This window comes from Arachis ipaensis, chromosome B7 (genome assembly GCF_059453495.1).
Source record: "Arachis ipaensis isolate K30076 ecotype BB chromosome B7, ASM5945349v1, whole genome shotgun sequence".
NCBI lineage: Eukaryota > Viridiplantae > Streptophyta > Magnoliopsida > Fabales > Fabaceae > Arachis > Arachis ipaensis.
The window spans coordinates 138,432,122-138,504,210 of NC_142442.1; the positions used below are offsets into that span (position 1 = coordinate 138,432,122).

Sequence of the window (72,089 nt, forward strand, 5' to 3'; positions counted from 1 at the left end):
AGCCACTCAAATAAAGGCGCCTAAAACGTTTTTTTAAAGATGTTTTTCAGTAATTAAAATTTAACATATATAATCGATTAAATCATGTTATTTTTGTCAAAATTAGACTAGACAATTTGATTTAATCAAAAAAATAGTGAATCAAATCTTAAATTGGTCTAAATTAATATTATTTTTTTTATAAAAAATGACTACAATACTCTTATTATATTAATTTAAATCAGTTCAAGATTTGATTCACCATTTTTCAGTCAAATCAATTTGTCTAGTCTAATTTTGACAAAAATAACATAATTTAATCAATATATATGTTAAATTTTAATTATTAAAAAATATTTTTATAAAAAGACGTTTTCAGCGTCTTTATCTGAGTGACTCCCTTATCAAAGTGGTCTCCCAATAATAATATAATAATAAGAGGGTTTGTCCAATGGGCAAAAGAAGAAACATGTTAAGAAGAGGGTTAACAAAGACATGAAACATAAGTCCCAAAGTGGAAATCTATAAGGAAGAAGAGATTTCCCAAGTGATACTTCTTTTATAGATATGGTGAAAACAGTAGTAGTGGGTTAATAACAAGTATGTGAATATGATGAAAACTTTATAAATGGGGGCATTGATTGGTGGGTGTTGGTTGATGAAAACCAGTGCAAGTTATATTATGTACTTTGCCTAATATGTAATGTATCATATCCTCTCCCCTAAGTAGTAGATGGAAATCCAGCTCATAGTTCTTGAGCACTCATAGGACCCCATGTGGCCAGTACTGCCAGTTCACGGACTCATAACCTTAGCTTCTATTCAATTCAATGGTTTCTTCCTTTAATTTTCTTTTTTCCAATGCTTCATAAACATATATAAACTAGAGGGTCCTTATAGCTGGCAACAAGCTACATAATCACCCTTTCTTTCTCTGTTCTAACTTCTAATCAGGTCAGTCCAAAACCCATTACACACATCTTAATTAATTATTCCTAGCCTCAATAAGATATTAGTTAGTATACAATATAGTTGACGCCATTTTGATTCCAATTTTTTCATCATATTATATATTTATCATTTAATCAACTCTTAACTATAGTCTGTAATTTTAATTCATTACTTTTAGAAAGGAAAAAAAAAAGAGGGGGGGGGGGTCATTTAGAAAGTTATGTTGTTATTTGATGATTAAAGGCAAGGTGTAATATAAACATGATGGGAGTGCCAAACATGTATGATCCAACTATGTATGACTGTGGAAGAATCATACTTTGGAAGAAAAGTAGTATATTTTTTGTTAATTAATTAAGTGGTAGCAAGAGATCAGAAGGGATAGGACTTTGTGGCTCTCATGTCTCCTGGGGCTTGTGGACAAGATAATTAATGATCTACCATATACATCATTAATTAAAAAATAAGTGGCATGTTATTGTTACCCTTATATATAGTTGGTATTAACAATTCTTATTATTGTGGATCATGAATTGACAAGGGAATGATACGATGGTGATGGAAACAACATAACTCATTTCATAATTAATTAACACCAGTGATCTTAGGTTATATGTTTCTTTGTTTTTGCCATTATCTAGGGCTAAGTACGGGTCGATTTGGTTTGGGTTTATGGTAAAATTAGAATCGAACCGATCAAAATATAATTGGTTCGGTTTAGTTTGGATTTGCATTTTTTTTATATGTACTCGAATCAAACCAAATCGATTAAAAACGGATTAGTTCGGTTCGGGTAATTGGGTACCCGATGACTTTGAAATTCATAAAAAAAAACCAAAATTTTATCTTAAAAATTCAACAAGTACAATAAACATGTAACATCAGTAGAAATAATCCAAACATGTTAAACATCAAATACATTAAAAACTAAACTCATTAAAATCCAAACATATTAATAATGAATAATCATTGTCTAATGAAAAAGTCATATATATTTTTTTATTTTTTTATTTAATTAATATATGATCGGGTTCGCGAGTTAGTTCGGGTTCCGCACTTCCAAAACCGATACTCGAACCAATCACTAACAAAAGTTATCGGTTTAGTTTGGGTTGGATCCGATTATCCGTTAGTTTCAGAACCAATTTAATTGGTTTGGTTCAGGTTCGGACGAGTAATCAGGTACCCGCTACCCGTGCTCACCTCTACCATTGTCCCCTTCTCTTGCTGCCATATGGCTGTGGCACATGATTTCCTATTTTCATTAAAGAAAAAAAATTCAAAACCTAACTGTAAAATGTTGGTATTGGTTTGATTTTTGGTCTGTTTATAGTTTAAGATTAGGGGATTGTGGCTTAGGAACATGGGGTCATGTGGATATATATTTTTGGTCCCAACATTAAAAGGAAAAAGGTGTAATAGTGATTGGTGGCAGATGATTACACTAGTGCATGTGTGCACATAACATAGTCAAATGTAATTGACCAACAAATGAAAACTCTCTAGGCAACAAATTAAATTAAAAATTAAAGTAGTGGAGGTAATAACACTTGGTTATATAATAACATAAACATGATGAATAACTCTTGCAATGCAACCAAATTAAACTGCATGGAAAGAAGTGGAGAGGCCAGGGAACTATAAAAAAATTGAGCCCCACTCTGTAACTGAAAACCAAAGCTGCAAAGCACAGCATAGCATGCACCTTATTGTAATAATCCATTTCAACAGTATTAGTTTCTTCTTTTCATGTAAAAATATATTACATGTTTCTTAATTAATTAATATATATATAAAGAAGTTTTTAATTTTGAATAAAAAAAGAGATTGACATGTGGGAGTGTTGGTGGAGAAGTGTCAAAAAAAGAGAAGCGAAAAATCAACGGACAAGAAGATGGAGGACAAAGGGAAAATAATAGAGAGTACTTAGCAATAAGCACAGAGAGAACTAAAAGGGAAGAAGTGATTGGACGGTAGGAAGTGAGTATATTCAAAGATACTATTTTTATATTAATATCAGTTATTAAAATTAATTATTATATATTTATATATAAATATATATTATTTAATCTATTTTTAATATATATTTTATGATAAATATTTACATATTATTTTTATGTGAAGTTTATAATTTAGTTAAATTTATTAAATTATTTAATAATTTTTAAATATTAATTTTATATGAAGATAATTGTATATAAATTTTTTTTATATTTTATACGAGTAGTTAATTTCAATAATTAATTTTAGTATATATTTAATATGGTCAGAATATATTAATGGAGGAGTAAATAGTTAAATTAATCTCTGAAAATTATTCATTATTCAAATTAGTTCTTAAAAGATTTTTTAGTTAAATTCATCCTTTAAAAATTTTAAATTAGTTATGTTAGTTTTTCTGTCACTTTTTTTGTTGATAGTGTCAAAATTTATTAATATGACACGTTAAGTGACACTCCAACATACACTTAGAAGTCTTAATTGATTATTAACATGATTAGTTTATGAAATTAGATAAAAATAACTTCAAATTGAGGAATTTTAATGTCTCAAGTTCTTTCCATAATTAAATTTTTATTTGATCTAATTTTATAAATTTATTATGTTAATAGTCAATTAAAACTATTAGATATATATTAGAGTGTTATTTAATGTGTTACATTAGTAAAGTTTGATCAATAAATAAAATGACAAAAAAAATTAACATAATCACTAATACAAATTTAATTAAAAAAATTTTAAAAATTAATTTAAAAAATTGGTAATTTTTTAAGAACTAACTTGATTATTTAGTCATTAATGGAGAGGGACAGAGAGGATGTACACTCACACACTCTCTCTAGTGAGAGAGTTACGCAGCTGTCACTACCCACTACAAAACCATTCTCTTTCTCTTCTCTGTATCTTCTTCTTGGCCAGCAAATTAGCGTTTGCACTTCTCTTTTCTCTGTCTTTCTTCGAGAATGAAACAACACATCTATGGTCTTATTATTAGCATAAGAAGAAGCAGCTTGATTTGAAGGAGCACGCTCTGATCTCTTAGCTTCTTTGGTTGATCATCGGACGATGGCATATCCGCATTACCGGCCACATCAGTTCGGAGACACCACATTCACCAAACTCTTCGTTGGAGGCTTAGCTTGGGAGACTCCAACTGAAGAACTCAGAAAGTACTTTGACCAGTTCGGTGAAATCCTTGAAGCCGTTATCATCACTGATAAGAACACAGGAAAATCCAAAGGCTACGGTTTCGTATGTCTTCTTCTTCTTCTTCTTCTTAATTCTTTTCATTCTTTTCCTTTTCTTCATTGTTTCTCACAACGAATGAAAATAAAGCAGGTAACGTTCCGCGATCAAGAATCAGCAAGGAGAGCATGTGCTGATCCAAACCCAGTCATTGATGGAAGAAGAGCGAATTGCAATATTGCTTCTCTTGGCAGGACTCGACCATCACCACCCCGAGGTCAATTTACATTTACACCCCTTATAGGAACAATTAACATTGAGGTTCTGATATTGGTAAAAACTCAGGTGTAGTAGACTTCAAGTGAAGTTGATACATGAGAATCGTTAGATGAAAATTTAGTCTAACGACTTTTAGGTATTAACTTTAGGTGAAGTTGACTGAGTTTCCACCTCTGATATTAATATATAAATATATAATGCAGGCAGGAACTATATGGTTCAAGGAGGAGGAGCAGCACAACAGGGTGGTGCGGCAGGGGCGTCGTACGGCGGTGTTCCGGCGGGAGCAGGACCGTCATCATTGGGAGCAGCACCACCACTAATGTACCCGCCACCGTATGGGTGAGTAAAACTCTTCATTTACTGTGTCACCCATTAATAATTATTATCGCTTAGTCAAACCTCCGTGGTCCATGTTATTAATGTGGAACTGCATGTATCACATACTTTCTACTCTACGTATTTTTGAAATGGAAGGATTAATAATTAATAATTTAATATTAAATATGTTTCGGTAAGATACAAATATTTGTCGAATACATATACGATGCTTGACTGCTCCCCCACCATTTTCAGTAGGTATCAGTGTCAGCCCCAAAATCATGTCCCAACAAAAGTACAAAGGGAAAAAGGTTGCTCTGACCATAGTACTTAACGTCCATTATTGGCCCCCTCTAATTTTCCATAATCTCAATAAACTTAATAATATTCCCACCAATCCTCTTCATCTTCATTCTGCACATAGGGATAATAAGGGAAAAGCACATTGTATCAACAATGGTAATAGTAGAAATGCTGGTGGTGATAACAGGTAGTGATAATAATAGAGGGATGTAATCTGTGGTAATGGATGGATGTACGTATATTTATGTCTCACAGTGGTCCTGCATCGATCAATTAATTTGATTTATGATCTTGTACATGATAAAATCTCACAGCTCTCGATCGGTACTTTTGCCTGCTTCTCAAACCATTCAGTCATTTTCACACCAGCGATGTTATTGTTGTCTAATTACAAATGTATATATATCTTTCCTGCTAATTTGTTTTTCTTCTTTAAAAAGAAATAAACACACACTATTAAAGGATGTTCCACTTATAAAGGTAAGTGGACTTATTCCTTTTTGGACATTTCTCATTTCTCAATGCTAGCTCTGGATATAGTAGACAGAGAGAGAGAGAGAGTGTGAGAGATTCCAATAAGTTGATAATAAGGTAGATTAGAATAATGTATGTGAGATGTACATATATCAATTAAATAACATTAGCTGAATGCTTTCTTTACTCTAAAGCAAAGGAATATGGTAAAAATATGTTGGAAACACAGGTGAAGTAAACTTGACGTAAAGTTGATAATCAAAAACTGTTATATAAAAATTTAGTCAAATCATTTATATCATTTAACAACTCTCAGCTATTAACTTTACGTGAAGTACAGTTGACTGCACCTGAGTTTTCACCTAAAAATATATGGAGGGTTCTGAAATTAGTTTGTGAATTTCACGCAACTAAACTGACTCAAATTTAATTCTTTAATTCAATCACAACTTGATCAATCAATAACTTGCATGGTAAGTAGCCTATCAACTTGTTAGTTCCTCCCTTAAACATACACTACAAATTGATCACACACAAGTTATATATAACAAAAGGAATCGATGAAGTCATAACTAGTTAATGATTAATACAATAATGCAGCCACACATATTTAATTTCTCATCAATCTCTCATTATACAATGATGATCAATATGGGAGCCAGTCACATAAAACGTCACTGGTATTAAATGATATTACAGTCCTCAGTAGAGACATACATATTGAACAGAAGTGCAAGACAAGAAAAGAAAGAGTGGTGCCATTTTAAGTCATTGCTTCTTTTTATAAGAAAAGAATAATATAAATCATTGAATCATGTGTATGTTTGTTAGTTTTTCTTTTTCATATTACATATATACCACATTATTAATTAAATTATTGTTCCTTTCATTTTTACTACTCTTTCAGCTACCCAACCTACACTCCTGAATACGGGTACCACCACCAAGTAAGCACCTCTAACTTTTAATTATCCCTCTACGTATATCCTCTCTTTCAAAATTATTACATATCGACTTCATGTGAAGTTGATACTCAGAGCTGTTAGATGAAAATTAGTCAAATCATCTAACGATCTCTCAGATATCAACTTCACGTAAAGTCGACTGCACCTGAGTTTCCACCTTAATAAATTTGACTTAATTATTATTTAATAGTAATTCTCTTTATATTATATGAATATAAATATAACTGCAAGTCAGTTTTTACTTTATTATAAAAACAAGATATTATCTAAATTAAGAAAGTAATATAATGGGAAACAGTTGGATAATCTTTAATGATTATAATAATGTGATGAACACATAGGCGACATTGTACACCCCACAGATGCAGCAAGCGCAATATTATCATCATCAGCAACAACAAATATATGGATCACCATCATCCGCTATGGGATCACCATATTACTATGGTGGTTACTCAATGCAAGCACCAAGAAGCACATTACTTTCTTCACCGCAGCATGCAAATCGCTTACCACCACCAGCTGCAGCTGCCGGACCCTCCTATGTATACTACCCTACCACACCAATGGAACCCTCCTCCTTCACTCCTTACCATCATCATCCTCTCCAACAACCAACGATAAGGCATCCCTTTCCATCTCCTACTGGTACATACATGCAATGCAACTTAATTTCTCTTCTCATTAATATTGATTCTTTTTGGTTTGATATGTTTAACTAAAAATAAAAATTTATATGCAATTATTTTTATATAAAGTTAATATTTAAAAATTATTAAATAATTTAATAATTATTATCTGATAATTTTTAACTATTAATTTGATTGGTACGAAACCAATATGCATGCAGTTATAATTACAGTTGCAATATTGATCGTACCATTACTAAATTAATTATTTGTATAAAATATAGGGCTACTTAGATAAAGTCGTCTAAAACGTCTTTTTTTAAAAATATTTTTTATTAATTAAAATTTAACATATATAATCAATTAAATTATGTTATTTTTGTCAAAATTAGGCTAGACAAATTGATTTAACCGAAAAAATGGTAAATTAAATCTTGAACTGGTCTAAATTAATATTACTTTTTTATAAAAAAATAACAATACCCTTAGAGAATGATTAAAATACTCTTATTTTATATATATATATATATATTAATTTTAAAAATTCTAAATCCTAACCTAAGATAGAAAAATAAAGGACTAAAATTTAAGATTCTCAAAATTAATATATATAATAAAAGTATTTTAGTCATTTTTTATAATAGAGTATTGTAGACATTTTTTATAAAATATAATATTAATTTAGATCAATTCAAGATTTAATTCACCATTTTTCGATCAGATCAATTTGTCTACTTTATTTTGAGAAAAATAACATGATTTAATCGATTATATATATTAAATTTTAATTATTAAAAAATATTTTTATAAAAAGATATTTTAGACGTCTTTATCCGACTCCCTAAAATATATATTAAAAATAAATGAAAAGAAGTATATTGATATGATTCCTTTTTTCAATAGTTGGTTGATCTTTCTTTCCTTTCCGTTACATAAATCTCAAAGAAAGACACATGCACATATGGCCACGCATAGAGGGCAGTGCAAAGACACACATAGGTAGATATATGAATTATGAAGCAGTTACTGACAGAGAGAAATACATAAGAGAAATAATGAAAATGGGAAATGGAGGGTGGTGGCAATATTATATGTGGGGATAGGGGTCCACATGGGGAAGGCAGAGAGCCATGTGAATGAGCTGTCTTGGTTGTGCCGTATATAAAAAGATTATAATAATAAAATGATGAAAATGGGTCAAAGTGGGATGACAGAGAGGAGAAGATAGAGGTGGAGAGGGTCATCGTGTAAAGTAACAGGGATGCATGTGGTTTTCTCAGTATTGCGGTGGTTAAATTCTTTAAGATGCGGTCAAACCTTCTTTCTTACATGCATTGGCCCACATTGCATCTTTCCATATATCACTCCTTGCTGTAACTTTCGTATTTCAATAATCAAACCCCACCTTGTTAACATTTTTATACTGCTTACATCAATTTTGGTCTACTTTTAATTCTAGACAAATACATAAAATGGTGGAAACTCAGGTGCAGTCGATTTCACGTGAAGTTGATATTTGAGAGCTGTTAGATGATTTGATTGATTTGACTAAATTTTCATCTAACGGCTCTCAAAATATCAACTTCACATGAAGTCGAAGTCGACTACACCTAAGTTTCCACCAAATAAAATAGTCTCTTTCATATTGTAACAGTACAAATGTAATATATAGGGTATAGAATTGACTTTGTTTAACCGATTCTGATAATTTGTACCGTATGAAAGTGATCTGAAGTAATACTTAACTTAGTATATAGTAGTATATATTATTACCAATAAGATATAGCAAGATTTGAGTTTTTGTTTTAGTACTTGCTCTCACACTGTCTCCTTTATAATCCAATGTGAATTATTGGTGTATTATGGTGTTGTTGTATTAATCAGATCTACAAACTCAGCAGCAGCAACGAACATCATCATCATCAACTGAAACAGCAGCAGCTGGAGGAGTAGTTATAACTTCATCAGAAAGTTCGAATACCCAGCAAGGGAAGAAGAATAACTAATAGTAATAAAAATATATACACCATGCTAAGTTTCAACTGTATAATCCTTCAAGTTGAACTTTTTCATCACATTATTAATTCTTCTTCTTCTTCATCTTTATTTTCACCCATCATCATATCTTCATTTTTTTGGGTCCACAAGCTGTCACTTTAGCTAAACAATAATGGGTTAGCTGATTACTTGTGTTCTCCACAGCTATGGCATTCAAAAGATCATCCATCATGGACTAATCAACTACTTCATTCAGATACCATCCCTCCTCATCCTCCTATTTTTCCTTTTCTTCAATCCCTCTTCACTTAATATTTATTATTATTATTATTATTATTATTTTTCTCTTTTACATACATTATATTATGAATTTAATTATTTTGGTACATGATATTCTAATTATTTACACTGTTATTCAATGGAATCTCTTTATTTGCATTATTACTGTTCAAGAGGCTGGTGTGGAATATATTGAAAGTCATCTACCTCTACTTTGTATCATAGTATATAGTTAAATAATAAAAGCATATACCTAAGTCATGCATTAAGATCGAAAATTTCTTAAGCCATTACTTAACTGTTTATATATATGTTTCTACAGAGTCAATAGAAGAAATAAATTAAAAAGAGACCAGCATATGCTGGTTGAAGTAATAAATATATACTCCTTCCCTTTAATTAATATATTCAATAGTTTTAAGTATATCTTTACGTGAAATTACATTGTTAGTTGAAAATCGTTAAATAATTTAATATAATTAATTAAATTATTATTTAATAATTTTTTAATCTCAACTTCATATAAAAAATAATTCCATGTGAATTTTTACCGTATATTTTTAATAATGAGAGAGTCATACCTCTTGTGGCAAACTCAATTTAGTTACTCATATAAAAGTGTATGTACTTCAATATATATCAGAAGAAATTGAAGACATTATTATAATATGTTAATTTGTTTGATATTTACTAAATGTATTTTTGTGTATTGATAAGCTTATTTAATGAACATTATCCTAAAATTAGAATGAGTTAGACTTGAGTTATAGTGCAAGATGATTTGAAAACTTGCTTATTTTTTTTATTTATTGGAAAACTAAGTTTTTATTTGAAGGCATGACTTGTCATTATGCGGTTTAATTATGTTTAGAACTTTGGATATTGTTTTTGAAACATAAATATAAAATAATAAAAGTATTATATATACACGAAAAAATTAATTATTATATTTATCATATTTATATATAAATATATATGTTATTTAATTTATTTTAAATATATATTTTGTATTTTAAAATATATTTTATATGAGTGATTAATTTGATAATTAATTTTTTATATATACTTAATATAATTGTAAAAACAATAATAGATATAAAAATTTATTTAGTTATGAAATAAGGATAGAAATAAATTCTATTTTTTTTTTATATTATATAAAAGTGAAAATAATATCTAGACATAAAACTCGAGAACAATATTTACTAATTGAATTGACCTCTTGAACCATCGTTGGACCACACTAGTACCAACAACTCCAGTACTGCACTACCAGCAAAAAAGTTTTCTTGAATTTTTTTTTTTGGTATTGTTTCACGTTACAACCAATTAAAATGATACAAAAAACATTACTTTTATGTTTAGTTTCCACCAGTATTTTATATACATGAATGTTAATAATATTTATGATCACTAAATATTATTATTTTAAATAAATATTATTATTTTAATTAATATTTAATCAATAATAATTTATTTTTATATTTATACAATTTGTATATATAAAATATTTAATTTATTTTTATATTTATTAAAATTTGTAAACATAAATTAATATACTTTATATTCATATTTATTAAAATTTAAACACATAAAATTAATAAAATTTATTTATTAAAAATAATTTAATACTTGTACCGGTTAAATATTAATCAAAATTGATAAAAAATGCTTGCCGTCAAGATTTTCTGTTTATGTATGCATGCATTTTTATTTGAGGAAAAAAAAATATTTAAATACTTGTTAGTTGTTTCTTTTGTTATGATCCGAATGCTTTTTTTGTTATGATCGGCAGTCTAAAAACATGAGATCAATCATCTAGTTTTTATATCTCAACCACAAACTTAGCTATATTAAAATAATGTGATCAATGTTATATTTAATGAAGTAAAGTACTTCTAGCAGCATTTTTATCTGAGAAAAAAAAAATTCAAATGCTTGTTAGTTGTTTTTCTTGTCATGATCCGGATGTAAGGTAAAACATCCTCTTTTTTTTTTTTTTATGAAAGATAAGAGACTCGAACCCGCAATCTCTTAATTGAGTATGGAGAGACTATGTTATTTGAGTTATAACTCATTGGCAAGGTAAAACATCCTTAGTCACTAAAAAAATTATTAATTGATAATTTAATATATCTTTTTTGATATAAAAATTAATTTTATTTTAAATTATCATAAAGTTATATAATAATATTACTTTTTTTTTTAATTTCGTGGGTAGAATTAGAGTTAGAGTCATAATATTCTCAATCCACAAATAGAATAAAGTTGAGTTTATATAAAAATTTCAACGTTAGGGTTGGATCTAAATCCTACCCTACCTTAGCCATTGCCACCCCTACCTCTAGGAAGCTTAGCGGCGACTACCTCCTCTCCTTTCCTTTTTTTTGTTCTTGCCTTTTCCTTCTTGGCTTGTCGCCCTCTTCTATTGCAATTCCTGTTTTTTCATCTTCCTTTTCTTAGTTGCTACTACCTTCATCATCTCTTTACTCTTGGTACTTTTCATGGGTTGACGTCTAGACCTAATCAGCCTAAAGAAACACAATGTCAATAGAAGTGTTCAGTCCTTAGAAGTTGGAGAACAAAATCCAAGATAGAAAACGATGCTATGATTAATTGAGTCAATCGAATATCTCAAAATTCTTTTGACATATTTTTCAATGAGTACTTAAAGGACTTTGCATGTATCGGTTATATATATATATATATATATATATAGGTCACTTGACAGTTGGATTGGAAACCATCGGTGTAGGTATTTTCTTGGAACCAATCATATGCCAACTTTATTCAAGAGATCAGTAATATATTTAGATTCAGAAAAATGAAAAGAATCGGAAGAAAGCTTAGATGATTTAATACCAAGAAAGTAGCTAAATTCTCTAACAACTCTATATAAAGAATATTGTTCAATTGTAAAATAGTTTATGTATATAATAGCATAATTAAGGATCATTATCCTTAATAAGTATGTCATCTACTGAAGCTTACCGGATTTCTTTATGCGGAAATGTTTGGTAACCAAAGAAAATCAGCCAAAAACAGCCATAACTTGTCTTATTTAGCATTCATTAATTGTTGCGATAATTAATTAATGCTAAATAAGGCAAGTTCTGGCTGTTTTTTTTTTTTTGCCTTATGAATAGAGATGGATCATATCATTGAGTATTTATTGAGAAAGAACAAGAATATGAAGTAAAGATAGAAGAGAAAATTAAACTATGAATGAAAGCCTTATATTGATTTTGTTCAGTAGATATCATGTACTGTGATAAATATTTATACAATTGATGGTTGTACTCTCTTCTTATATTGCACACTTTCTTAGCTCTCACAACTGCTATAACTACCAATAACTAATCAACAGAATTGCTAACAAAATGCTAAGAGCTAGAGTTAATTGTTTTATGAGTGGAGAAAGCTTCCAAACTTCATTAATTATGAGCCAGCAATAATTATCTAAAGTTTTGCATCATATGTAGTGTCTGCATCCATGTGCAATGTCTTGTGTCAAACATAAGAAGTTAGACATGTATCAGACATACGATGCAAAAATTCATCTATAATAAGAAAGTGTGTTCATTTTTAAAAAGGTCAGCAATTTTACTCACCATAAAATTACAAATCAATCCCTTCCAAAGACATAAATATTTTATAAGTTATTTGTCTGAGTAATGTTCTTATTCTTGTAATTTTAATTTTAATTTTCTTTTAGTGTTGAAGTTCTTACTTAAATCAAATATCTAATCATCTTATTTTCTATAACATAAATACATCATTAATACTTTAAAATTCTTTAGAGGTTAAGGTATTGTCGCGGTAAAAGCATAATGTTATAATAATTGTCTTATTTCCATTTTGGGATAATGTTAGGTAGACAAAAAAAACAGTCATAACTTGCCTTATTTAGCATTAATTAATTGTCGCAACAATTAATGAATACTAAATAAAGCAAATTATAGGCTGTTTTTGGCTGATTTTTTTTATTACCAAATATTTCTGTTTCCGTTATTCTCTTAATGCGTTTTCTGCATTTGATGCAGTTCTTTGATTGAGATTTGAAAAAATAATTGGCAAACTTAAAGCAGTGAAAAAATAACCGTGCTCTGAAAAACTTTCTTTAATATATAAGTTTAGCTAACATATAGGGTAAATTTACTATTAGTTAAAAATTTTAAATATTTTTATTTAATAAATATAAAATAAATATATTAAAAATTTATATTTTTTATATTTTTTAATAAAAAATTTTAATTTATAAACTTAACATGTATTTTTAAAACACAAAATACATAAATCTTTAACATATATATATATATATATATAGATCAAGGATTAGTTTCTGGTTGCTATACAATATAACTAAATATCCATCATACTTTATTTTTTAATTAGCTATTAACTATAAAAATATAATAAATTGATTGTAATAATGGCTTTTTTTAGATATTATATCTCAATTTTTTTCGTATATTTAAAATTCAAAATTACATCTCTTTAACATTAGAATATTTAAATTTAAATTTAAACTTAATAAAACAAAAACAACAAACTAAAATTAAATTCTAACTACATTAAAATTAAAATAATACTATTAAAATCAATTTTTTGATGTGCCTAGCTCTATCTCCTAGGTAGTACGTCCAATTTATTTTAAATGATATATGTGAGTGAGTTTGTATGAATTTTGGATGTGTTCAAAACTATTTTATACACTATTGTATTATTTTAAATGTATAATAGTAAAGGTTTGATGTACTATTCTTTTAGGTAATTGACATTATACAATCTTTCTCATTTATTTAAATTTCTAATTAATTTATGTAAACGATTTAATTCTAAAGACTCTTTATTGTGTTTTTTTTTTTTTAACTATAGATACTATTATTGTTCTATATAATTTTATAAGAGATTTTTCACAACAACCATATTCACATAAACAAAAATCTTTTGACAGGCTCAAATAATATATACTATGCTAAATTTGTTATATATAGCCAGAAAACTATAACTTTGTACGAGTTTTTGAATATCTTAAGAAAGTATTTTATATACTATCATATGCTTAGATATGTATTATTATTTTATTATTTTTTTAATTTTTATCTTAAAAGATATTTTTTTTAATGAACATAATTTTATTGATAGTAGAAATAAATGATTATCAGAATTAGAGAAGTGGAATTTTCTAACTTCCTTCAAAATAAATTAGCAATACATTTTTTGAGAGAAGAGAACTAACAACTAACTAACACTGTGTCCTTCAAAATTGAATGAAGACAATTTTGTTCCATGAAATGGTCAAGCTCTTGCATTCATCAAGTCCAATGACCTCTCAAAAGATCACCTCAATCACAAAAAGAAGATTCCAAAAAGTATGATACTAAAGAAAACAAAGCGACTGAAACTAAAAAACAAGAACTCTTGGAGTGGGAGATCAGAGCAAGAGGAACAGTTTTCAATTAATATAGAAAATAAAAATACAAAAAAAAATAAGATCTATAGCTTACTCAAAATTTATGCGTTAAATTTTGGACTGCTGAATTTATCCTGGTAAGTAGATATTAATTAGTGTTGATCGATTGTGCTAATTATTAGCTGGAAATTAAGAGAATGACTCATAAAATTAAGAGTAAATATTTAGTTTGGTTTTAATAAATTTTTATTTTTTTTAAAAGTTTTTAAAAATTGTTTTTATCAGATAAATTAATCTCTAAATCACTTTGAATTAACATTTTTTATATTTATGATAGACAAATAAATTCCTAACATACAAATTTTATTATAAGATAATTAAACTTTTAAAAAATATATTTTAAGACAAATTAGTTCTTTTTAAAATAATGCAACAATTAATTTATCAGACAAAAGTAATTTTTAAAGATATTTTAAAAATAAAATTTTGTTCGAAATTAAATTGTTCAATCTGAACATTTTTAAGATGAATTTAGATATTTATTCTAAAATTAAATAAACAAAAATTAAAAGTATTTTGAAACTATAAATGTGTGGTGATATTAAAGATATAACATATATAATTAATGGTATATAGTCCAAGAGCATGGTGTATATATAGTGTATACATAGTAGCCCATAGTTTATTTCTTAGTTCATAGATGCTATAATTAGTACATGGAATGCATCTAGGTTTTTATTTTTAATATTTTTACATCATTAGCAACGGATAACCGCCGCAATATCTCATCAGCGATCTGGTCCTCCATGTCCCCACCCTCCGCCATGTCCTCCATGACCACCTCCTCCCCAGCCTCCACCGCGTCCTCCATGACCACCTCCTCCCCAGCCGCCACCTCCTCCGTGACCACCTCCTCCCCAGCGGTCAGGGTGTACTGAATAAAATTAATAGCAACAATTTTTTTTAGGGTAATGTAGATTATTGTTTTATTCCTAGGATTTTACAAAATTTTCAATTTGATCCTAACACCTAATTACAGAAGTAACTTTTTCTAAAACTTGTAAAATATAGGTCAACAACAAAAGTTAACATGAGAATCAAATTATAGAGGTATATTTGAAAATACTTAATTAAAAGGGTTTGTACAAAATTAAAACAATTTAAATATATACAATTAAAAATTATGAACGAATTAAAGTCTGCTTTATACTTTAATTTAGATAGAGTGAACAATAATTATCATTTAGACTTTTCTAGTATATTAATGTACTTGACCATAAAATTATATAATTTATCACGTTAATTTATAAAATATAAATGAAAAAAAGGTAAATAAAGAGGTCAAAATAACATTTTTGGTGGTTAAAGTTAAAAAATAGCATTATGTAGAACTTAAAAGATTAGTTTTGACTTTTGAATTAATGGTGAAATCAATCATGCATGAAAATTGGTGTGTAAAAAAAAATTTATACAAATATATTATGTATACTAATACACACTAAAAATTAATTATTTAATATAAAATATATATTAAAATATAAAATATATACTCCTGTTAATTCTGTATTAATTATAAATTATATAATACATAATATAATATTTAATGAATAAAAATAAATTATATAATATATAAATATATAATAATTAATTTAATAATTAATTTTTAGTCTACATATATAGTATTTTTAAAATTCATATGCGAATTGTTATTTTACATATATATACCTTGTTTCTCATCTTTGGATGGTTGATCAATTGCCACCACAGCAGAGATCAGCAACAATGTGCAAAACAAGCAGAAGAGGAAAAAGGGCTTGGTATTCATATTTGCCATTGTGATTAATTAAAAGATATGTAGTGAAAGTACATGAACTATGCGTTTCTCCACACTATTTATAGTGATAAACGAAAAAGAAGATAAACCAAAGGGGTTGAAAATTAAATGAGAGAAGTCATATTGATGATAGTGTTAATTTGTCTTTTCCTCTCCTTGGGGCATAGAGTGACACTAAGGCCCTATCTAGTAACCGCTTGATGCTAAAAATTGATGCTTTTTATTTTTTGTGTTGCAATTCAGGTGGTATTTTTTGATAATATAAAAATTTTGTATTTTTTTATAAATATTATAAATTTAAAAATTAAATTTATAATTTTTAATTTACAAATTTAAAGGTTAAATTTATGTTTTAATATTAAAATTTTTTTTAAACATATAAATCGGATCCTCTTATTTACTTTCATAAATTAAATCTTAAGTTTTATATTCTAAACAAATTTGATCATTCGATTTGTGAATTTTAATTTTAAAAAAATTTATCTTCATATTTATAAGAAATATATTATTTTTTTATAACTGGATATAACATATTTTGAATCTCCAAAACTAAAAAAATTAGCCAAAAATAAACATATATTGTATCGTATTGTATTTGTAAGGTATATATAAATTCATTTGAAATAAATAAGTAAAATAAATGTATCAAGTAGATATAAAATGATTTAGGATAAAGGCTTCTTGTATGATTTTAGATCATGGTTTTATGTCCATCTAACTAAAATCTTAAATACAACCATGATTTTATGTCCACCTATCTAAATTCTTAAAACGAAAAGCATAAATATAAAATTATAACTTATTTTTCATTTGAATATTTCTATTTTGATGCACTTAAATACAACCTAAAACATTATAATTATTTGGATCATTGCAAGGAAATCAAGGGTCTACGAAGCTTATCAACACCGATTGAGCCAATAGACTTTAGAGTGTGAAATGTGAACATAAGACGCGTGTGTAAAACTAAGTACGCAAAGTTCATGAAACAATGCCAATTGGCAACTGGCCTTGGGAATATATATGCAAATTAAACCGGTATTGCATCATCCATATATAATGCAACGTAAAGCACTGGAGAAGGGTATCAATGGTGAAAACTCAGGTGAGAATTCGAGTTTATGTGAAGTTGATATTTGAGAGCCGTTAGATAAAAATTTAGTTAAATTAGTCAAATTATCTAATGGCTCTCAGGTATCAACTTCATGTAAAGCACCTGAGTTTCCACCGGTATTAATTGTTTCTTTTATATTTTATTTAAGTATAAATTAATATTAATTTTAAATTAAAATTTATTAATTAAATTTTGTTAATTTTACCATTTATTATTAAATAAAAAAATTTAAAAAATAAAAATTACTAAAAAAAATAATATTAAAAATATTTTTTAATTTTTTAATTGTTTAATAATTGATAATTATGTACAACTAAAAAATAAATTTAAAGCGTAAGGGTAATTTAATATAATTTATAAATTGAGTTATTCTATAAAAAAAATTGGTAAAAATATAAAATTGAAAAATTAAGTATCGATAGATGGATGATGGTCAACATTTTCGAATGATGTTAGGAAAATAAAAAAAATTAAAATTTATTTTATTTAATATTTATTAATTATTAATAGTTGTTTTTTATTATTTTTTTATCAAATATTTTTTTTATTATATTTACTTTGCATTTTTCTGGTGTACATATTTACTTTGCATTTAATTATATTAACATTAACTAATTCTTTATTTTGTTACTAAAATTTTTTTGGTAAATCACACACATATGACAAGATCGACCAAAAGGATCAGCAAATTCTACAAAAGTAGATCGCCACCTTTTATTTTAACAGTATTATCCAAAATTCACGGTTCAATATTAGGTTCTGTTGTTTGAATACTATTTTTGAGAAAAAAAAATCGTAAAAATAGTAAACATAGGAATTTGATTAATTTTGAAATGCTTTCTTATTATCTCAACGAACTTTTGAAAAAAACACTAATAGTTTCAATTATATTTAAGAAAATAAACTTCAATTTAGTAATTAATCAATTGGCTTGTTCCATATAAGACTTGAAAGTGCAATTCTGTTACTAATGCCAATTGAAAATGGTCAAAATTAGTTAAAGGCTAATCTAGAAATTAGTTAGGAGTGCTAGTTGTGTCATTCTTATTCCCTTTAATTGATAGAATAAAGAGATTTGTGAATGTGTAAAGTTTCAATCAAATGTTTTGATTTTTTTTTTTTCACAAAATATTCTTCTCTCCACATTAGCATTCTCATTCTTCTTCTCTGCATAATTCATGTTCTGCTTCATTGCTGTAATCTTTTGTAGCTAATGTCACAGTTTATTATCATTATTTAGTAATTTTTTATTGCGTTTATTTATTATTTTTTACTAGATCAAATTTTATAAGAGTTACTATTGTATATTAATCTATACCTATAATGAAAATATGAAAGAAGTTTAGTGCATAACTTTATTTTCTGAAAATACTTTTCATCATATATAATTTATAAAAAGATTTATTTTGCTTCTTTTTATTACTTAAACCAAAGACTTCTGAATAAAAATACAAAGTACTTACTCTTTTGATTGATGCTATATTTATTAATTTGACTCACATTTAGTAAATAAGAAGTGTCTAATAATACACTAGTTTCAATAAAATATTTTTTAAACATAAAACTTAAGAAAATAATTTATATTTTATTGTGAGAGACTGAGAGCAAATAAAATATAATAATGGATCGTAACAATTAATGAATGCTAAATAAGGCAAGTTATGACTATTTTTGACTGATTTTCTTTGGTTACCAAACATTTCCGTTGGAATTATTACCTTGACCAGAATTGTTTAACTCATTATTAGTACTTATATGCACCAAGACTGATCAATCGGTGATTAATTTGTATACATTTTTTTTCCGAAATAAAAAAAAAAATTTATGTTAAAGATATAATTATTTATGTATATTTTTTATTAAATTAAATTTAAAAAATTAATTTTATAATAAATAAATATTAATAATTATTTATTTGAATATATAATTACGTAAATTGTTAAAATTTATGATGAACCCTAATAAATTAAATTTGATAATTTAATTATAATGACAAAATTAATCTAATACCCAACAATGAACATAAATATAATATGATATATATTTAAATATTATATTAATATATATCTAAACATATCTCAACATGAATGATTGCAAAACATAAAACAGACAAAGTTATTCATGAGAGCTTTCACTAAAAGAAGTTTTTTCTTGATAATCCTACTTAATTATATTTAATTGTCAATAATTATTAGACCATAATATTAAAAATGCCTTTAATATTTTAATTTTGCCAATTAGTAACAGTGAAAATACTTTTATATATAATTTAGTGATCATAAAGATACTCTAATGAAATAATAATTGTTTTTGACCATTAATAACTGTAAAAAATGCTTATTTGTCTTGAAGGTAAGCGAGTGTATGTTAATTTGATTTAAATTGTTAACTATCATGACTTGCAATAAATGCAACTTAAAAGATCTAAAATCTTGATTGTTTATTTTTCTTTAAAACCCATTGCGAGTTTGAGACTTTAAAAATGTAACTACTTACATAAATTAGTTTTAAAATTCATTGTTTATTTTTTTTTTTGTAGTGATTGATCATTCGACTAACTCGAATTAGTGTTACATATGTCTCTTTTTATTTAACTTCGTAAATTTGTAACTACTTTTTTACAACTTCTCATGTTGCATTATGAGTTCATCTTCTCGAATTCAGTTTTTTTTTTTTTTTCCGATAGAGTAGCTATGAGTTCGGTCTGAACTTTTTCAAGGGCTGACACCAGGTTTTTAGGTTTTCTCCCACCAGCCTGGGAAAAATTGAGCCTTCCTCCGCCACCACCGCTATATGATGTTGCTATCTGTCCAATAAATTTATCAGTCTCAATTTCAAGATCGACGATCCCCGGAGTTAAAGCACCACCAGAATAACCTTCGCTTCACCTAGACATGAGCCCAGTACAATGGCTGTACAATGGCTGATACGTGCTTCAAATGCTCGTGATATAAAAAGATTAAGTATTATCTAAAAGTTATTAAGTTATATTTTTAGAATGTTTAATTTAGTTTGATGTATTTTGATTTTGTTTATTTAGTTACTAAATTGTGCATTATGTTATGGGCTTAAGATTTTTCTTTATTTTAACATAATAAGAGGTTATAAATACCTCATAAATTATGAAAATCGTCATTCAGTAATTAGTGGTGTGAAAACTCCCTTTTTGGTTTCGTGATAAAATCATGATGTGAACAAGTAAGGTTGAGTGAGTATCTCTCTTGTTGCATTGGAAAATTGTGTAGAAGGTTGAGGAGTCTATTCAATTCAATTCCCAAACTATAGCATAGATAAGTTAGGTTGAGGAGTTTCTTTCTTGTTGCGTCAAGAAATTGGGTAGAAAGTAGAGTGATTCTTTTTGTATTCAATTTCAATCTATCCATTTTATTTTCTATTTTCAATTTCGATTCATCTTTTTCTGTTTCAGTTCTTATCTTCTTATTTATCATTAGTCTTTATTTTTTATTATTGATATCAGAATTCAAGTATTAGATTAATTCTTATTAATCTAAATTTGTTCTTTTTGTGTTCTAAAAAAAAGAGTTTCGGTGTCTCTCACATCCTTCTTTATGTTCTTGTTATCCTTGTCTTTTTTGTTTATGTTTTACTATTGTTTTGTCATCTTGTTGATTTCGTTATTTAAAAAAATTAAAAAATAAAAAAGCATAGAATACAAAAAGAAAAAAAAATTATCTTCCTTATATTTGTTCTTTTCAGACACTAATTTCCCAACAACAAGATTCAAGAATGATTTTTTTTAAGAGGAGGAGAATGATACATGTTTCAAACGTTTGTGATATGAAGAAATTAAGTATTATCTAGAAGTTATTATGTTATATTTTTAGAATATTCAATTTAGTTTGATTTATTTTGATTTTATTTTTTTAGTTATTAAATTGGGTCTTATGTTATTGGCTTAAAAGTTTTCTTTATTTTAACCTAATAAGAGGTTATAAATATTTTATAAATTATGATAGTCATCATTCAGTAATTAGTGATGTAAAAATCTCCTTTTTGGTTTCGTGATGAAGCCATGATGTGGACAAGTGAGGTTGAGTGAGTCTCTTTCTTGTTGTATAGGGGAATTGGATAGAATGTTAAGCTTTGAGAAATCTTTTCGATTCAATTTCCAAACTATGGCGTGGATACGTTAGTTGATGAATTTCTTTCTTATTGTATCAAAAAATTGAGTAAAAAGTAGAGTGATTCTCTTTATATTTAATTTCAATATATCCCTTTTATTTTCTATTTTCAATTTTAATTCATCTTTTTTTATTTCCATTCTTATCTTCTTGTTTATCATTAGTCTTTATTTCTTATTAATGGCTCCTGGACCTGGTAATATTTCTATTAAGGCAAAGTCTACGATGTTAATGGAGGATTGATTTCTATACCTATAAATTTGAGTTGGTTGATGAAAAGTTGAACAAGTGTCTCAAGAAAAGACAAATTTTACTCTTATTGCAGGGATGAGCTGGTTCGATGACCTTTCTTATTGTGCATGCGATGAAGAAAATATTTGAATGAATAATTATTCATGTTATTACTAAGTAAGCTGAGATAATTAGAGACTTCACTATAAATTGGATTTTTTTTTTGTATTAGTAAATTTTTTATTGTCTAACTCTCTATCAACCAACTCAAATCTATAGATATAGAAATCAACCCTTCATTTACATAATAGACTTTGTCTTTTATTAAATATTCCGCATCACTTTTAAGTGACTCAGAAATCAGCATCGTCCAAGCACTCAAATAACACCCTAAAAATTTTTTAGGGGCTGTAAATAAATAGAGTTATATTACGTGCATATCAAAATCAACCACCAAAGTTAGCCACCAGTATAAAATACATGTTGAAATATAAATACATATTAAAAATAAATTAAACTACATACGTATATAAACAAATACATTAGTGTCTGATTTTAGTGGCTGATTTTAGTGTACAAATAGCATTTTTGAAATAAATATCATACACATCGTGTACGTATGGCGGGGCAAAGATTATTTGCATCTATCCAACCCTCAAAATAATTAAAGAACATCTCTAAGACAGTTATTTAGTTTCAGACAAAAACAAAACTTTTCTATTTCTTAGATAGAAAATTCATGTATTATCAATACTTGTTGAAAGTAAAAAACAAATAATATTCATGTTCTCTTTCAGTCTCTGAGAAAATACACAAGCAGCTTATATGCTATTACAAAATTTTTGCCATATGTAAAAGTACACGTGCATAAGAAAATTCTCTAAAGACTTGAGTTCTAACCATATTTGAGCATCCATAGAAAATAATACACAAAGAAAAAATACAATAAAGTGATGCAATTAATAACTTTCGTTTAATTGTTATAATTTTTTGGTTATGACAAGAAAATTCTTCAAGTAGAAGACGAAGATTCTGTATCAGACATATCTTTTATCTTTTCTAAGAGTTATATTAATTCATTAGTTAGTATCTTAGCGCTATATTATAGCATGTAATCAACAGGAAAGAAATATTACTTGTACCGTTCTGATTTTTCCACCAACAATATTTTGCCGACAATAACTGAAGCCTTGTAGATTGCGGCTTTGGCACGCAAGGCAGAATTTTCATTTTTTACAACTCGCAACTCTTCTAAAATGTTTTTTATCCTTATCATCACTTCTTCAGATTTAACCTTCAGGTCGTAAGATTAAATATAAAGCATAAAGATTAGTAGAGATCAACAATGCCAAAATGAAGTATTAACTTGTTCTCTTAAGGATAATCATAACATCTCAAGACATCAGCAGTATTATCATGAGAACTCAGGATCATGAAACATACTTTGAGAGTGGAATATAGCTGCTTCAGCTAAATATCTCAAGCATTGACATATTCAATGAAAGCTACCTCAGCAACAACTTCTATATGCCTGATTCCAGAAGTAATACCCTATTCAGATATTATCTTGAAACCACAAATTTCGGAAGTATTACTGACATGAGTTCCACGTCAAAGTTCCATTGATACACCAAGAACCTCTACAACACGCACCTGCAATACAACAAATTAGAAAACCACAAGAGCCTGTATAAACATCATATCAGCTAGATAAATAATGACATACATATATTGAATATATTCTACTTCCCTTTTTAACTTTTACTAAGTGATTGATAATCTTTTTGGTCATTAGGATTTAAACTTTATTCATAGTTTCATTTCTTACTCAAGAAGATTGATATCACTCAACTTTAAAAATATAAACTTCATGATATGCATATCTCCTCAGAACAACTAAACCATAAGATGGTAAAATTTGAAAATTAATGTTATGTCATATGTGTATGGAGTAATTCCAACCTCTTCTCCATATTTTTCTCCAAACATTGCGATAGTTCCAGCATGTTTTGCATCAGCAAGTGGCTATCACTTTGGTTTGAAGAAGTATTCCTGCTTCAATCCAGTCATTGATTAGCCATTCAATTTATCCAAACTCACTGTCAAGAAGGGGTCGGTGGAATTTAAAATCAAATCTCAAACGTTCATATGCCACCAAAGAACCAGCTTGTGAGGTTTTTTGACCAATCACTTTCTTTAGTGCTGCTTGTAATAAATGAGTAATAGTATGACGATCCTACAAAGCACCAAATATATTTGCTATCAACATGAACCACACTTGAAATTTGAAAACTAACGTGATACAAAGGATGTGTCTGTATCACATTGTAGTGAGTTATGATTCACCAAATTGGTTACTGAAATGGGAAAGTCAACAATTGTTATACCTTAGCTCTCTTCCTCAACTTTACATCCACTATGAACAGTACCCTTGTGAACAAATATGTTATCTAAAGACTTCTGAACATCTGTTATCTCCACAACATCTTTTGGTTAATTTTCACCCTCTACAACATAAATAAAACCATGATCTCCAATTTGTCCCCTTAATTCAACATAAAATGGAGTCTTATTTAACAAAATTTTCATGTTACTCCCTTCACTAACTTGTGCAGCTGGATCACTATTTACTACTAGGCTTTGTACATTTGATTTAGCATAAAGATTGTCATAGCCTATAAATTCAGTATCAGATGCATTTTCTGCAATATTTGCCCTGTTTCCTGTGGCAAGTTTGACAATATTGTGTGCAGCTTGAGATTGGCGCCTTTGCTTCTCCATATCAGTATCAAAACTATTTATATCAACACTCACACCACATTCTTTAGCCACTTCTTTTGTTATTTCAATAGGGTATCCATATGTTTCATACAAAAGAAATACGTCTTCGCCAACCAAGCAAGGTGCAGTTCCATTTTTCTTAGCACTTGACAAAGCATTAGCAAATTTCTCTTCAAGCAACTTTTCTTCTCTCTCCAATGTTTGTACAAAACGAAGCTCTTCTCTCTTCAATTCCTCAAAGATGTGGTGGGATCCACTCCTAACATCGAAATTAATAATGGTGCTTAGTTCCACAACTTTCTTAGCAATAATGGTAAAATTGCCCCTTCAAGGTCTTCCTCTTCCATAGCATCACCTTTTATACCAAGCAACCTGCCTATACGAATAACCCTTCTGATAAGCTGTCGAACCCTATAACCTCTTCCAACATTTGATGGGGTAACACCATCAGAGATGAGAAATACAATCTAGGATAAATTGGAGAAAGAGAAGACTTAAACTGAAAGTTTTAAGAAATACAATTGTAAGTTTAAATAAGCTATATTTAAGATAGTACAACAGTCTATAATCAAAGTTTGTATATTGTGATTTTAGGATCAAGAGTCGATGTTTTCATTCCTTGAATGTCGGATTGATTTTTCTTCGTTTTAAAATTTTTCGGTTTCATGGATTTTCCGTTGTGGTATCCCAACTCTTAGCTTGTAAATTCGAACGTCTAAGTTTTTGAGATTCTGACGAAGACATATCAAAATAAATTTAAGTTGTCAAAATTAATCATTATTAAATTTGCTATACATGAAATAGTAACTCAATCATGAAAATGTTGAGTTTAAAACAAAGAAATTATTTTTTGCAAAACAATTGCTTAATGAATTTTTTCCATTTAAGTATAATTTATCTAAATGAATTTTTTTGATCTAAAGCAATTGTTTGGAGAATTGAATGATGAAAATTTTCAATTTAGATTAGTTAACTCGTGAAATTTTTTTCAATAATCAATTATTCAGAGATTATTTCTTTATGTCTATCACAAATTTCTATATTATTTTTTTAAATAATAATATGCTCAAATATTTTATAAAAATTTAAATAAAATAAATCATACCTTTACGTGTCTAAGTATGAATGTGATTTACCTTCAAGGAGTTTAATTAGAATTCTTAACATTTTTTTCATTAGTAGAGAACGACTTTTTGTTTTTCGGCTTTGTAAACTTCGAAAATTTTTTTTTTCAATTTATTTCTTTACAACTTTTATGTCGTTACTAAATCTCCAAATCATCTACTATTTAATTGGTTTAGCAATTATAAACATTTAAAGCATATAATGACCATGTATTTTCTGCTTTATTTTTATGTTTAAGTATATTGTTCATCTTGTGAACATATGTTGTGTTAAACTCATTTGTAATGAGATATGATAATATGATATGATTTTTCAATATAATTAAAATTATTATGAGATTTGATCTTATTTTCTTCTTTTTTATGTAATTTTTAGTTTTTCTCTAAAGGACAAAAAGAAAAATAAAGATCAATTTGATATTCAAACTCAATAATTTAGAGGTTTGAAATTTATGATTTTCAAACCTTGGGATAGAACTCATACTGAAGAAAATATGACAAGCGATGTGTCTCCACATACGATATTATTGCTCAGAAATATTTTTGATTTTCTAAATTTAGGAGTTATCTGAACAAAATTATAGATAGTAAGTTGCAGACACGATGGTGTTGCCATCCTCCTAGTCTGAGTTCCTAATGTTTCGAGTTCGTCATTCTCAATAGTGGACGGTGTTTCTGTAAGGACTCTGACGCTCAAATTAGCATGTGTCGCAAAAAGAATTAAGTTATAGATCATACCTTAGTGCACGTATTTGGAATAGTGCATATATTATGAGGTTGTGAGGTTGTGATGTCATGGGCTCATTTTCTTATATTTCTTTAAAGGTTATGAATTGCCTTTTAAATTAAGTTGATCTAGGAGAATGAATTGATATTTTCATGAGTTGTTTGAAATTTTGTTCTAATATCATATGTTCATATGATGCTCTTAATATAGTTAATGTTGTAACCTTTTCTCTAATAGTAAAATGATGATTACAATGTAGTAATTAACTTCATAAAATTAAGTTATTAGGTATTATAATAAGTGATGAAGAATGATGCAAGAGCATCTATTAGGTTATTAGCAATATTAGTTAAAGTAGTAAAGCTTAGTTATGTTATTATAATATGCATATGAATTAGTCCCACATCACCTAATACTCAAAGGCTCCTCCTCCCCTACTAGTATAAATATGCGTATGTACCATTTTTATTTATGAGTTGAATTGATTGAGTTATATATTTAAATAAGTTGTGTGCTTATCTTCCTCTAGGCTCTTTGAGAGTAAGAGGTGTATCCTTGGCTTAGCCAACCAAGGTGGGCTTTTGGCTATTTTCACCATAGTGGGATTGTTAACCTTGCCAAGATTGGTGACCCAAGCGATGTCCCGGCATCAGTTTGGTATCAGAGAAAGGTCAGTCCTCGACTTGCTCCAATAAAAATTTATTTGGTTTGTGGGTACGGTCTTTAGTGCGGTTTTCTCGCTGTTGGTACAAGTCGTCGTCAGTATGGATTGTCTGCTGCGAAGTTCCGGGTAATATTGTTCTTTTCTCTTCTTTTGATGCCATTTCTGTTGGTGATTATATTCGTTCATTTCCATCATTATCATCATTGGTGCATCCTCATCATCATCACAACATCAACATCCAAGCATCAATCTCATTGCATAGTAGTAAAAGATGGCTCCAAAGCATAGAACTACTTAAAAAATTGAAGTAGAGGAATTACGCTGTCAGGTTAAAGAGTTGCAAGAGCAACTTGTAAAATGTGAAGCTGCTCAATATAATCATGGAAACCAGACTGAAGACAGTCCTTCTAGCGAAGAGGATAATACAAATCTATTTCATTATTCTTCTTCATCTGAAGATTTGTCCACACGAAGAGTACGGCACAGTACAACGCACAAAGCTAAAGACTTAGGAATCAAAATTGATATTCCTGAGTTTGAAGGGAGACTCCAACCTACTGATTTCATTGACTGGCTTTGCACAGTGGAAAGAGTATTCGAGTTAAAAGACATTCCAGATGACAAGCGTATGAAGCTTGTGGCGATCAAGTTAAAGAAGCACGCGTCAGTATGGTGGGATAATCTCAAGCGTCAGCGAGAAAGAGAAGGATGGAGCAAGATCAAGACATGGGATAAAATGTGCAATGAACTAAGGAAAAAGTTCCTTCTAGAGCACTACAGGCAAGAAGTTTTCATCAAATTTCACAATTTGAAACAAAAATCATTGACCGTGGAGGAATACACTATGGAGTTTGAAGAGTTTCTTATCAAGTGTGACATTCAAGAGCCTGAAGAACAAACTGTTGCTCGCTACCTCGGAGGGCTTAATGAAGACATTGCAAACATTGTTCAACTACAACTAATCTGGACATTAGATGATATCACAAGACTAGCGTTGAAGGTTAAAAGGCAAATAACACAGAAGAAGAACAATCACTTCTCAAAAGAGAGAGGGGTGGTTAATCTTCCAAAGAAGAAATGGACTCCTCAACAATCCTCTAAGGTAAGTCCTTTAAAAGTTTCACAAGCCAATAAGGAGCACAACTCTTCTCGCTCTACTGAATCCAACAGAAGGTGTTTCAAGTGCCAAGGGTTTGGGCATATTGCTGTTGATTGCCCAAATCGAAGAGTTATCACTCTAATTGAAGAAGAAAACCATGAAGAGCCAAGTGAAGAGTTTGAGAAGGAGGATGATATTGAGTATGATGCTGAAGAGGAGGTTCCAGCGGATTGTGGTGAAGCTTTGGTAGTTCACTCTATTTTGAACACTTCCATGCTAACTGAAGATGAAGGATGGCTCCGCCATAACATTTTCCACACAAGGTGCACTACCCAAGGAATACCCTCACCCTTATAAGTTGCAGTGGCTGAGAAGAGGGAATAAGGTCAAAGTAACAAGGCGATGTTGCATTCAATTTTCAATTGGGAGTAAATACACAGATGAAGTATGGTGTGATGTCATCCCAATGGACGCATGTCACTTATTGCTAGGACGTCCGTGGCAATATGATTGTCGTGCTGCCCACGACGGGTTCAAGAATACGTATTCCTTCTTCAAGGATGGAGTAAAGATTGTGTTGACTTCATTAAGACCTGATGAGTACGAGAAGCAAGTTGAGTCGTCCTTAATCACAAGGTTAGACCTTAACAAAACTCATCGAAAGTTTAACTTCATGTGTTTTGTACTAATTTGTGAGGAGAACAAAGAGACCTTGTCCATGCATGAGGATGTCAAGCCTTTAATTGAAGAATTTTCTGATGTGGTCCCTGAGGAGATCCCTAACGGGTTACCACCAATGCGAGATATTCAATATGCCATCGATTTTGTCCCTGGTTCGGTGATCCCAAACAAGCCAGCATATCGTGTGAGTCCTAAGGAGCATGACGAGTTGCAACGCCAAGTAAAACATCTCCTAGACAAAGGCCTAGTCAAAGAAAGTGCTAGTCCTTGCACTGTTCCTGCTCTGCTAGTTCCAAAGAAAGATGGTTCGTGGCGTATGTGCATTGATAGTCATGCTATGAATAAGGTCACCATCAAGTACAGGTTCTCTATTCCCCGACTTGATGATCTGCTGGATCAATTACATGATGTTGTTATCTTCTCTAAGATTGATTTAAGGAGTGGCTATCATCAAATCCATATGAGGCCTGGTGATGAATGGAAGACATCTTTCAAGACACAAGATGGATTGTACGAATGGGCTGTTATGCCATTTGGTCTCTCTAATGCACCAAGCACCTTCATGCGCTTGATGAACCAGGTATTCCGATCCCTCATTAGGAAGTTTATTGTTGTTTACTTTGATGACATCTTAATATATAGTAAGGATCATGATGAATACCTAGTCCACCTACGTCAAGTATTTGCGGTACTTCAAGAGCAAAAACTATATGCTAATCTCAAGAAGTGTGACTTCTTGACGAATAGAGTCATATTTCTGGGATATGTTGTGACAAGTCAAGGCATTGAGGTGGATCATAGAAAAATTGATGCTATTGTTAATTGGCCTAATCCAAAGACGTTGCATGATATAAGGAGCTTCCATGGATTAGCCTCGTTCTATCGGCGATTCATCAAGAATTTTAGCTCTATTACTGCTCCACTTACTAAATGTCTTAAGCATGATACCTTTACATATAGTGCTAAGGCGCAACAGAGTTTTGAGGCATTGAAGGAAAGGATTGCTATTGCTCCTGTACTTGCACTTCCAAACTTTGATTCCATGTTTAAGGTCGATTGTGACACTTCAAATGTTGGTCTCGGTGCTGTACTTTCTCAAGAAAGCCGACCAATTGCTTTCTTCAGTGAAAAGCTTAATGACGCTAAATTGAAGTATTCCACTTATGACAAGGTGTTTTATGCGATTATACGAGCATAAAGCCACTAAAGCCATTATCTATTGCCTAATGAGTTCATCTTGTATACTGATCACGAGGATCTTAAACATATTAACTCCCAACAAAAGTTGAATCGACGCCATGCAACTGGGAGTGAGTTTCTATAATCTTTTCCATTTCTCCTTAAGCATAAATCTATGACTCAAAATAAGGTTGCCGATGCCTTAAGCTGACGACACACTCTCCTTTCCACTCTACAAATTAATGTTGTTGGCTTTGAGATTGTAAGGGAGTTATATGAGGGAGATCAAGATTTCGGAGAAATCTAGACGTGCTGCTTGCAACAACCCTATCGACAATTCTTCATTCAAGAAGGTTATCTTTTCAAAGGCAATCAGTTGTGCATTCCCCGTTGTTCACTACGCCAATAAATTATCTGGGAGACCCATAATGGAGGATTAGCATGACACTTTGGAAGGGACAAGACATTGGCTCTCATAAAAGAGAAATTCTATTGGCCAAAACTTGAGCGGGATGTCATTCGTCACATTCAGAGATGCTACATTTGTCACATTGCTAAAAGTGGAGATCAAAACACTGGTTTGTACAAGCCGTTGCCTGTTCCGAAGTCCCCGTGGGAAGATGTTAGCATGGACTTCGTCGTGGGATTACCTAGGATATAGAGGCAAAAGGATTCTGTTATGGTGGTTGTTGACAGATTCTCAAAGATGGCTTATTCTGTACCTTGTCATAAGACAGATGATGCCTCCTACATATCACATTTGTACTTTAAAGAGGTTGTGTGCTTGCATGGTATTCCTCAAACAATCACTTCAGATCGAGACGTGAAGTTCATGAGTCACTTCTGGAGGACTTTATGGAGAAAAATAGGGACTCACCTACAATTTAGCTCTGCTAGTCATCCGCAAACGGATGGTCAAACAGAAGTGGTCAACAAAAGCTTGGGAAATTTGCTACGAAGTTTTGTGGGAAAACACCCTCGCCAGTGGGATCTTGTTTTGCCACAAGCCGAGTTCTCCTACAATAATTCCATTAGTCAAACAACAGGGAGGTGTCCGTTCGAGGTGGTATATGGCAAGCGACCCCTGAGTCCTTTAGACCTTCCGCCGTTACCAACTCCTCGAGAGTATAGTGCAAATGCTGATGAACGTGCTGAACAAATTAAGAAGCTCCACGAGGAGGTACGACAGAAGATATTACGTCAGACTGTTCAGTATGAGGCCCAAGCCAACAAACATAGGAGACCAAATATTTTCAATGTCGGAGATTTAGTATGGATTCATCTGAGAAATGAACGATTTCCTAAGTCTCACGGGAAATTGTCTCCTCGAGCGGATGGACCATTCAGAGTCTTGGAGCGCATTAATGATAATGCTTACAAGATTGAGCTTCCAGGAGACTATGGAGTATCTGCCACTTTTAATGTTGCTGATCTGTCACCTTACTATGAAGAAGATGCAGAATCAATAGGAGATGAGACCAAACCTCTTCCAACCCAGGAAGAATGATGTAGGAGCATCTATTAGGTTATTAGCAATATTAGTTAAAGTAGTAAAGTTTAGTTATGTTATTATAATATGCATATGAATTAGTCCCACATCGCCTAATACTCAAAGGCTTCCCCTCCCCTACTAGTATAAATATGCGTATGTATCCTTTTTATTTATGAGTTGATATGATTGAGTTATATATTTAAATAAGCTGTGTGCTTATCTTCTTCTAGACTCTTTGAGAGTAAGAGGTGCATTTTTGGCTTAGCCAACCAAGGTGGGCTTTTAGCTATTTTCACTATAGTGAGATTGTTAGCCTCACCAAGATTGGTGACCTAAATGACGTCCCGACGTCAAAGAATTTTAATTTTTTCTTTGTAATATCTTTTTTAAAATTCAAAAAAATATTTAATCATTAAACTGATTCATTAGAATTTCTCATACTCTTGAACCATATTCTTTGTATTAGGCTTAAAGTATTTCAGAATATATGTATTGAGAGAGAGAGAATCGAATGATGTATTCAGTTTTTTAATAACCAACTAAAAAAAGAGAAAGATTCAGCCATAGATCTGCTTTACTTTGCAGTTAGCAATGACTTCCAAATTTGTACGTTGTGTGGTGTTTCCTCTTCATAATGACGGTGGCACATAATATCACAATATTCAAGACCTTTGTTATTATGATATGAGTTTCATTAACCTTTTTTCTCCTCTCTTACTCTATAAAAAAAAAAGAAGAGCCTTTAATTCATATTCATAAATTAAATTTACCTGCATTTATAATTCGGTCATATATAATTTGTTGTAAAATAAATAAGGAAGACATAATAAAATATAAAATAAATATGTATAAATGAAGACTTTAATATTAATATTCACCAATACTATTATAATATATTGATATTGTATTAGTAGAATATGGAGAGAAAAGAGAGAGAAGTGCTTTTATTTATGTTGTTGTGTATCTCGTAAGAGGCTTAAGCCTCTATTTATATACATACATAAGGTTATGTTTTCAGACCTTATTAAATGCAATTTCTCTTGAAAACTTAAACCTTATGGAAAATAGGCATCCACCTCAGGCTATCTTATCTTATCACAACACTCCTTCTTGGATGAACATTTAGGATTATGCCTCGTTAAAACCTTACTAAAGAAAAACTCAATGGAAAAAAAATTTTAGTGAAGGAAAAAGAGTACAATATCCTTTGATGGGGACTGCCTCATTAAAAACTTTGTCAAGAAAAACCCAATGGAAAAAAATTTGACCAAGGGAAAAAGAGTACAGTCTCCCTCTCTTGTCGACATTATTTTATATCTCGAAATCGGCGCATCCCAATCTGATGTACCAATTTTTCAAAGGAGGATTTTGGGAGTGAATTTGTAAACAAATTTGCCAGATTGTCACTTGAGCGGATCTGTTGGACATCAATTGTCCCTTGATTTTGAAGATCATGAGTGAAGAAGAATTTGGGAGAAATATGCTTTGTTCTATCACCTTTGATGTATCCACCCTTAAGTTGAGAAATGCATGCTGTATTATCTTCAAACAGGACAGTTGCTGTATTATCTTCAAACCCTTAAGTTGAGCTATCTTATGGTCAATTAGTTCACATGATGATAGAATATATTGGATCAAACTCCTGAATAAAAAACACTCGCGACTAGCTTCATGTATCGCTAGTATTTCAGCATGATTAGAGGATGTTGCTGTAATCGTCTATTTTGTGGACCTTCATGATATAGCTGTACCACCATATGTGAACATGTATCCTGTTTGAGATCTCCCTTTATGTGGATCAGACAAGTATCCAGCATCTACATAGCTAACTAATTGTGACTTGGATCCATATGGATAAAACAATCCCATATCAACGTTCCATAAAGATATCGAAAAATTTGTTTAATTCTACCACAATGTCTTCTGGTTGGGGAGGAACTATATCTTGCTAGTAAATTCACAGCAAATGATACATCGGGTCTTGTATTATTAGCAAGATATATTAGCGCTCCAATGGCACTAAGATATGGTACTTCAAGACCAAGGATATCTTCATTTTCTTCCTTAGGACGGAATTGATCCTTTTCCACATCCAAATATCTTACAATCATTGGGGTACTTAACGAATGTGACTTATCCATATAAAATCTCTTCAAGATCTTTTTTGTGTATGTTGTTTGATGAATGAAGATCTCATTTTTTGTATGCTCGATCTGCAGGTCGAGATAAAATTTAGTCTTTCCAAGATCTTTCATCTCAAACTCTTCTTTTAGAGTTTTTATAATTGTTGGAATCTCTTCAGGAGTTCCAATGATATTTAAATCATCAACGTACATAGCAATTATGATGAATCCAGATGCAAATTTCTTTATGAAAACACATGGGTAGATATCCTCATTCTTGAATCCGTTTTTGGCCAGATACTCAGTAAGACGATTATACCACATTCGTCCAGATTGCTTTAGACCATATAAAGATCTTTGCAATTTAACTGAGTATAAGCCTTGCGAATATTCATTGAATGGTTTAGACATCTTTAGTCCTTCAGGGACTTTCATATAGATATCACGATCCAATGATCCGTATAAGTAGGTTGTTACCACATCCATTAAATGCATATGTAGTTTATGGTATGCGGATAAACTGACCAAATAATGCAATGTTATTGCATCCACTACAAGAAATACGTTTCTTCATAATCTATACCGGGCCTTTATGAAAAAACTTGTGCCACAAGTCGGGCTTTGTAGCGCACAACTTCATTTTTCTTATTTCGTTTTCTCACAAATACCCATCGATATCCAACAGATTTTACATCTTCTGGTGTACGGACTACAAGTCCAAAGACTTCACATTTTGCAAGTGAGTCTAACTCAGCCTTCATGGCTTCTTCCTATTTTGGTCAATCATTCCTTTGTCGACATTCTTCGACTGTTTTTGGCTCAAGATCCTTACTTTCATACATGATATTTAATGCAACATTATATGCAAATATTTCATCGACAATTGTCTTATTTTGGTCCCATTTCTTTTCGTTAAAGACATAATTTATCGAGATCTCGTCATTTTCACAATTTTCAGGTACTTGAACGTCTTCTAGCATTAAAACTATATCAGAATTTTGGACAACTACTTATTATGTCTTTTTCAACAGGAATAGTATTTACCTCTTTTCTTTTTCGGAGATTTTTGTCTTTGGAACCAACCGGTCTACCACGCTTCTGACGTGAATTTGTTTCAGTAGCCACTAGTCTTACTGGGACATCAATTCGAATTGGAAAATTTTTCGCTGATATATAAGATTTGGTTATTCTCTTTGTATCAGAAAATACATCAGTCAATTCATTTGCTATCCTTTGTAAATGTATAATTTTTTGAACTTCTAATTCACATTACCCTGATCGAAGATCCAAATGCATCAAAGATGATGCATTCTAATTAAGTTTCTTTTCAGGAAGCTTATTCTCTCCCCCTAATGTTAGAAATTTTGATTCATCAAAATGACAATCCGCAAATTAGGCTTTAAATACATCCCCAATTTGTATCTCAAGATACCTTACTATAGAGGGAGAATCATATCCAACATATATCCCCAATTTTTTTTGGGTCCCATTTTGATGCGAGAAGATTGTGCAATGGGAACATATATCGCACACCCGAATATTCTTAAATGGGAAATATTTGACTGCTAGCCAAAAGCTAATTGCATAGGAGAGAATTGATGGTAACTCATTGGCCTCAAACAAATAAGTGCTGCGGCATATAAAATAGCATGCCCACAAGCCGAAGTTGGGAGATTTGTTCTCATAAGTAAGGGTCTAACAATTAATTGGAGGCGTTTAATAAGTGATTCTGCTAACCCATTTTGTGTGTGAATATGAGCTATTGGATGTTCAACACTTATTCCATTAGCCATACAATAAGCATCAAAGGTTTGGGAAATAAATTCACCAGCATTATCAAGACGAATTGCTTTTATTGGATTTTATGGAAACTGTGCTTTTAATCAAATAACTTGAGCTAGTAATCACGCAAACGCCAGGTTGCGAGAAGACAATAAGCACACATGTGACCATCTCGAAGATGCGTTTATTGGGACCATAAAATATCTAAAAAATCCACATTGTGGATGAATAGGTCCACATATATCGCCTTAAATCCTTTCTAGAAATTCAGGAGACTCAAATCCAATCTTTACTGGTGATGGCCTTAAAATTAACTTTTTCCGAGAACATACAGCACAACAAAATTCACTAGTTTTAAGAATCTTCTGGTTCTTTAGTGAATGTCCATGGGAGTTTTCAATAATTCTCCGAATTATGGTTGTTTCCGGATGACCCAATCGGTCGTGCCAAATTATAAGTTCATCTGGGCTAGTAAACTTCTGGTATATAATGGCATGTGATTCAATTGCACTAATTTTAGTATAATACAACCCAGATGAAAGTGAGGATAACTTTTCTAATATAACCTTTTTATTTAAATCATGAGTTGTGATACATAAATACTCATGATTTTCCTCATTCATTGTTTCAATATGATATCCATTTCGGCGAATATTTTTGAAACTCAATAAGTTCCTTAGAGACTTAGTAGACAATAGTGCATTATTTATTACAAATTTTGTTCCTCCAGGAAATAAAATTATAGCTCTTTCGGAGCCTTCTATCACATTGTCTGAGCCAATAATAGTATTAACATATTCTTCTTTTGGCACAAGAGGGGTAAAGTATATAGTACTTTTGAGAATGGTGTGCGAACTTGCACTATCCGCAAGGCATACATCTTCATTATATATGCTTGCCATTTTTTTTTCAAAGACAAATAACAATAAAATGAGTAGAAATATTTGCACAATAAAATTATTTTCTTGATTGAAAATATTTTTTCAAGAAGTATAGTATATACTAAAAATTTTATTATTATTATCTTGGTACTTTCACTAATTTTGAAATTTATAAATATTTTATTATACATCATACTTGAAATTCAGATGCATAGAAAATAAAATTTAACAAGAAGATTTTTTATATTATTTATTTACATGAATACTTAACAATCTCATATTAAATTATTCTATCATTGATCAAATGGCCAATATTTCCTTCAAGATCCTCAAAGAAATTAGATACATCATAATGAGTGGTGTAATTTCCAGCATCATTTGAAACAAAATTTGTTTCCTTTTCTTTATCATCCTTTTTCAAAGATGCTTGATAAAGATCGACTAGATGCCTTGTGGTATGATAGGTATGCGATCAATGGTCCTTTCCACCACAACATAAATATTTATCCTCAATTGATTTATTTTGCCCATTGTTTCTTTCTTTATCCCACTTCTGGTGAGATCCTTTCTTGTGAACATAATTCCTTTTTCTTCCATAATTTTTCTTGTTACTAAAGCCTTGCCATTTACTCTTCTAAGGTAATGATTTACCGCATTTACTTCAGGAAATAGGGGGCGCCAGCTGGGCGCGCTTCGTGACTTTTTAAAAGCAGCTTGTTGTTGCGTTCAGCAACAAGAAGGCAAGAAATTAACTCAGAATATTTTTTAAATAATTTTTCTCGTTACTGCTGTTGCAGGAGCACATTCAAGACATGAAAGGTTGAGAAAGTTTTCTCTAACATATCATTATCATATATCTTTTCCCCACATAATTTCATTCGTGAGGTGATTCGAAACATTGCTGAACTATATTCATTCATGGATTTAAAATCATGTAGACGCAAATGCGTCTATTCATATCGGGTTTGAGGAAGTATCACCGTTTTTTAATAATTATACCTTTCTGCAAGATCTTTCCACAGATCTACAAGATCTTTCAATGTGAGATATTCATTTTTCAATCCTTCGTCAAGACGACGACGAAGGAAAATCATGGCCTTGACTTTATCTTTTTGGGATACATTATTTTCAGCCTTAATGGTATCTTCAAGATCCATTGAATCAAGATGGATTTCAGCATCTAGTATCTATGATAAATAGTTGTTTCCAAATATATCAAGAGCATTAAATTCAAAATAAGAGAGTTTCGACATAATAAAAATTTATTACCTGAGTCTTCCAAAAATTTGATCAGAGTCTCGTACTGATAGCGTGTTGTAAAATAAATAAGGAAGACATAATAAAATATAAAATAAATATGTATAAATAGAAGACTCTAATATTAATATTCACCAATACTATTATAATATATTGATATTGTATTAGTAGAATATGGAGAGAAAAGAGAGAGAAGTGCTTTTATTTATGTTGTTGTGTATCTCGTCAAGGCTTAAGCCTCTATTTATATATATATATATATATATATATATATATATATATATATATAAGGTTATGTTTTCAAATCTTATTAAATGTAATTTCTCTTGAAAACTTAAACCTTATGAAAAATGGACATCCACCTCAGGCAATCTTATCTTATCACAACATAATTCTTATTATTAGAAGTTGTATTTAAATCTAATGATATTTTTCTATAAAATCAGAAGTTGTATTCTTAGAAATTAATTTAATTAATTAATTATATATAATAACTGAAAGTTAAAGGATAAATAACTTTTTTTAAGGGTTTGTTTGGGTGAGCTTTTAAGAAAAAAAATTTTTTTAGTTATTTTTTTAAAAGATCTTATGAAAAAGTAAAAGTAATTTTATGTTTGGGTATCTCATGCAAAAAAATCTTTTTATCTATCAATTATGTTTATGTATAATATAAAAGTACTTTTTTATTTATTTATTATATAAAAAACATCTTTTTTTAATTTTTTTTTTTAAAAAGATATAAATTATAGCTTCTCAAAAAAAATATTTTTTATTTTTTTAATATTTTTTTTAAAACCGAAAAATTGTCAAACACATTAAAAAATAAAAAAAATATTTTTTTTATCAAAAGAACAGCCCCTAAACAAGTAATAAATCCAAACGCAACTTTGAATGGGACAAGGAAACAAAAGAAAATCCAAATTAAAGCATACAAGTTGTCACTTAATTATCGCCACCAAGAAGATGACGAACAAGTTTATCAAAATTCATAAAAGAAGACCCATTCTCACGAGTAGTGGAATCTTGTGCAAGTATCTTCCATTCCAAGGCTTTCTTGGTCAACTCCTTCCCCTTCTCTCCCTCCATCAACTCCCTCACAAGCTTTTCAACTCTCTCCCTCACCACACCACCTTCTATCTCCAACCCAACACCCCATTCCTTGCAACAAAATCGACAGTTTGTCGGTTGCTCCGAGAAAAAAGGCCAACATATCATTGGCACGCCGCTACTCAAGCTCTCCACGGTTGAATTCCAACCACTGTGTGTCAAGAATCCTCCAATTGCAGGGTGACCCAGCACTTCCTCTTGAGGACACCAACCTGTGTATTCAGTCATGGACTTAGAAAATTTTATTAATACTAGAATTCCAACAGGCACAAAGGCCACTTTTCATTTGTATATAACCCAATAAACACACAGATAACAAAAAAAAAATATTTGTATACTAAAATTAGTGACTAAAATTAGTTATCAATATATTTGTATATAAATACATATATAATTTAATTTATTTTTAATGTGTAATTATATTCTAATATATATTTTAGGAAATATTTTAAGTGCATCAGGGAGTACTGGTGCACCAATTGTTTTAACCGTTGATTTCAATTAATGTATATATAATTTTTATAATTCAGATCAACGGTTAAAATAACTGGAACACCGATACTCTCCATGCACTTGAAATGTTTCTTATATTTTATACTAATGATGGAGTGAAACCCAATAAATAAATAGTGGTAGAAATTAATATGCAGTTTATATTGTACAAAGTTAATAATTAAGAACTATAATATAATACGAGTAGATATATTTGACTAAATTGTATTGTAAAAATTTTTAGCTATTAATTTCTCACCAAAACAACTGCAATGAGTTGTCACCGTAGTTGGTACCAACCTGATAACATGCCTCTGTTCTCTGTCTCTGTAACGAACTCTTGAGTAAGAACTGCGTTGTCGCCGGCGACCAGATCCGGTCTTATGACCCACAAGAAAGAATGGTTGCTGTTAGCGAGTCCCCATGCAAACTCAACCAATTGCTCACTCGTCATAATCGTGATGCTCCCAAAGTTCACGTAAATCACAGAGTTTGGATCCTTGGTTTCAAGCCATTTAAGACACTCTCGTTCCTCCTTCCACAGGTTGCATCCCACAGTGTTCATGTAATCCTTATCATGTATGATGTGTTTGGAGAGTGAATTTAAGGGACCAATGGTGTAGATAGGTGGAGGCAAAATGGATGAAATTGCTTCCAAGGCATCATGCTCTAATGCATCAAATGTGTTGAGAATGATTGGGCAATTTGATTCCTTAGTTCTGCCAACTTCTTCAAGCAAAACTTGTAGCATAATGTCATCTGGGTCTGTGGTTTTGATGAAGCTGGGAACATCTCTTAACCTTAATTCTTTGATGCCTGGTATCCAATCGATGGTATTTCTCTCCAAATACTCATCATTTGTTAAATAACTCGCATCTGCAACTCAAACATATGTACTTAACATATATACATGATTTATTCAAAGCTTATATGATCAATATTACAATTAATTTACGGTGGAAATTCAGGTGTAGTCGACTTTACGTGAAGTTGATAGTTGAGAGCGGTTAGATGAAAATTTAGTCAAATCAGTCAAACCACCTAACGGCTCTCATCTATCAACTTCACTTGAAGTCGACTGCACCTGAGTTTCCACCTTAATTTATTCATTACTATGTACCTTTGAAGGGTGTTATCCCCTTTTCAATTAGTTGATCACAGTGAAGGTAACACAAGAACCCAGAAGCACTCATAGTCCAAAAAAGCACCTCAGGAATTCCCAATTCTTCGGCAGCAATTAAGGTAAAGCTCATGACACCATCAGAGACTATGCAAGAAACTGGAGGAGCATCCACGGTGCTGTTAAGTTTGAACAAGAGGTTCCTAAATGGAGCTAAGCAATTTCTTCTAAGCGACTCACAGAGGGTGGGAGTATCCTGTGTGGCGTCCACATCGGACTCAGGTAGACCATCAGGGATTGTATTGAAACGAAAGAAAGGGTTGTGATGGTCACTAAGGAAATCAGGACCGTTAGATCTTAGAAGGCGCTTGTGATTGAACTCTGTGTTGACGAAAGTGATGTTGAAACCATTGAAGTGAAGAAGCTTTGCTAGTTTGATCATTGGGCTTATGTGGCCTTGTGCTGGGTATGGTATGCAAACTGCATGATGAGGCTTCAATGAATTCATCATCTTCTTCTTTCTCTTTGTCTTGCTTAGCTTGATTCTGCTGAGTCAAAAAAGAATTAATTAAACTCACTAATTCAGTGATTCTTGTTGCTTAAGGAAGACTAAAACCTTCTGGGTTATATACATATAATAGTATCGTTAATTAGTTTAATCACAAAGTTGAAAGTTGAACAATAATGCACGTAGTTGACTTAGCTCCAAAATATATATTGTTTTCAGCTAGATGAAAACTCAGGTGCAGTCAACTTCATGCGAAGTTGATATCTGAGAACTGTTAGATAAAAATTCAGTCAAATCATCTAACGACTCTTAATATCAACTTCACGTAAAGTCGACTTTACTTGAGTTTTTACCTTTCAGGTAATATTCTTTGACTGACTCTCTAAAATCTAAATACAAAAACACACAAAGTAATGAATTCACCCTTCTTTAAAAACATAAAAATATTTTCATCATTACCACCGTTTATGTAAATATAAATTCCACAAGAATTTATACCAAGTTTGCTCACTCACATAAACATCTAACGATAATATAACATAATACAATTTTGGTATATTTTTTTTCAACAATAATATAATAATATATTGAAAAAGAACTACACTATAACATTAAGACATATCTCCATTTTCTATTAACTTTTCTAATAAAAAAAAGTAAAGACTTTCAATTTAAATTTATATTAATTTATGAACTTCGTTTGAATGATATAATTACATATTATGCTTATTTATAGACTTAAATATGCTAATTTTTTTAATTACTAAGTCATTTTTTAATCAATTCCAACTAATAATATTTCTATAAAGTTCTAGCATAATAAGTTGACAACTTGATTTAATACTTGATAAACATACCAATATATGATTACATAATGTGATAAACTCTAGCCACAAATTTTCATTATTTTTTTTGTAATTTAACCGATTTGACTTTCATGAAAACAGTTTAGAAAATGAAAATAAGATAATGCTAGAAAGCTAACACATTTAGTATTAAAAAAATAAGTTAGTTAGTGTTAGTTTAAATATAAAATAAAATTCAAAAAATATTCATCACCTAAAATTTCTCATTAAAATAAGCAATTCTTTTTAAAAATCAACCATGTTTTATATGATCACTATATATAGGAATACAGGTTTTCCACTTTAGTTTGTGTAGTTTTTATAGAGACAATGTGTAATGAACCATATAGCCAAAAAGCTCAAAGACAGTTTAATTTTAAAAATATGATAAGATAAGATAATAAAAATAAAATATAAAAAATAAAAATATAAAAATTAATATTTTTATATTTTGTTTGATGATAAATTAAAATAAATTATAAAAATTTAATTTTTTTTATTTTTTTATTTCAAAAAATTTAAAAAATATATATAATTATAAAAAATAAATAAAAATAAAAAAAATAAATTATATTATTTATTAGTCTTTTAATATTTTTTATTAAAATAAATTAATTTAATATTTTTAAATATAATATTTATATTCGTATCTTATTTATTAAATATAATTTTGTATTTCTATATTTTTATTTTAATGTCTTAAAGAGCCTCTATCACGTGGTCTGAAAAATCCAGAAAAGAGAGAGAAAAAGGAGCGGGGTGATAGAGTAGGAAGCACGTAGTTAGATGTAATTGATGGAAGTAATTGTACTTACATTCATTGCTATATATTCAGGTGTATTTATACACACAGGTCTATCCTAACTAACTAGCTTATACACCTTTTATACTTGCGCAACTACCACGTGCGAACTAATCCTTAATCGTTCGAATTTATAAAAAAGAATCCTATTTCAAAAATTATCTAGAACGTTCATTTGGACCTAAATGTGAGGTCTAAATTTTTTATAAGACAACATTTAACTTGTTTAGTGTTGAGTTATTGTAGTCCGAGTTTTTTCTGAGAAGATGGAGAGTGATACTTACAAGAGATTCTAATACTTAAGTTAATAAGGATTTTATGCAATTTTTTTGTAGATTAAAACATAAATTATACTTGAGGGATATTAATGTATTTATAATAAAATTTTAACCACATTTATTGGAGTAATTCCACTTTTATGGATGGATATTCGTTCCCTTTATGCTTTATGTTGTCTTGGGAGTTGTTGAGACCTATCTTTTAGAGAAGATAGAGATAGTGGAAAAAATCTGTGGAGGCAGTTACCTATTTGGATAGGTAGAGCTAAGCTCCTTCATTATGCCCGACCTATTTAAAGAGGTCAGGTATGCTATAGAGGCCACCTCTTTTGGTGGGCCTTTCTTCGTTATTGGGTCTGCCTTTATTTGTTGGGGCAGGGTATGAACAGTGTCCCTGCTTGAGTCCCAAACTTTCAAGAGGTCGGACTCTAATAATTCGTGGCCCTTTGATTTGACGTCGGGTATTCTGCTTTTAAAGGTCATATATCCGACGTGTTTTCAAAAAATTTGAACATTACCTATTTTAATGCACGGTAGTTTTTCTTGGGATTTGCGCACGTTTTTAAAGAGGAGTTAAGAAGAATTTTTTGCCCCTTGTTTCTTATAAAAGCACCTTGTCCCTTCTTCTACTCCCTTTTTACATTCCTGAAAAGATCTTCTATTGCTTTTCTCTTCGCTTTCTTCTTTCACAGAGAACCTTTTCTTACCGTAAAGATTTTTCTGCTTCGTTCACTTTTGAGATTCCTTTCCCAAGACTTTCTTCGTCTTGGCTTGCATTTAACGAAGAGGATCGTCCGTGACTTTGCCGCTTGACGTGCCCCTCTCCCTTCTGACTTTCATCAAGGTTGGTGTCTTATCTTTTTGACAATCTTTTGTGATTTATTTGCTTAAGACTGTTTTGAGTGGTCCCTTGAAAAAATGTCATCGATGTTGATATGTTTGTTTTTTTATTCTTGGAGTTGCTTTTAACTGTTGTTGCTTTAATTTTGCTAATAAGTCTTTCGGTCTTCTTCATCGATCGAGACCGACATAGAGTGTTGGATGTGTATCTGCCATTTTGTAGAACTGTAGTTGTTTGAAACTGTTTATTGTCGTTTGATTGTTGCTTGAGATCATTTTGAGGAATTCTGAATTTTGCCAAAATTTTCATTGTTTGTTTGGTTGCATTTGTGTTTCCCCAATGGTGTTACGACTATGCGATAATGTTACTATAGTAGTATAGGAGGGACATCATTTCGACTCATTCTGTATGTAGCAAATTTTTGAAATTGCCTTTTTTGGTTTCGTTGGTTGTTACCCGACTTCTTTTGGACGACGTCTGAGCTCTTTTAGTAATGGCTTCTTCACTTTGCATTTGTAGGTATAGTTTTTATGTCGCGCTCTATTGTTCTCAGTATGTCGACTAAAGCTCCTCCTAGTCTCCTTAATTGAGTAGATACCTCTATTCTTTCTTGTGTCCCCATAGTTGATAAGCAATATTAGAAGGAGTTCCATAGACACCATAAAATTTGTGAGAACAGAGAGGATGAGAGAAATTACAAGCTAGTAGTGTCTGATCCCGAAGAGAGAATATGTTTTCCTCTTCTAGATAACTCGGAACGCCCTTTCTTTTACGCCTACGATTGCTTTTTTTCAAAGTTAGGCGTTTCACTCCCTTTTACCGATTTTGAATCCAATATTCTTTGGGCTTGTAATGTTGCTCCTTCTCAACTTCATCCGAATTTCTGGACCTTCTTAAAGATTTTTCAGCTTCTCTGCCGAGAACTTGATGTCTGACCTTCTTCTAAGGTCTTCTTTTACTTGTTCGTTTTGACCAAACCCGGGACGTTGAAAGGGAAGGCTTCTTAGTTCTCTTTCCGCGCTGTTCAGGGTAAGAAAGGATTTTCTATCTTTGATGAGTCTTTTCACGATTTTAAGAACTAATTTTTTAAGATCCGAGCTGTAGAGGGCACCTGGTCTTTCTATTTAAATGAGAATAAAGAGCCTTCTTTTCCTTTGTACTGGCAAGAAGAGCCTGTTATAGCTAAGTACAGTGTAGATAGCCTAGATGAGGTGGAAAAATATTTTGTAAATGTGTTGCAATAGTGCTAGGGCCGAGCTCCTTACTTGGACACAAAGAGATTCTTAGGGGACCCCGGTCAGCTTCGGTCCGAGCTAGGTAGTCTCCCGACCTTTAACTTTTATAATTTTTTAGTTGTATTTTGTTTTTCTAATGTGTTTTTGCTCTTGTTTGACAGATACTATGACCCCTAAGACGGCTGCTATGAGGAAAGCTATACCCGGGTCTACGGGTAGAAGCTCAACCTTCAAGAAGAGTTAAAATCTTTCTGAGAATAGTATGCTTCCCTTCAGGAGTCCGTGGTCATCGGGATGGATGAAATGTTTGAGAACTTGAAGCCTCAGATCCAGGTCTTGGCTTCTGGGGTTGATCTATCCTTGTTCAGTCAGGACAACATTGTTGTGGATGGAAAGATCTTACGATCCCCCAAGGACGAGGAGGAGGGTGCTTTGCCCGATTCGAAGACTCAAACCGGGCAAACCTCTAATATTCTGGAGGTTTAGCCCGAGGTCCTGAATGTTGAAGCCCCTTCTTTGCCTCCTGGTCCTATCCCGACTGTCCCAGTCTCAGTGCATCCTCCGACTCCTCCTGTCCGAGGTAAGGATGTCGAGACTGGTGAGGATCTTAATCCGCTAGTTGGCGCTGGTCCTTAAGTTGTTTTTGTTTTGTGACTTTTTGAAGATTACCCGACTTGTGGGTCTTAGAACACTTTCCTTTGTAATAGCTTAGTAACTTTTTTGAATACTTTACTTTTATTACAGTTGCATTTCTAACAACTTTTTAAAGTTGTATTCGAGTTACTTTTTTGGGACTTTTAAGAACTTTTATGCCTTTAAGTAAATGAAGCTAGGTCTTAAAAGCCAAATATAGTTGCTAGATTTCTTATCTTGGCAATTTTTTGTGATAAATAGCGAATTTATTTATGTGTTTCCTTTCCTAATTCCGACTTCGTGTAGTCAGACTTTGTTAAGTTACTTCTACACTTCGTTTTTGTCCGCCGTGTTGAGGTTGGTTTTCACGAATTGTTTATATAATTTCTTACATTAATTTGTACCTCGTCGCTTCATCTTGCCGATTGTCTTAGGTCGGGCAATGATTTTCGCGGTTTGTCGAGCTTAACTTAATGTGTTTTTGATAAGAAACTTTTAAAGAAAGAAATAAGAACTTTATTAATAAACAAGAATTTCCTTATATAAACTTATGCAGTAAGGGCTTGAATACCCTTAGTCCTTGCTTTGGTGTCTCATTAAAACCCCCTTTAAAAAAATACCTTTTTTAAGAAAAAATCCTAAGGTTGGGAAAAAGAGTACACCAGGAAACAAGGTGCGCTACCTAGCAGTAGTACTTTCTTAGGTTACACGTATGCCACGACCTCGGGAGCTCCCACCCTTGGAGGTCGGACACTTTGTAGTAACATTTTTCTAAGACTTCAACAATTTGTAGGGTCCTTTCTAATTTTCTGCTAGCTTCCCATCGCCCGGCTTCTGAACTCTGATGTCATTTTGGATCAGCACGAGGTTGTTGGTAATGAAACTTCTCCTGATACCCTTCTAATTATACTGTAGGGCCATCCTTTGTTTTAGTGCCCATTCTCTAATCTGAGCTCGTTCTCGGACTTCTGGAAGGAGGTCGAGCTCTTCCTTTTGTGCACGGGTATTGGCCCCTTCATTGTAGAATATGACCCTAGGAGATTCTTCAGCAATTTCTATAGGGATCATGGCTTCTATCCCATAAGCAAGTCGGAAAGGTGACTCCCCTGTCGTGGAATGCGGGGTTGTCCAATATGCCCATAGAACTTGAGGGACCTCCTCTGCCCATGCCCCCTTTACCTCTTGTAATCGACATTTCAACCCGGCCAGTATGACCTTGTTGGCAGCTTCAGCTTGTCTATTGGCTTGAGGATGTTCGACCGATGTGAATTGGTGCTTTATTTTTAAGTCGGCCACCAAATTTTTGAAGGTTGAGTCAGTAAAATGAGTTTCATTATCAGTGTTGATGGAGTCGGGTACTCCAAACCTTATGATAATGTTCTTGTAAAAGAACTTCCGACTTCTTTGGGCAGTGATGGTTGCTAGTGTTTCTGCCTCGATCCATTTAGTGAAGTAGTCAATCCCCACTATAAGGTATTTAACTTGACCTGGAGCATGAGGAAATGGTCCTAGGAGGTCAAGGCCTCATTTTGCAAATGGCCATGGTGAGGTGACACTAATAAGCTCTTCAAGAGGCGCAACATGAAAGTTGGCATGCTACTGGGAAGGCGGGCATTTTTTGACAAACTCAGTTGCCTCCCTTTGTAAGGTCGACCAGAAGAAGCTGGCTCGAATCACTTTTTTGGCTAGTGACCGAGCTCCCAAGTGATTCCCACATATGCCATTGTGTACTTGCTCTAAGACCTCCTTAGGGTTAGAAGTCGGAACGCACTTCAAGAGGGATATTGATATCCTTCTTTTGTATAAGACATTATGGACCAGTGTGTAATTTTGTGCTTCCTTTATGAGTCTCCTGGCCTCCTTCTCGTTCTTAGGGAGGACGTTGAATTTAAAATAGTTGATTATAGGAGTCATCCACCCCAAATTTTGATTGGATATGGTCATTGCCTCTGGATTGTCTTCCCCTTTTGATATTGATGGTGCTTGCAGGATTTCCTGGATTAGGCTTCTATTGTTACCTCCTGGCTTGGTGCTGGCTAATTTTGAGAGGGCATTAGCTCGGGTGTTTGATTCCCGGGCTATATGTCGGACCTCTCCTTCTAAGAAGTGCGTTAGCTGCTTTTTTACTTCATCCAAGTACCTTTTCATAGTGGAGTCTTTGGCTTGATAGGTACCGTTAATCTGTGAAGTTATCACTTGAGAGCCACTGAACACTATCAGCTTTTTTGCTCCCACTTCTTTGGCCAGCTTCAAGCCAGCAAGCAGGACTTCATATTCTGCTTGGTTATTAGAAGCTGGAAACTCGAACCTCAATGAGAGTTCTATCTGAGTTTCTTGGTCGCTTTCTAGCATAACTCCTATCCCACTGCCAACTTTATTTGACGACCAGTCTACAAATATGCTCCATGTACTTGGGCTTCCTTGGGTTTCTGTATACTCGGCAACAAAATTAGCAATACTGGGACTTGATGGCTGTCCGAGTTTCATACTTTATGTCGAATTTGGACAATTCTACAGCCTATGCAACATTCGCCCTGCCAGGTCCGTCTTTTACAGTATGTATTTCATTCGTTGGTTAATACGAACCTTTATAGTGTGGGCTTGAAAATAAGGCCAGAGCCATCGAGAGGTGAGGATAAGGGCATATACGAACTTCTCTATTTTTTTGATAATTCATCTCTTTCCTTGATACGTGAACTTTATAGGCTGCTATCCCTTTGTGTATTCACGGATCAAAGACGAAGCTATAGCTCGGTTTGTTATTGCTAAGTACAATACGAGTTCTTCACCCTTAACAGGTCGGGTAAGTATGAGCGGTTGACCTAGGAAGGCTTTGAAGTCTTGGAAGGACTACTCATATTCTGGAGTCCACTCGAAAAGCTTCCCCTTTCTGAGTATGGAATATAAGGGTAGTGATTTCAGAGCGGATCCTACTAGGAACCTGGATAGAGCTGCTAACCTTCTATTCAATTGTTGGACCTCTTTAAGACAGGTCGGGCTCTTCATGTTGAGTATGGCTTGACATTTATCCGGGTTTACTTCTATGCCTCTCTGAGTTAGCATGAAACCCAAGACTTTTTCGATTCTACTACAAAGGTGCATTTTGAGGGTTTTAGCCTCATCCCATGCTTCTTTATTGTAGAGAACACCTCAAAGAGGTCGGATAGCAGTGTTAAGTTCTATTTGGATTTGACGAGCATGTCGTCTACATTTACTTCAATGAGTTCTCCCAGATGGAAAGAGAACACTTTATTCATCAGCCTCTGGTACCTGGCTCTAGCATTCTTTAACCCAAAATGCATCACTATGTAGCAATAGTTAACTTTTGGAGTTATGAACGAAGTTTTCTCCTGGTCCGACTTGTACATCGGGATTTGGTTGTATCCCGAGTAAGTGGTGCACGAAATTAGAACTCGCACAACTTTACCGGCAAGTGCACCGGGTCATCCAAGTAATACCTCAGGTGAGTGAGGGTCGATCCCATAAGAATTGTCGGATTGAGCAAGTAATAGTTATCTTGCTGGGCATAGTTAGGCAACAGTAAAGGATGGTTGTTGTTGAAAGCACATAAAACAAGATATTAAAGAGAACAATTAAAGGTAGGTGTAATAACTATTTTAACAATGAATGATTCATTCTATGGCAAACTGTAAGTGATTAAACCCTAATTTGTTAGCAATTTAATCTCCTCTGATCCTCATCAAACGCCACTTCCGTGGTCATTCAATTTGAATTAGAGGTGAAGTTCAAAAAACTAGTTTATACCACAAAGGCCCTAATCACCCCAGATCCCGGGTGAACAGATGTTCCTATGTCCCCAACAGGTTGTGGATTATCCATCTAGGAGGTGTGTTCTCAAGCTGTAGTTCAGGCGACCTTGGTCAGAGTATCACGAGAACTCATTAAGAAAAACAGGTCATACTTCCGTTCCACCCAGTTTCATTAGATTAAGAATGAGACACACCTTAGAATTGAATCAAACATATATTAAAATAGAAAAGTAATAATATTAATCCATAGAAATAAACATAGCTCCTAACCTTAACCAAGAGGTTTAATTGCTCATAACTTTCAAAGAAAATAGGATTCTCAAAAGTGCGGGGGGAGGAAGATTCCTAAGACCTAAGTGATATTCTCCTTAAATACTAACCTAATAATAAATGATAAACCTAAAAGATATTATTTTAAATTAAAAATTACAAAGATAAAATAAGATAAGACTAATAAGTGCTAAAATCCACTTTGAGGCCCAATTGTTGTGTGAAACGGACAGCAAGCTGGCATTCAACGCCAGGATTGGGCGTTGAACGCCCAGAAAGGAAGCGTGCCTCTAACTTCATGCCCCCTTGCTGGTATTGAACGCCAGGTTGGGCATTTAGCGCCCAGGGGGGAGCTGACAGCATTTTCGTTTCTTGCTCCAGACTTCTCTAAACTGCTCCGAATTTCACCTAAAAGTATAAAAAGACAAGAAAAACTCAAAGTAGCATCCAAAGGCGAATTTTGCACAAAAATCAAGTAAAAATAATTGAAATCTAACTAAAAATAATGTAAAACCAACTAGAAAAAGGGTATAAGATGCTGCAGCTAAAGAAGTTGTTGATGTTTATGCTTTTTTCCAAAGTTTGAGTAATATTATCAATGTTGTGTGCTCTTCTTGCAAATGCAATGATGAATTACGATCTACTTATGCAACTGAAATTTCCCATTTAGTTGCAACTAATCAAATTGAAACAGGAAGGGGAGCTAATCAAATTGGCATATTAAAAAGATCAGGAGATACCAGATGGAGCTCTCACTTCAACTCAATTTGTAGCCTTTTACGTATGTTTGGAGCAACAACTTCAGTTTTGGAAGATTTGGCTACTAATGGATCTACATATTCTCAACGTGGTGATGCTACTTATGCTCTTAAATCTTTATTATCATTTGATTTTGTTTTCATTTTGCATATGATGAAAGAAATCATGGGAATCACTGATAAACTTTGTCAAGCATTGCAACAAAAATCTCAAGACATTTTGAATGCTATGCATCTGGTTTCTAGTACAAAGTCATTAATTCAATAGTTAAGAGATAATAGTTGGGGAGCACTTTTGGAGAAAGTTAGTTCTTTCTGCAATGATCATGCTATTCAGATACCTGATATGGGTGCTTCTTTTAGTGACATAATTCGGTCTCGTCGTAAACAAGATGTTGTCACTGTTGAACACCACTACCGTGTCGACATTTTTACTAGCGTGATAGATTTTCAATTGAAATAGCTAAATAGTAGATTTAGTGAGCAAGCAACCGAGCTCCTCATATTGAGTACATCTTTGGATCCTAAAGATGCTTTCAAGTTATTCAGTGTTTGCAACATATGCAATCTTACAAAGAATTTCTATTCTTTAGATTTTTCTGAGCAAGAAAAGATTCAATTGGATTATGAGTTACAACATTATGAACTTGATGTGGTTAAAGCTCCAGATTTTCAGAATTTGTCTACTATTGCTAAATTGTGTCAAAAATTGACAGAGACAGGAAAATTAAATATATATCCTTTAATTGATAGCTTAATTCGTCCTGTTTTGACTCTTCCTGTGACAACAGCAACAACTGAACGGGCCTTTTCAGCTATGAATATTATTAAAATAAGGCTTCGAAACAATATGGAAGATGAATTTTTAGCAGATTATATGATTGTATATATTGAAAATGAGATTGCTTCAAAATTCACTTCAGAGATGATAATTGATGATTTTAGTTCGATGAAGCATCGTCGAGCAACATTTTTGTTAATTTTTGTTATATTTATATTTAATTGGCCCCTCTTATGAAATTTCTGGTTCCACCACTAGGTGATGGAATGGATGAATGTGGATAGAAAAGTGGGTGAAAGAGGAGAGAGAAGGGGGTAAGAGTGAGTTAATGGTGGGGTGGTTGGTGGTTGGATTTTATCCATTGGCCAAAGACTCCAAAATCCAAACTTCACCTTGCTGCCTCCCCCCAGGCATTCAGCGCCGGAGTGGCGTTGAACGCCAGAGGGGGATCCCCTTTTGGGGGGGGGGTGACGTCAACGCCAAGAATGGGAGTTGAATGTCCTAGAGGGATCAAAACATGGCTTTGAATATCTCCCATTTGGACATTTAACGTCCAACTTTGCATCCCCCTCTGGCACTGAACGTTAGTTCTGGCGTTCAACGCCAGCAGGGGGTATCCTTCAGGGTGTTCTGTTTGTCCTGCTGTATTTTTTTGTTTCTGTTCTAAGTGCTACACATGATCACAAACGTTAGAAAAGTGAGAAAAACTATGAAAATAAATAGAAAATAATTTAATATGAAATCAAACTCAAATAAGCTAAACTATCATAAAATAAAGGAAAAGTAAACTATATGATACGTATGGTTGGGTTGCCTCCCAACAAGCACTTCTTTACCGTCATTAGCTTGACGGACAGCTCCTTTTACGGAGGTTCATAGGGACTCAGATCTTCAGCCCTCATGGTGAACTTCTTTCCTGTGCTCTCATGAATCAGTTCAACATGCTCTAGAGACAGGATCCGGTTCACAGTGTGTGGTATAACTAGACTTCTTGTGAAAACTACCCTCATGCCAGGTGAGAAGTCTTCAGTAGGAATCTTCTTGTTCCTCCAGTCCTTGGGTACCTTCTTCTTAAGACCCTCTCCTTCAATTGTGGGAGGTGAATACCCAACACCAAACTTAGGTTTGATGTCAGGGGGCTCTGTATGGCTGTCCACCGAGAGAGAAGGTTGAAACACTAAGTGTTGTACAATACTACCTCATTTATTTGAGAGAGAGTAGGGGTTGGGCATCTTAAACATTATATGGTCCTCCCATAAACTCAGAACCAACTCTCCTCTCTCAACATCAATCAAGGCCTTTCCAGTAGCTAGGAATAGCCTTCCTAGGATGATGGAGTCGTTCTTGTCCTCTCCGGTGTCAAGTATCACAAAGTCTGCAGGGAGGTAAGGTCTTCAACCTTTACAAGGACGTTCTCCACCATTCCAAATGCCCGCTTCATGGACTTGTCTGCCATCTCTAGTGAGATCCTTGTAGACTGCACCTCTTGAATTCCCAGCTTCTTCATCACAGATAGAGATATCAGATTTATGTTTGATCCAAAGTCGCATAGTGCCTTCTCAAATGTAATGGTCCCTATAGTGCAGGGAAACAGGAAGCTTCTGGGATCTGGCATTTTCTGAGGTAGCAGTTTTTACACTAATGCACTGCACTCCTTGGTCAGCACCACAGTTTCATCTCCCCTTAGGGCCTCCTTCTCAGAAATTGCGTTTTTCAGATAGGCCATATAAGGGGGTTTCTTCTCCAACACCTTAGCAAAAGGAATATTAACTTGTAACTTCTTGAAGACTGCCAATAACTGAGCAAGTTGCTCATCCTTGGTCTCCTCTTGCACGTTCAGGGGGTGTTGTGCTTTAGACTCTTTCATCTCCATAGGGGAGTGTATCGGTGCACTCCCAGTTTCTTCGTGAGCCTTGTTCTCCTTCAAATCCTCAGCAGCTTGCTCTTCCTTGGGGTCGGCCTCCTTGTCCATAGTGAGAACCTTGCACTCTTCCCTTGGGTTTACCTCTGTATTGCTGGAAAGAGTGTTGGGAGGTCTCTCAGGTATCCTGCTGCTCAACTGACCCACTTGTATCTCCAAGTTCCAAATTGAAGACCGAGTCTCTTGTATAAAACTATGAGAGGTCTTGGAGAGGTTAGAAAATACTGTGGCTAAGTCAGAGAGGCTTTGTTGAGGTGTCTCCATCTGTTGCTGAGAGGGTTGAAACTATCTGTTGTTGAACCTATTTTGATTGGTTCCACCTTGATTGTTGTCGAAGCCTTGTTGAGTCCTCTGTTACTCTCTCCGCCCAAAGTTAGGGTGATTCCTCCATCCCTGATTAAATATATTTGCATAGGGATTATTGTTGGGATTTCTGGAGGAACTTCCTATGTAATTCACTTCCTCCATGGTGGTCTGAGCAATGTCACCAACGTCTCCTTCATAGGGTGCATCTTAAGTGTTGACAGCTGAAACCTGCATCCCACTTAGTTGTTGGAAAATCATACTAATTTGCTGGGACATAAGCTTGTTTTGAGCCAAATGGCGTCTAGTGTGTCCACTTCCATGACTCCTCTCCACTGAGTAATCCCAGTGTTCACAGGGTTCCTCTAAGAAGTGTACATGTACTGGTTATTGGCAACCATATCAATGAGCTCGTTTTCTTCCTTAGGCATCTTCTTCATGTGTAGTGATCCACCTGCAGAGTGATCTAGTGACATCTTGGCCATCTCAGAGAGGCCATCATAAAAAATTTCCAGCCTGGTCCATTCTAAAATCATGTTAGGAGGACATCTCCTGATTAGCTTCTTGTATCTCTTCCAAGCCTCATAGAGGGACTCTCCCTCTTTCTGTCTGAAGGTCTGGACTTTCACTCTAAACTTACTCAGCTTCTGATAGGGGTGTGCATGGCCCGGCCCGGCCCGAAGACCCGGTCCGGTCCCGAACACTTTAGGGGCTAATTTGATGTGATTTCATCGGGTCTAGGGCCGGGTATGGGTCTCAAAAGTAGACCCGGTCATTATTTCGGGTCGGGTCCGGGTCATAGCTTGGGTCACCCGAAATCGGCCCGGTGGCCCGGTCATCATACACAATTAATATTTTGTGTTATTAGTGATGGATGATGGCTATTATTATGTGAAATTTAAGTATTGTAAACTTTAATATTTTGTGTTATTAGTCATTATATATAAGACTATAAGTTAATGTTTTATGTTTAAAATGCATAAGACTTTAGACTAATGCATAATTTTATGTTATTTGTATTGATTTAAATATTTGGTGTTATTAGGCAATATTAGTATTGATTATGGTTATACTTTAATTTTAGAGAAGAGTTACTTCTTATTATATTTTTCTAAGTAAATTTTACCATGTCAAATAATGGTTGGAGTCTTGGAAATTTGGATATTTTTACATGCTAACTTACAAGAAGGTATCAAGGTAATATAATGTTAACGGCCCGGTTTTCACCCGGTTTTTACCCGGTATAATCGTGGCCCGAAAGTGTATAGGTTTCATCGGGTCTAGGATCGGGTTCGGGTCTAACAAATAGGCCCGGTATATATTTCGGGTCGGATCTGGGTCACATCAAACCCGGTTTCACCCGGCCCATGCACACCCCTAGCTTCTGAGATGGAAAGAACTTAGTCAAAAATTCAGTGACCACCTTATTCCATGTGTCTAGGCTCTTCTTGGGTTGAGAATCCAGCCATAGCTTTACTCTGTCCCTTACAGCAAAAGGAAAGAGCATGAGCTTATAAACCTCAGGGTTCACTCTATTCGTCTTGACCATATCACAGATCTGCAGGAAATCAGATATGAACTTGTTAGGGTCCTCTTGGGAGAGTCCATGAAATTGACAGTTCTGTTGCACTAGAGTGACCAGTTGAGGCTTGAGCTCAAAATTATTGGCACCAATGGCAGGGGATATACTGCGCCCAAAGAAGTCAGATGTGGGTGCAGTGTATGAGCCAAGCACCTTCCTTCCTTCTTCTCCAGCATTTCGGTTGTTAGCTGCCATAGTGGTCTCTTCAGCTTCCTTCTCAAGAGATTCTGTGAGATTCTCTCCAGCTTTGTAGGCTTGGGTTTGTTGCAAACACCGCTTTAAAGTCCTCTCAGGTTCAGGATCAAAATCAAGAAGGGGTTCCCTGTCCCTATTCCTACTAATAAACAACAAGAAATAAAGAAAGAAAAAAGTAGGAGTCTCTATGTCAAAGTATAGAGGACTCTCAGTGAGATATCCAAAAAGAAATAAAATAACATAAAGTAAGAAATTATAGCTAAAAAAATTCGAAACAAGAATGCAAAAATTAACCTAAAATTTTTGAAAATTAAAAAGAAAACATTTTTTAAAAATTTTTGAAATTCGAAAATAAAGAAGGAAAGAAAAACTAAAGAAACACCAAACTTAAAATTTGAATTTAAATAAAATAACTAACACAAAATTCAAAAATCAAGGAGAAGATAAATAAGATAAAGATCGAGAATCAAGAAAAATAAACAAGATATGAATCAAAAATTAAAAAGAAAATTGATTAAACCAAAAATAAAAAATCACTAAAGGGACACCAAACTTAAAATTTGAAATCAAATAAAAATAAGATAGCCAAAACAAAAGAAAAAAGTCGAAATTAAAGGAAAGATAAATAAGATAACAATCGAAAATTAAGAAAAATAAATAAGAAAGATTTCGAAAATCAAAAGAAAGATAATTAAACAAAACTAATAAAAATACGTAATCTAATCAACAAGACAGCCGGTAGTTGTCAATCACGAATAATCCCTGGCAACGGCGCCAAAAACTTGATGCACGAAATTAGAACTCGCACAACTTTACCGGCAGGTGCACCAGGTCATCTAAGTAATACCTCAGGTGAGTGAAGGTCGATCTCACGAGGATTATCAGATTGAGCAAGCAATAGTTATCTTGCTGCACATAGTCAAGAAACAGTCAAGGATGGTTGTTGTTAAAAGCGTATAAAACAAGATATTAAAGAGAACAATTAAAGGTAGGTGTAAAATCAATAATAAGAAAACAGTTAAGGTCTCAGAGATGTTTATCTTTCCGGATTAAAAATTCTTACTAACTATTTTAACAATGAATGATTCATTCTATGGCAAACTGTAAGTGATTAAACCCTAATTCCTTAGCAATTTAATCTCCTTTAATCCTCATCAAACGCCACTTTCGTGGTCATTCAATTCGAATTAGAGGGTGAAGTTCAGAAAACTAGTTTATATCACAAAGGCCCTAATCACCCCAGATCCCGACTGAACAGATGTTCCTATGTCCCCAATAGGTTGTGGATTAGCCATCTAGGAGGTGTGTTCTCAAGCTGTAGTTCAGGCGACTTGGGTCAGAGTATCACCAGAATTTATGTAGAAAAAGGGTCATACTTCCGTTCCACCCAATTTCATTAGATTAAGAACGAGACACACCTTAGAATTGAATCAAACATATATTAAAATAAAAAAGTAATAATATTAATCCATATAAATAAATAGAGCTCCTAACATTAACCAAGAGGTTTAGTAGCTCATAACTTACAAAGAAAACAGGATTCTCAAAAGTGCGAGGAGAAGAATATCCCTAAAACCTAAGTGATCTTCTCCGTAAATACTAACCTAATAATAAATGATAAACCTAAAAGATATTATTTTAAATTAAAAGTTACAAAGATAAAATAGGATAAGACTAATAAGTGCTAAAATCCACTTGGAGGCCCAATTGTTGTGTGAAACAGACAGCAAGCTGGCGTTCAACGCCAGGATTGGGCGTTCACAATGCCCAGAAAGGAAGCGCGCCTCTAACTTCGTGCCCCCTACTGGCGTTGAACGCTAGGTTGGGCGTTCAGCGCCCAGGGAGGAGCTGGCGTTTCTTGCTCCAGGCTTCTCCAAACTGCTCCAAATTTCACCTAAAACCATAAAAACACAAGAAAAACTCAAAGTAGCATCCAAAGGTAAATTTTGCACAAAAATCAAGTAAAATTAATTGAAATCTAACTAAAAACATTGTAAAAATAACTAGAAAAAGGGTATAAGATGCTCACGCATCAGTAAGCGTCCATGAAAGATAGATATCGATAGCCTGAGGACGAGTCGACTATTGCATCGATGCTAGGGAGAAGATATGGATCCTTGGGACAAGCTTTATTGAGGTCAGTGTAATCAATGCACATTTTCCGTTTTCCATTTTGTTTTTTCACCAGAATAACATTAGCTAGCCACAATGGATACTTTACCTCCCTTATAAACCCTGCTTCCAACAAGGCTTGCACTTGTTCTTCCACGACCTGTGTCCTTTCTAGCCCAAGTTTCCAACACTTTTGTTGGATAGGTCGGGAACCCGGATATACTGCAAGCTTATGGGACATGAGGTCGGGATCTATGTCAGGCATGTCGGAGGCTTTCCAAGCGAAGAGGTCAGAATTCCTTTTTAGTAAGTCAATGAGCTGTTCTTTCAGGTCTTCTTCTAAGTTAGCCCCTATGCTTGTTTTTTTTAAGGTGATCTTCGATTTGTACTTCCTCTACTTTGTCTCCAGGTTGGGGACTAGTTCTTCCTGGGTTCGGAGACCACCTAGTTCAATAGTGTTGACCTCCTTTCCCCTAGGACTGCCTTATTAAGGCTTTCATTATAGCACTTACATACTAGTTTCTGATCTCCTTTAATGGTGACAATTTCTTTCGGTGTGGAAAATTTCATGCACAGATAGGGTGTGGAGACAACAGCTACAAGTCAGTTCAAAGTGGTCCGACCTATTAAGGCATTGTATGCAGCTGTTACGTCGACCACAATGTAATCAACACTCATGTCTTCGACTTTGCACCCTTTCCAAAGGTAGTGTATAGGGAGATGTATCCAAGAGGTCAGATCGCCATATCCCATAGTCTGAAGAGATTATCTAGGTATGCCTTCAGATCCTTTTCCTCCAACCTGAGTTTATCGAAGGATTTCTCCCGTTTCCTGTTTAACTCCTAACATGCTCTGGGCATGCTTTACCTTATCCTTCTAGATAGAGTTGGTAAGAAACTTCCTTGCTAGATAATCGAAATAGGTTACCGATCTGGGGGATAAGTTGTCGAACCATTTTATTGCTGCTTTGGTCAAGGTTGTTGGGAAGGCCTTGCAGCGTGTGGCATCAGAGGCGTCAGCTAGGTACATTCGACTTTTGAAGTTGCTAAGATGGTGTCTTGGGTCGGTTCTGTCATAGAGATCCATGTCGGGAGATTTGAAGTTCCTAGGAACTTTGACCCGCATGATCTCTTCCACGAATGGATCTTCTCCTCTTAGGGGCTTTCCTTTCTATCAGCTCGATTATTCCAACTTCGAAGGTCGGCTTTTAGTTTTAAGAGCTTTTCTTCCAACTCCCTTCGTCGCCTTACCTCTCTCCGCAGTTCTCGTTCTACTTCCCGCTGTCGCTTAGCTTCTTGCTTGAGCTACTCTAGTCGCTCTCATTGGCCATGGACTATACCTAGTATCTCTGTTGTTTGTGGAGGTTCCTCATTCTCAGGGTGGTGGATTTCTAATTGAATCCGTTTGTTGGGGGTTTCTCGATATTCCTTCTTTTGGTGGACCTTTCTTCATTATTAGGCCTGGCTTTATTTGTTGGGATAGGATATAAACAAATACTATAGTGCGTTGTACTTTCAATTAAGAGTAAAGATTATTTTTTTTCAAAAATAGAAAAAGTTTAACAAACAAAATATTACGTGCAATACACATGTTTTTATAAATTTGGTGAAAATCTTTATTCTTCACTCAATTATACTCTTTACAAAAAAAATTCCTTTTTATAAATTATTTAAAGAAAACTAATATTATATTATTCAACTAAATTAAATATTAAAATTTAAATTACACCAATCTATAGTAATCTAAATCTATAGATATGTTAATTGTTATCAGAAAAAACTACAAAAGAGATGGTGAACAATTTATTAGTACCTCATCTTCGGTGAACCATTTTATTTTGGAGAACAATAACAACTTTTTCTTAAGATATGTTATTTGGATCACTCTTTTTCCAACTTTTTTTTAGATATAAAAATGAATTATTTTAAAAGAGACACCACAGAATTTATATTTATAGTTTTAAGGTATTCTAAAAAGTTGCGAGAGTGTCATTTTCCCCCCTATTTTTCATTATACCTTTTCGTAGTATTTGTGTTGGCTAAAAAAAAAAGTTTTCTTGCATTCGGACTGAATAATATTGATAGGCCGATTAGTCCACTTCACGAAAAGACACGACACGATCTTAAGAAGATTAATATGCTATCGACGGACTAATTATTCCATTTATATTGGGCCCGTAGTAGCATTTCCTTCACAAACCTCATGGAAAAAAAAATGACCAAAAACCAAGAACAAAGGGAAAAACCAAATAAAAAGGAAGCAAAATGGGGTGAGAGAGGCTCGAACTCTCGACCTCAGGATTACTCTAAGCTATGAGACCTACGCGCTAGCCAACTGCGCCACCACCCCGTTATAGTTATTATAGCACCTTAATTATTAAAATCTTTAGTTAATCACTTAATCGTGGTTTCATCTTTTCTCGTTAGAGTTAACACTTAACACAGAATGTGAGCTAATTTCAATTCCCTAGTTCCCCCTTGTATGTTTTTCCATGAAAACTGGAAGACAAAGGGATTGCTTGATTAGTATTAGATTTCAGCAATACATGCGTGGTCAGCTCAAGCCCAAGCTAGATACTAACTTGTGTTATAAAACTATTCTTAGTCCCATTTAATTATATGACCTTTGACCAGAAAAAAAAAAAAAGAAAATAGAATAATTCTATGGCCTCTTTTTACATGTCCCCCGACGACAACCTTTCAACTAAATTGGTGTGTGTTGTGTGCATGATTCTAGCGCACCTCGTCCCTGCTATAATTTATAATTTTTGACGAAACTATTTACATTTAGTGTTACATTAACACCTAGCGTACTACTTCCGGAACTTTCCTATGCAAATCCAAATAAATGCCTTTCTTGGTGTGTTATCGGATAGGACCAAAGGAAAATTAAAAAAAGGAGGCATAAAATAAAGGCTCTATCCTCTATCCTCTATCCTCTATGATTGAGTTTGCTTGAAAAACATGAGCGGACACCAAGCTGTTGGCCAAGGTAGCAGCTCCCCCATTTATATACGATACCAACCCCAAATATATATAAAAAAGCTATGTATTGTTAATCCCACCAAACATTCAAGAGGAGATTATGGGCAATTCACAATGTCAATTGATGACTCCATTGATTAATATCTAGCTCGCACAGCTACCATCCAGTCCTCTGCATCACGGACAGACCGAATCCAATGAAATATATTCAACGCTAAGACGTAATGTGCGTGTTGGCCTAATTATTTATTAGTATTAGCTAATAATGTCGTTAGATTCTTTGACCTTGTTCAAGATATAGGAGAAACTGGTGTGCCCAAAAATTATTTCAATTCAAAATCTCACTCACATACCTTAAAATAAGTATTATGTAAATTGAAATTTATATCATAGATTCATAGCGTATAAATTATTAAATTATAGGATAATTTTTTCAGATACATTTTTAAAAACTATACCAAGTACTACGTCAATGATAAAATAAGTATTTGTCTGAAAATTTGATTCAATATCCAGAGGTGCATGCACCATCACATTCGCTGGGCTTGTCTTTGCGACTATCGGGAATTTAGGCCATTGTAAGCGGACACCCAGCAAGTGTTTCTTTCGTAAATATACATGAAACTCACACTAAAAAAATTAGCTTAGTGCTATTCCCTCGTGAATCTGGCTTATTGTTTATTATCTATATTTGTTCTCGTGATTTTAGGTTAGCAACACCATAAAATAATATATGTGCCCAGTTAATAACTACGTAAAGGCAATTATGTTGTGTCATTTTTTCAGTTTCAGAGGTGCAGAGAAAGTGCAAGGTGCAAGTGGAACGCATCTGGCCTACTAATAATAAGTAATTAAGTAATAACCCTTAAATACATTAAATTATCAAAAATCAATGTAGTCCTCAAGCCATAACTGAACATTAAGTAAGTTGATCATATATTAGCGACAGTGTACTAGTCATTAATTGCCATCATGCTGCCGCAGGAAACTATAACATAAGTTTATAGGTTTAACCTCTCTTTTAATGTCAAGATAAAAAAAAATTAAAATTGAACTGAATATTAAATTAATAAAAAAATCTTAAGGCCAACAGTTTTAATAATTTTGATTAGTATAAATATTAAATTATCTTTAATAAATAAATTTTATTAATATCAAAATATGGATACGTACTATATCATGTATGCAAATTTTATTAATTTTTTGTAAATGTAAATACAAATAATTAATATTATTCTAAAATGATAATATTTACTAGTCATATAGTATTACTATTAAATTAATACAACTTCTAATTTATGATTTTACTTCTAATTTATGATTTTATTGATTGACAAGAGTTGCTAAACTTAACAACACTTGAGTTACAAACTTTAGCGGTTTAGATTTAACATTTAATTTGTGTAACATTTTTGTTTCCTACAGAATTTTGTGTAACATTAATGCTTAGCACCATAATAATGTCGAGCAACGTGTGAGCCTTTGTCCTTTGAGGCTGTGTATAATAGATAGGTACAGGTATACAGGCAGAGGTGGAAGGAGGCATCCACCGTGTGAGGTCACGTGAGTGGCGCGTGGATAGTTATCGAATGAGGGGTGGCGCATTCAGTCACGTGCTTCCTTGGATACTCCTTTCGTTTGGGGCTATGGTTAAGTGCCAGTTGGATCAATACCCGTTCCCCAATAAAAATACACACCATCCAGGCTGGCATATATCCTAACGTCTCTCTTTGCTTTGCCCCATAATTCCCGCTTCCTATTCTTCCCATTATACCCTTCTAGTCCCTTACCTGAGAAGCCTACACCCAATGGCCAATTTTGACAATCCACCATTCTTCAAAATAATCAAACTGTTCCTAAGCTGTAACGCTCTTGTCACGTAGCCATCCCCACAAAAACAATAAAGACCTCATCACTTATTTCAACAAAGGATTGCACTTTCTTTCTTTTACTCAGAACCCCTTTTTTAAATGCATCCCCATTACCCACACTGCCTTGCCTCTCACGCTCCATAAGAAGACACATTTTAGTTCAGCGCGTGAACTTCACTTGCTCATGGAGAGGTGGGATTAGAGTAGTTTTCGGAGGGGAGGGGGGTCCCTCTACCTTACTTACTGGACAAGCCGTGGCTCGTAAATGCCAGAAGGGCTAACCACTTCCCACACACAAAAGTCACCTCTCCTTTAATCAAGTACAATAATCACTATCTTTCTTCGCAAGTTCCACACAGTGAAAACCACATTTTATTCAATTCAAACACGATAAATTAAAAACTCCTAAGTCCTAAATTAAACCCTTGCCTTGCCTGGGACCTATAAATACTCTTCCCAATCCCCACATCCAATCCACAAAACAAAATCTCATTCGCTATCTCAGCTTCCACTTAAAAAAAAGAAAAGACCGCTAGCAATCTCTGCTTTGGTCAGAATCCATTTTCAACAAAAACATGGCCACTTTATTTTCTTCTCAATGCTTTATCAAAATCTTTCTTCTCATTTCACTCTTCCAACTTTCTTTAGCTGCTAGAAACATGAAGGAGCTGGTTCAAGACCAATCCCAGCTACTCCGCTACCATAACGGTCCGTTACTGTACGGGAAAATCTCCGTTAACCTCATATGGTACGGTCAGTTCAAACCCTCCCAAAAGGCCATAGTCTCCGACTTCATAACCTCCCTCACATCACCGCCTCAAACCAACCAACCATCCGTTGCCACGTGGTGGAAAACCACCGAGAAATACTACCACCTCACCTCCAAGAAGAAGGGAACTTCCTCTCTTTCACTTTCACTGGGAAAACAGATTCTCGATGAGAGTTACTCTCTGGGGAAATCCTTAACGAGCAAGAATCTCGTTGAGTTGGCATCAAAGGGGGACCAGAAAGACGCCATCAACGTCGTTCTAACCTCCGCTGACGTGGCAGTGGAAGGCTTCTGTATGTCCCGCTGCGGGACCCACGGTTCTTCTTCTTCTCCTTCTCCTTTGAAGGGAAAGAATAACAAGTTCGCTTACATCTGGGTTGGTAACTCCGAGACACAATGCCCGGGCCAGTGCGCGTGGCCCTTCCATCAGCCCATCTACGGGCCTCAAAGCCCGCCACTTGTTGCTCCAAACAACGACGTGGGCCTAGACGGTATGGTCATCAACCTTGCTAGCCTTTTGGCAGGAACCGCCACTAACCCCTTCGGGAACGGTTACTACCAGGGCCCAGCTGAGGCGCCTCTAGAAGCTTCTTCAGCTTGCCCTGGGGTTTATGGAAAAGGTGCATACCCTGGCTATGCTGGGAACTTGTTGGTGGATTCCGCAACCGGTGCTAGCTACAATGCAAATGGTGGTAATGGAAGGAAGTACTTGCTTCCTGCTCTCTATGATCCTTCTACGTCTTCTTGCTCAACGCTCGTGTGAGGATGCCAACTGCTATATTAGTAACACGGATTAGTACTATTTGGATTAGTATATCGTAAAAATAAAGCACTTTCATGTAGGATAAAATTGAAAATTCATTGATTTGTTCCATTATTTCTTTTGCTTAATTATTATTAATGATATAGAAGCAAATTTACTTCGGTTTGCTTTCAAACGATGGTTTCATGGGTTTATATTATTCCTGTTAAAACAGAAATGTCCTTGCGTTCTTTCTTTCATTAAAAAATAAAAACACTTGAGGAATTCCTGAACTTGGTTATTGCGTATGGCCCACGTGGATACTATAATTGGAAAATATTACACGTTGGATCCATCCAGAACCATGTTATGTGTACAAATATCCATTGTGGAACTTGAGAAGAAGAAAATGAAAAACAACTGGTGATGAGTGTCCCAATGTAGACTGAGCTCTTCACGTGCTGTGCTGTTTTGCTAGGTGCTAATGCTCTTCAACCACCCCACTATATATCTAAACATGATGATAATGTTTAATTAGGATAGTAGTAGTAGTATTTGATCCTTAATTAGGAGCAATTGATTCTAGTTACATAAACAAGCGGGTTATAATAACGTACCATTGAATATATATGTAAAGAGCAATGTTAGGGTCATTTTTGTGATTAAAAAAGAAATTTGATATTGATGTTATGGCATGTATAGTTTTTTTTTTTTTTTAATTCTTACTAAGATATTTTTCATGTTGTAATTTAATTTTATTGGCTGCTCATCTATATGTAGGTCAGATTTCAGAAATTGTTGTAATGTGTAAAATATGTTGTGTAATACTTTTCCAACTTTGTCTCTTGGTTATTTTTCATTAATGTGTTTTTAGTGTGTTACTGTTTTTTTTTTTTTTTTTGTATACTTAGTTAGTTGTTTTCTTGATTAAAAGTTTCATTCTTAAATTCTAATTGTACCATTATGTTCTAATAGGAGGTTTTTAGCAACTCAAGTATACTGGCCAGCGGAAAAGAACTGTTTTTAATTTCGCGTTTTCAATAAGCAGGTAACGAAACATAATGGTCAATGTGCAGTTTTGGGCAGTGGTATCAATCTCATATAATTAGATTCCTGATTTGACTATATGTTCTTGAATTTGTTATTTTCTACTATTTTCTGCATGTCTGGGAGTGGTTGTTTTACCCTTTTGTCCCTTTTTTATGGATATTTTGTTTAAATTCATTGAGCTATTTACTGAACTACAATCTTCTCATTTATTTATGCTAAAGCTTTCTTCTCATTATAATGTTAGTTCAGTTACGTGATTATTGTTCTCTTGTGTTGCTCAGTTAGTAATAATGGTAGATTTAAAATATCCCTCTTTGCTAAATAATTAGTTAAAATTATGTGAAGCTTTTTTAGTATGTTTTGTTACACATGAATTAACTTTGGGAACAAATTTGAATATAGGGTGATAGAGCTCTTCCCCCAAATTTTGTTTCAACTCATGGGGAATGATTGGGGCCAATGTTCTATGTCATTGACGAGTTAAATAATTGTTTAGTGCTGGAGGTGGTAAGAAAGAATGATCAGTTGCTCATAACTGACTCCTCATTTGAACAGATTAGAACTTTCTATTTTATCGATAGAGGCATCTGTTCAATTTAGGTATGTCGATTTTGGCATTTTTTTTATTTCATTGTGGGATAAGGATAACCAACCCATCCGAGTTCACCTTGATCCTGACTTCTATGTTCCTGAGCTAATGGACCCAGAGACACTTGATAATGTATCAAGAGTGTTCCACATAAAGTACACCAAGATGGATGAGGACTCATCAGTTGATGTGATTGTTCTCTTCGGGTCTGGACCATCGGATGATCAGTTTTCATCAGATGCTGATGAAGACAATGATCAAGGTGGGGCACTGGTAGGGGATAATCTCAATGATCCAATAGATTTGTCTAGTGGAAGTAGTTTATCATTGGAGGTTAATGAACAAAGTCATGCGGCAAACGAGTTGGTTGATCCTAGGTAATGCTAGATGTAACTTTTTCTTTGTGTTTCTGATTTTAATATCATGGGATAGCTTGCTATTTTTCAGTGTGGCGACTAACATATTCGTATTATCCTGAATTAGATACTCTCCAGAGGTTTCTTATGAAAAGAAAATCACAGCTTCGGATGTTGCACAACCTAGATTGGTAACTTGATTTCAAAAGAGTTTTTTTTATCTTTTTTTTTTCTTGCAAGCTGATTGGATGTTCTTCCTAAATCTTTTATGTTTGTGTTAACTATGAATTATTCTTTGCAGTATTTGGCTTCAAAATTCGCTGCGTATCTTAAACTGTGTGAAGATGGCTCAATTTGGACAATCACTGGTCCAGATTCCAATGTAGAGAATAATGTCTTCTTCTTCCAGTTACTGAAAAGTGGAGAAAGAGGTGGAGAATGAAAATTTGGAGTTGGGTGGAGGGAATGTTGTAGAATATACAACTTAAAGGAGGGTGATATCATTACTTTGAAACTCGGCTCGATAGTTAGACGGCAGATAGAGTTATCGATCCAGCGACATTAGACTTCCTATGTATAACTCTATTTGATGGATATTTTGAATTATATGTTAATTTGTCTTGGACATATTTTATCTTTTGTTTGATGAACAAATTTATATATGTTGTATATATTTTGTTTTGTTATCAGTAGGTATCTTGACATTATGTGTTTCTAAGATAATACATAATAGTAAACTACATCTCTGTTGGACTTTTTTTTTTTTTTCTGTTTTTTTAGTGTCTAACAATTGTTTGGATATCTTATTATCTTTTATTATCTTAGAAAATATGTTATGCCATTTATTGACATATTGAATAATTGTTGTATTTTATTTTTTTATTTTAGTATAATGATAATTTTGTAATTATTCAAAATTAATACAACATGTCTATTTTTGTAGAATACATTTTAGTTATATTCTTAGTATTTTTCTTTTAAAAGAGTTTAAATTTCGTGAATCACGTGCATTGTACGGGTTATCACGCTAGTATATATGTAAAGAGCAATGTTAGGGTCAGCAACTTTTGTGATTAGTAGCCATCAAATAACCATCAATGATAATTTAATGATGTGAGATTAGTATGAGATTTCATCCAATGGCTCACCTTTCTCTGCTGGTTACATACTGGCCAAAATTCAATAAAATTGCTGGCCTCCTAGATTTTTCCATATGTAAATATATTCTTTATTAATGGTTGAAATTTATTAAATATAGTTTATAATTATAAAACAAAAACGGGGAGAAAGATCTAGATATTTTGATGTCCATTAAAGTATATGCCTAAAAAATATTCTTAATAACAAAATATAAGCAGCAGGAATGAGATTCAAACATATCATGATTATGTTGTAACAACTTTGGTTAATTTTGCTCTCTCATGGACTGTCCTATTACAAAATATTACTATTTAGGGGGAATTATATTTGAAAGCCCTATAATTAGAACCATGCACTAAAATGTCATTCAAATAAAGCAATGCCTTGATAATAATCTAATAACCTCTTTATTTATAATAATGCTAATCCATACTTTAACATTTAGTTAACATCTTACCCTAAATTGTATCAATAGTTATTCGTACAAGTATCTTATACGAAGGAGACTCAAAACTGGACTTTTTTTTTATTGTGATATATAATTAGGCAACCTTGTTCACTCGAACAATTTGTATTCACAAATGATTATACATAGTAGGCTAATAAAATGCAGAAAATGGCAACATCTATTAAATAAGAATAATATTATATGATCAAACAAAATTTATTATTTTTAATCAATATTTAATTAAATTAAATATTAAAGACTAAATTTTAAACTGTAAATTCTATTAGTACAAAAATAAAATATTGATTCAAAATACGAACTAATACTAATAAAAAAAAATATTGATCCTTAATATTTCTCATTAAAATAACACCTATATTAAAATAACACCTATGCTACTGCTATAGCTACTTGCTATATTTTGAAACTCCCAGCTCCTTAAAATTTTGTTTATTAATAATTATAGTATACTAATATAACACAAAAATTAATCTCTATTTTTAGACAATAAGAGTATAATTAAAACTTATGAATAGAAATTACCATTACATATAGATTTAAATTGAACAAAATTAAATATTAAATGTTTTTAAAATTTTTTAAATTTTTTAAGGAGGAAACATACTTTATCTATGAGCAATTGAGAACAAATAAAAAAATGTGTACTGTATAGCAGCCGGAAACGAAACCAATTCAAAGGCTATGAAAAGCTCAAAGATGTATGGCGGAGTAGTCCCACAGCCAGCCTTGCAGCAGAAACATCTTCCCTAACAATGCATAGAATGTTCTAAAATATGTTTTCCTTACTCAAGTAGGTCCCTGCCTCTAATTTGTTGGCTGCACCATACTAATTTGTTCCTCTTTTTTAATAGTGTTTGTTTATTGACTGAGTAACCTTCAAGTTAGAAGACGTACATTTTCCACTAACAGATATTTCTTTTGAAAAAGTCTAAGGAGCAATACTATTATTATAATTTGGTCATTATTTAATTAACAAAAAAATTAAATAATTTTATATTATTAGATATAATTTTATGTCATTAAAAATATTAATGATAGTTAATTAATAGCTATAAATCACAAAATTTATTCACCTTTTAATATTTTTTTTTTTACCAATTCAAGTTCTTTGCAGTGGCCTTGTTATTGTATCTAAGTGTATACTATAATATTAAATTGTTAATACTACAAAGATTAATCATAACTGTAGAAACAAGAACCCTTTATTAATTAAAAAAATATACAGATCTTTCATAAAATGGAGAAAAAATTATATCATTTCTTAACTTTTGATAAAAAATAATAGTAACAAAAAATTGTCTAATAATTTTTCCTCCCGCAAGATGGGCACATGGTTGGCTCTTGGATGAGGCTTGCCCCTGATTTGACTTGCCGTCATCGTTTTGTAGTATAAGCCAACAATTTAAAACACAGCTATCCAAATTTGAAGAAGAAAAAAAGAAAAAAGTAAAAAGGAAGGGAGTGGGGAGAGAGATAACACCCAGACATTTTAGAATTAGAAAAGCTTGAAAAATTAACTTTTGGAACACAACTTTTAAATTTGAATAAACCTATAATTATAAAAATAGTCTCTTAAAAAGATAGAATTAGAAGATTATTTACAAATTTTTTATCCACAAATGGGATTCATACGTCTTATAAACTCAATAAATCCTTCGTTCATGCATTTATTTAAGTTCAATTTCAAAGTCATTACAATGAATTGGTAGGTGATATATAAATATTTTTTTTTATTCATTCATTATTTTTTTTTCCCTTTGCAGTTTCTATTGGTTTTTGAAATAAAGGAATTGAAATGCAATACCGCAATTGTTAAATAGCATTTAGCAAATGAGTGACCCAATTGAATAGTAGGATCTACTTATTTTTATTTAAAAGGTCAAAATATATAGGAGTATTAAGCAGATATTAAGAGTTGAATCGGCGCGCGTATTCTGAAAAGAAATTGGACTAGTACTAAAGGATGCATGAAGCAGATCCAGCACATGTTGGGTGAGAAAATAAGGCACGACCTTCACTAACATGAAGGCTTTGATAGGTTTCATTTGAGAAACAATCATGCTAGCTAACAATAAATTAAATAACGCGGTCAAAACCATGAAAGCTCCCCCACCCAACCAAATTAAAATAAAATAAGCAACGCGTCATCAAGCTGGCAAGTAGTCAACCTCACACTCCTCTCTCACTTTCAAACCCTCTTAATTTGACTTCATTATCACACATAATCCCTTCCCCCTCCCTTTTACCATCATACCCTCACCCTCTCTCTATATATACCTTCTCTTTCCCTTAATAGTCCATATCATCATCATTCATTTTATAATTCATACACTTACATACATAACATACAAAATCAAAATGGCTTCTATTTTGTCTTCAAATATTGTCTTCAACATCTTCCTTATGCTTTCTCTTTTACATTTGTGTTCAGCCGCTAGAAAACTTGCTGACTCAGACCAACAACAGCTTCAATTCCAGTACCACAAAGGCCCTCTTCTCACCGGAAAAATCTCCATAAACCTTATCTGGTACGGCCAATTCAAACCTTTCCAGCGGACCATCGTCTCCGACTTTATCACCTCCTTCTCTGCCGCCACCGCCGCCAAACCCTCCGTCGCCACCTGGTGGAAATCCACTGACAAATACTACCGACTTATCAACTCCAACAACCCAACCTTCACACTGGGAACCCAAATCCTCGACGACAAGTACTCCCTTGGAAAATCACTAACCGAGAAACAAATCGTCCAGCTTGCATCCAAGGGTGCACACAACGGCGCCGTAGTCAACGTCGTTTTGACCTCCGCTGATGTGGCAGTGGAAGGATTCTGTTCCAGTAGATGCGGGACACACGGTTCAACCGTGGGCGTTCACAAATCAGCTTACATATGGGTTGGAAACTCCGTGAAGCAATGCCCCGGGCAATGCGCCTGGCCATTCCACCAACCCATGTACGGGCCTCAAAGCCCGCCATTGGTTGCTCCCAACAACGACGTGGGCCTGGACGGGATGGTTATCAACTTGGCTAGCCTTCTGGCTGGGACCGCAACCAACCCATTCGGAAATGGATTCTTCCAAGGGCCCAAAGAGGCTCCTCTTGAAGCTGCTTCGGCCTGTTCCGGGGTTTATGGAAAGGGGGCTTATCCAGGCTACGCTGGGGCCCTCTTGGTGGACCCCACAAGTGGTGCTAGCTATAATGCTAATGGAGTCAACGGAAGGAAATACTTGTTGCCTGCACTCTTTGACCCTGCCACGTCAGCTTGTTCTACTCTCGTATGAGTATCAGACATGAAACCTGCCTCGTCTTGCTGCAACGAGTTTTATATCAACCATGCTATATGTATTCTACGATATTCATTACAATCTATACTGAGTTATTTAGGTCTTTAGGGTACATATAGAGTATATTGCTATAGATATTTGTTTATTCATTTGCTGTATTTTGATGAAAGAAAGGAATAAAATGAGATTGATTGTACTAATAAAGAAAAATAATAACATGTGTCTATGAATTAAAATTTTGAAATTGTTCGTGCCGATGTCTCGGAGCCATAGCTATAGATTTTTTTAGCTTGTTTTCTTGGCGCGCAACACATATGCATATATTATGAAATGTATATTAAAATTAACTATTAAAATTAATTATTAATATAAAGTATATGTTAAAATTTTAATATATATTAAAAATAAATTAAATAATATATATATTTATACACAAATATATTAGGAGTCGACTTTAATAGCTAATTTAATTTTACGCGTAACATTTTTTATTCACATATATATGTTTGTGGACACAGCGACATGCTTCTTCGCAAATTTAGTACGTTTAATTTATTGTTTATCTTTATTGATTACCTTCATGGAATCTCTTGGAGTAGTGACAATGAGTCAATCTAATGAACGCTATGATGCAAAGTTCTGTTTCAATAATCTGTTACTTAATCAATCAGAACGTCATCCAATTCTCAATTTTAATTTAGAAGCCTAAGATATATAGGAATAAGATTGGAATTATTCTTTTTCTTTTCAGTTAATAATTAATAAAATATTTTTTTAAGACTTTTTTATTTTAAATTTTTTTATTCACTATTTTATTGACTATTAGTTAAAAAATCTTGAAGTCTTAGTAAAATTGATATATATTGTCATTTAAAAAAGACTTAAATAACCGTATTAAATTTAAGTGTTAGAACTTTTGTACAATAATTTATAAAACAATCATGTAAAAATGCATACTATATGATATCTATAGTTATAGCGGCTATATAAATATATTAATACTTAAAAATATTATTAATATTTGATTTCTAATAGTCTAATTATTAATGGTTAAAATATAATGCAAGAGATAAACCATGCAAAAAAGGCTCTCTTTTAGGGGGTTTTTGGTTTCAATGCAACCAATTGAAAAGGTCAATCATCCATGCCATCCAAGACATTATAGAATATTGTATATAGATAAACTGTGACAAGATAAGACTAAACATGGACGGCAACACCACCAACAAAGCTTTGAGTCACCGACCACCACCGATTCTTCAACTTTATTTTGGGAGTCATTAGTTTAATTTAGGTGTCCCAGGCTTTGCCAAATAGCCCCCTCGCACTTGCATTGTTCCTCCACTACCTACGCAAAAATTCAAAATTCTGAATTTAACTACCGCACTAAAGA

General features: G+C 32.9%; 5 protein-coding genes, 1 long non-coding RNA gene, 1 other non-coding gene and 1 pseudogene across 9 annotated transcripts; 4 read left to right on the forward strand and 4 right to left on the reverse strand.

Annotated features, from left to right (window-relative positions):
• Positions 1 to 3,748: 3,748 nt before the first annotated feature.
• Positions 3,749 to 9,526, forward strand: LOC107606157 (RNA-binding (RRM/RBD/RNP motifs) family protein). 3 transcript variants are annotated; one of them, XM_016308152.3, is made up of 6 exons: positions 3,749 to 4,182; positions 4,270 to 4,393; positions 4,599 to 4,737; positions 6,401 to 6,440; positions 6,800 to 7,106; positions 8,972 to 9,526. In XM_016308152.3, exons 1-6 carry the CDS (start codon positions 3,997 to 3,999, stop codon positions 9,091 to 9,093), a joined length of 918 nt encoding a protein of 305 aa, XP_016163638.1. In that variant the 5' UTR covers positions 3,749 to 3,996; the 3' UTR covers positions 9,094 to 9,526. The 3 variants fall into 3 exon arrangements, with proteins under 3 accessions (XP_016163638.1, XP_088349090.1, XP_088349091.1); XM_088492964.1 differs by having other exon boundaries at positions 3,771 to 4,182; positions 4,267 to 4,393; XM_088492965.1 differs by having other exon boundaries at positions 3,771 to 4,182; positions 4,267 to 4,393; positions 6,821 to 7,106.
• A 5,852-nt stretch (positions 9,527 to 15,378) lies between these two features.
• LOC107608481 (uncharacterized) lies at positions 15,379 to 16,668 on the reverse strand. Its single transcript, XR_001612878.3, has 2 exons — positions 16,506 to 16,668; positions 15,379 to 15,714 (listed from the first exon to the last, which is right to left on the reverse strand). It is a non-coding gene; the product is annotated as an uncharacterized LOC107608481 (long non-coding RNA).
• Positions 16,669 to 20,366: 3,698 nt separating this feature from the next.
• Positions 20,367 to 26,803, reverse strand: LOC107607876 (alanine--tRNA ligase, chloroplastic/mitochondrial-like; annotated as a pseudogene).
• Positions 26,804 to 38,761: 11,958 nt separating this feature from the next.
• Positions 38,762 to 41,293, reverse strand: LOC107606158 (7-deoxyloganetin glucosyltransferase). Its single transcript, XM_016308154.3, has 3 exons — positions 40,611 to 41,293; positions 39,791 to 40,366; positions 38,762 to 39,210 (listed from the first exon to the last, which is right to left on the reverse strand). The coding sequence occupies exons 1-3, from the start codon at positions 41,119 to 41,121 to the stop codon at positions 38,834 to 38,836; spliced, it is 1,464 nt and encodes a 487-aa protein (XP_016163640.1). The 5' UTR covers positions 41,122 to 41,293; the 3' UTR covers positions 38,762 to 38,833.
• Positions 41,294 to 59,709: 18,416 nt separating this feature from the next.
• On the reverse strand, positions 59,710 to 59,793 carry TRNAM-CAU (transfer RNA methionine (anticodon CAU)). The gene is given in 2 exon segments: positions 59,710 to 59,745; positions 59,756 to 59,793. It is a non-coding gene; the product is annotated as a tRNA-Met (tRNA).
• Positions 59,794 to 62,704: 2,911 nt separating this feature from the next.
• LOC107606159 (protein PHOSPHATE-INDUCED 1) lies at positions 62,705 to 64,006 on the forward strand. The gene has a single exon (XM_016308155.3). The coding sequence runs from the start codon at positions 62,875 to 62,877 to the stop codon at positions 63,829 to 63,831; it is 957 nt and encodes a 318-aa protein (XP_016163641.1). The 5' UTR covers positions 62,705 to 62,874; the 3' UTR covers positions 63,832 to 64,006.
• Positions 64,007 to 65,557: 1,551 nt separating this feature from the next.
• LOC110264413 (uncharacterized) lies at positions 65,558 to 66,366 on the forward strand. The gene is made up of 3 exons (XM_021106466.2): positions 65,558 to 65,826; positions 65,933 to 65,996; positions 66,107 to 66,366. Exons 1-3 carry the CDS (start codon positions 65,558 to 65,560, stop codon positions 66,245 to 66,247), a joined length of 474 nt encoding a protein of 157 aa, XP_020962125.1. The 3' UTR covers positions 66,248 to 66,366.
• Positions 66,367 to 69,674: 3,308 nt separating this feature from the next.
• On the forward strand, positions 69,675 to 70,906 carry LOC107606161 (protein PHOSPHATE-INDUCED 1). Its single transcript, XM_088492966.1, has one exon. It carries the CDS (start codon positions 69,773 to 69,775, stop codon positions 70,691 to 70,693), a length of 921 nt encoding a protein of 306 aa, XP_088349092.1. The 5' UTR covers positions 69,675 to 69,772; the 3' UTR covers positions 70,694 to 70,906.
• Positions 70,907 to 72,089: the final 1,183 nt, after the last annotated feature.

Coding starts and splice junctions, on each gene's coding strand:
- LOC107606157 (XM_088492964.1), top strand. CDS start 3,997: ATGGCATATCCGCATTACCGGCCACATCAGTTCGGAGACACCACATTC. Junction 4,738..6,400: donor ATGTACCCGCCACCGTATGG/GTGAGTAAAACT, acceptor CTACTCTTTCAG/CTACCCAACCTACACTCCTG. Junction 7,107..8,971: donor TCCCTTTCCATCTCCTACTG/GTACATACATGC, acceptor TGTATTAATCAG/ATCTACAAACTCAGCAGCAG.
- LOC107606158 (XM_016308154.3), bottom strand. CDS start 41,121: ATGATGAATTCATTGAAGCCTCATCATGCAGTTTGCATACCATACCCA. Junction 40,367..40,610: donor GGGGATAACACCCTTCAAAG/GTACATAGTAAT, acceptor TTTGAGTTGCAG/ATGCGAGTTATTTAACAAAT. Junction 39,211..39,790: donor GAACAGAGGCATGTTATCAG/GTTGGTACCAAC, acceptor CTGAATACACAG/GTTGGTGTCCTCAAGAGGAA.
- LOC107606159 (XM_016308155.3), top strand. CDS start 62,875: ATGGCCACTTTATTTTCTTCTCAATGCTTTATCAAAATCTTTCTTCTC.
- LOC110264413 (XM_021106466.2), top strand. CDS start 65,558: ATGGACCCAGAGACACTTGATAATGTATCAAGAGTGTTCCACATAAAG. Junction 65,827..65,932: donor AACGAGTTGGTTGATCCTAG/GTAATGCTAGAT, acceptor ATCCTGAATTAG/ATACTCTCCAGAGGTTTCTT. Junction 65,997..66,106: donor ATGTTGCACAACCTAGATTG/GTAACTTGATTT, acceptor TATTCTTTGCAG/TATTTGGCTTCAAAATTCGC.
- LOC107606161 (XM_088492966.1), top strand. CDS start 69,773: ATGGCTTCTATTTTGTCTTCAAATATTGTCTTCAACATCTTCCTTATG.